Consider the following 71522-nt stretch of genomic DNA (forward strand, 5'->3'; position numbering starts at 1 on the left):
CTTTAGATTTTTCAGGTATCTGTACTTGAGTATTTATTTTTCTGATGACCTTTTTACTCCATATATTTGAAAGCAGATCTATACTGTCTACTCCTTACTTTGTCAAAATAGCCTTATTTCTTTCATTAAACCTCAGTGGCTTACAGGGCTCGAGACTGCGACCAAATTGGTTGCATTTGTAGCCTTTTTTTTCAGCTTGTGCATTTAAAAATTTCCTCTGGTCGCATTTGCGCGAGTACGTTTTAAAAGTCAGATGACATGGGGTCAGTTAAAATTCATATTTGCATTGTTTATATGTTATGTAATACATGCACTTAACTTCCAGAAAGTTTTCAATGATAGTTTAGCTAAAAATTAGGTTTTTATTACACGTATTGAGCACTCTCCGAACCCGAAGCTCAAGACACAGGGTGTGGTTACTCTATCCACCGCAAGGGCTACCGTAAGTGACGTTCCAATTGACACAAACAGCGCGCTACACACTATACACAATGGCGAGCAACGTGTTGGAATATGAGGAGGAGGAGGATTTCGACATACAGGAACACCCAATTGAACTTGGCATCGTCATACCGTACATGTTTGAGCCGATATGAAGGTCAGAACCTGACAGTGACGACGACGACGACCAGCCAAGTAGCAGCTGTACAACAGAAAAAGAGAGTGGCCCATTGGGTCGATGTGACGGTCTGTCAAAAGCATGTCTTTTTATACAGTCATGGCTTGAAATAATGGCACCCCAGGGGTGCCAATATTTTTTTAGCACGACTGTACATATTATATACTCGTATATGTTTCAGTGACACGGCACAAGCTTTTACATAGTATGCAGTATTCCTATATATTGTGTGCCCCTCGCTTGAGTAGCTTTATAACACGGCGCACAGAAAGTCTTCGTCGTGTCTGTTGGCTTGTCATATAGGCAAAAGTATAGATGACAGTACTGAAATGTACTGCGTGGATCTTTTTTACCTACTCCCCAGAGCATAGTAACCATAATAGTCATAGGTATATACAAGAAAATCCTCACCTCTTGTCTGCGCCGCTTTGCCGTGGCACCGTGGCGGCTGCGAGATTTAGTTCTCTTGCTGGCGGTTGAGGTCCCGATGGCCGTAGGAAAAATAGTTGGCACCGCAGCTGGTTTCAGCCTCTACCTCTTTATCCAATGCTTTCTGCTAAGTCTTTCTCAAAACACGCCGGTTCGAAGTGATCACCACAGAGTTTGGCATGCTTGCTAGGCACTCATAGCTGACCACGTTTTTCCCCCTGTGGATTGACTTTCACTATCCACTGGTCACGTGTTCCTTTTTCTCTTGTAAAGCGCAAAAAACCTCTCGCCACTGCCTAAAACATTTGTACAACCAAATTCTACACAATAAACTATCGTGACATCGCTAAATCATACAACAACAAATATACAAGGACGGGAACAACAGGATGGCACAGCAGCACACAACGCCGAATGAACAGGCTATTTGGCTCGTGTGACATCACAGCGCCGGATAGAGCCGAAGACCGGAAGGTGCTAGATGCAAAAAGCAGAAGGCGCATTCTGAATCATATTTAGCGATTTAACTGCTGTATATCTGCTATATAATCACTTTGAAATGGCAGATGTGGTTTGTAATGGGGTTCTAGAGTTATCAAGACAATTCTTAACATCTTTGCCCTCTGACCTTTAATGGTTAAGTCCCCCCCTCCCCCCACTGCAATCTCTGCCACCTGCCCGCCGGTTGTGAATGATCATAGTTATGAATCCCATTTGAGTCAAAAGCAACCCGCTGCAAAATGATTGGCTGCCTGCTGCAATATAATTGGCTGCTCCTTCTAGATATGACACACGCTATTATCCACAGCGTAAATGCACACCACATATGCATGTGACAGACATAACTTCATGACAACAAGCGTTTCAGTATTTAAAGAGGAACTGGTCTGTCGCTGAAATTAGAACAGAGAGAAGGATGTTGCTGGTGGCGCAGAGCAAACAAAAAGTGCCTAATCAGACGGTAGTGATGATGAAACTTTGGCAGCAGGTGAAGAAGAAAAAAATAAGACCAAAAATGTTCGCCCTCTGAGAATGGACCAAAAGTACAATTTTGGTCTCAGACCGAAATGCCTAATAATAATCCGCAAGTGGCACGCACTTGACTGGATAAAATGGGCACGAATCGGAATTAGCCTCAAGTTGTTACGGGAACTGCACGGCTTTCTAAAAGTGGCCAGTTTAAAAGCGACACTGAGGAAATGGAATAAGTGCTGACTGTTTGGACTGGAGTACAGTGGAACCCCGATAAAACGGACCCGATGTAACGGCTATTAGTTAAAACGGACTGAACAATGTTTCCAAAAACATTGACATTGACAACGTCTGTTAGTTCCAGAATTGGCTGCTGTTTTTTACTGGCGCTGTGGCGCAATGCAGGCAGACAATAGGATTGACGTATTTCTGGGTCACATTGACGTATTTCTGGGTCACAGATATACAATATGACTAGATCTAATTCGAAAAGACGTACCTGCCGTGCGTATGTGGCGGCCATGTTGGATGTGGGGAATTGATGTGGCGGCCATGTGATGATGGTTCTATCTTTTGTCTATTGTGCATAGAGCACTGGCAGAGAGAGAGCGGCATGGGTGCGGCGTTAACTCTGAGGAATACAAAACAAGTCTTTGGAGTCTGGGACATGCTATTTTTGGTACAGTGACAGCTTTTTTTTTTTTTTTTTTTTTTTTTTCAAGCCGTTTGCCTTTGGCAACAGATTTGGAACTAGGAAGAAACTAATTCCTTGTGACGTCAACAATGCCACCGTGACCAAACACATCGGTGTGGTAAGTTCGGATAAAATGTGAAACTTTAAAACATTTTTTGCTTTTTTTGGTATTTATTTACAGTAACGTTGTACTGTACTGGATGTTTTAGGCCACGCAAAAACCTACAAAATAATTCTGTACTCTACAATAATATGGGTGCATCTGGTCTCAGAAAAAAAAAGTGCTTTCGTGTAATGGACAATTGACTGTATCGGACGACCCATTTGCCCCTATTAGTCCGTTCTATCGAGGTTCCACTGCACTTACTCATTTTAAGTGACAAGTGGGAGCTGTCAACTTATCTGGAGTGCTGGTGAGCGAGCTAGCATGCCCGCACGCACCTTGTAAAGTACCGGTAAGCATTTGTCCTCCTACCGCAAGTCACTCACAGCTTTTCTTTTTACAGACCACATTATCAAGATCAACTCCTACATTTGTCACAGCATGAGAAAACGAAAAAGTTGTTTCCAGGGTGACGTTACGTACATTATAATCGTCATCTCAAAATTACGAGGGTGTGTGCACGTGTGTATTGAGGGGCTAAGGGGCCCTTATACTGCCAACTGCAAACATTGCCTACTTAATTTGTCTCTCGTTTCCATTTCACTCATAACAAACACCAAGTCCTGTGCAGAGGTTTTAGTACCATGGTTATGAAGCTAGCAAATCTACTTAAAATCTAAACTCTTATCTTTCTATTTATCTGTTGGTCGGTCCATAGATCTGTAGTATTTTTAAAGTAACCCTCCGAACACTGTTTATAGCATAGACATACTGTCTGTGCAAAGTTTAAGAAGCCCAGACTGCTTTAAAGAGGATTGTATAGGAAAACAATCTGTCATTAAAATAAAGTGCAATTATAGCAGTATAATGATTTATCCATTTTCTGTTTAGGACAATGATTTTAAATAGCTAAATTGGTTTGCTTTGCCAGTAAATCAATTGCACAATAGTCTGAATAATCATAAATGATAAAATCGTGATTGTGATTTTGGAGAAAAAAAATACTTATATATGGTGGTGGTAGTTATGCATAGATAATTTTACGCTTCAGACTGTGAGTCCCAGGATGCACGTGTCTGGAAACAATGAGTCCCAGCCCTGTAACAATGAGTCCCTGCAACTTATCATCATGGAGTCCAGTAATCTTCCGCGATATGACAGTTGTTGCTTTGTGGTCCCGCTGTATTGCAGAGTTTTATTTGTACAGTATTTTTGTATTATCTATTGCGCTTGCTCTCTCTCAGCCTGCCACAGTCGCAATTTTTTATGACAATATATTTTCCCCAAAACTCTCACAATAAACAATGGTAGTTTTTTTTTTTTTTTTATCCTACTGACCTAATGATATTATAGTGCATAGTAATTCAAGTATTTTTAAGAACAATGAACATTCAATTCTAAAGAACATTGGCATTGTAATGTAGAACTATAAATAAAAATCAAACTCCGGCTCTGTTGGCAAAAACATCACTTAAACAAATATGAAACATTTGGTACATAAGTATAGAGTCATTAACCCACTAAAGAGACCCAAAAAATGTGTTAAAGCCTGCCAAATGTGAATGAATAATAATTTAAAAAAAACAAAAAACGCCATATATGTACTCTGAAGTATTTGGGCTTTGTCACTGTTTTTAAATCAAATGGCATATTTTAATATCACTATTATTTTTTAGTCTTTGTTTTTATTTATTTTATGAATGTTGTCATTTTATGTACTGTATCATTTCTGCTGCTGGCTTGGCTTGGCTTTTGAGAGATTTTATCTCAAGCTTTTACCTGGTTTTTATATATGTATTTATATAGCACATTTCATACACAAGGTAACTCAATGTGCTTTACATGATTAAAAGCATTTCAAAACAAAGAAGAAAAAAACAGCTGATAAACATTTAAAACAAAGGGGGGAAAATAAAAGTACATTTAAAAGTGGAAATGTTCTAAAAAGCATGAGGAAAGAAGAGTTTTTAACATGGACTTAAAAACATTCACACTTGGGGTTGACGAAACTTCTGTTGGCAACTTATTCCATTTGTGTGCAGCGTAAGACCCACATTGGGTACGGAATGTATTAAGACCCCCTTCAATTTTTCATTCTTTGTTATATTGCAGCCATTTGCTAAAATCATTTAAGTTCATTGTTTTCCCTCATTAATGTACACACAGCACCCCATATTGACAGGAAAAAAACAGAATTGTTGAAATGTTTGCAGATTTATGAAAAAACATCCATCCATTTTCTGAGCCGCTTATCCTCAGGGGTCGTGGGAGTGCTGAAGCCTATCCCAGCTATCATCGGGCAGGAGCCGGGGTACACCCTCAACTGGTTGCCAGCCAATCGCAGTATTAAAAAACTGAAATATCACACAGCCATAAGTATTCAGTCCCTTTGCTATGACACTCACATATTTAACTCTGCTGCTGTCCATTTCTTCTGATCATCCTTGAGATGATTCTACACATTCATTGGAGTCCACTGCAGTGATGGTTGACTTTCTAGAACTTTCTCCCATCTCCCCGGCCCCGCCTGTGTGGAGTTTGTATGTTCTCCCCGTGCCTGCATGGGTTTTCTCTAGGTGCTCCGGTTTCCTCCCACATCCCAAAAACATGCATGGTAGGTTGATTGAAGACTCTAAATTGCCCGTAGGTGTGAATGTGAGTGCGAATGGTTGTTTGTTTGTATGTGCCCTGCGATTGGCTGGCGACCAGTTCAGGCTGTACCCCGGCACTCGCCCGAAGATAGCTGGGATAGGCTCCAGCATCCCCGCGACCCTACTGAGCATAAGAGGTTCAGAAAATGGATGGGTGGATGTAGTTAAATACGGAGTTTGAGGAGTACTTTTGCCACCAGTATTATTGCATTATTGCACATTTACTTCTTAATGGCTCTCTGTACTTTGTGTATATGTCCCAAATATATATTTTGTTATAATGTCTTTTTTTTTCTTCTTTGATTTAGTGCTACAGTGACAGCAACTACCGGCGACCCTGTGTTTTAACATACTTAATAATAAAGATGATTCTGATTCTCAGGCTTCCCCCGAGCCGTTACGCTCACGAGACTCCCCTCCACCAAGGAAGTCCAGTGGCTCTCCTAAACAAAAAAGTGGAGTTAAAGGGTCGGGAAAGAAAGAGAAGAAGGGATCCGGATCCTCACCTGTCGCAGAAACTGTCAAGTAGGGTTCTTTAAACCTGTTTCTACTAAGTAGTACTGTAGTTCACTTTGATATTGTTTGTAAACAGTAAAATTTGATTTTTGTCCACGAGTCAGTGGCACTTTAAATGGTGGCTGGCGTGTAGTGACTCCCATTTAACATGAGTTCCTGTTTCAGGTCAATTAAGATTACCAAAATAATTTCTTTTTGCTAAATTTATTCTTTTCTTTGTACCAGAACATCGAAAGGATCTCACAGTAAGAAGAAAGGTCCTCGTACCCCCAGTCCTCCACCGCCAGTACCCCTGGACATCCCTGTGGTTGTAAAGAAGCACAAAGGCAAGCACAAAAACAAAGAGAAGTGCGAAGAGAAACAGAAAGAAGGGAAAGATCGGGGACGTGATGTAGAAAAACACAAAGAAAAGAAGGAAAAACGCAGGTAAAGATTGCGGTCTTCACAACAATAAAACCTATCTTTGTCTGTTCATACTTTTGATTGAAAAGTTTTGGTCTTTCATAGGGACCGATCAGACAGTTCTCATAAGGCCAAGTGCTCAGTGACCTCAGAGGAGCATTCTGGTAGTGTGTCACCTTCAATCTCTGTGAGGAAGAAGTCCACCTCTCCCAAAGCTTCTTCACATAAGGCTGCTCTACTGCCGTCTCCTCCTCGCAGGTCACCACGTGTTGTCTGCAATTGGATGGTTCTGGACCAGGGCTGCGATGAATTAACTTGCCTCTCTCTCTCTCTCTCTCTCCATAGATCTACATCACCTCCACGCCACCAGCGCACGCCTACGCCGCCCCACCGCCACTCTCCGTCCTCCCGCTCTGACTCCTCTCCCCAGCGGCATTCGCCCTCTCCTTGCCGCCGCCGCCGCTCGTCCTCTCCCACCTACCACCGCAGCTCCACAGTCGTGGCCTCTTCTCCGCCGAGGTCCCAGCGCTCCCGTTCTCCCGCCACCTCTCAAGATGCCTCCTCCCCCCATCGTCGATCTAACAAATCGAGTCCCGCTCTGCACCACTCGAGAGGCCGTGAGAAAAGCCGTGGTGACAGAGAGAGGAGTCCGCACACTCAGGAACGCAGACATGAGCGCAGAGATGGTACGAGTCTTTTGTGTTCTTTTCCATTGTACTTTAGTTGTTGGACAGATGTAGCGATTTCAGTCAACGGGCTACAGTGCGTGTGTAAGGCTTCACAGTTTCACTGCGGTAACTACCTCAGCAGGAAGGGTGCCTTTTTTGGAATCGATAGTGATTGATAGTGGTCTTTGTGCCACCACTTGTCATTTTTGTGTGTGTTTACGGAACACAGGTTAGTTTTATTTGGATCACTTTCACATGGTGTGTATCTGCAACAGTATAACGAAACTAGCCAAAGATGTAACCTTTTCATTCACTTTTGATGAAAGTACAATACCTAAGTGTGGACACACCTTCTAATGTATCGCATGTCTATAGCAATTGTGTTAAAACCTTTGACTGCTACTATATTTAACATCTTTTCCATCAAAGATTTTTAAAAAAGCTGACCATTATTGCAACCCAGTTGTTTAGTTGAACAACGTTTTTGGTACATGCAGACCCTTTCCAAAAAAATTAGAATATCATGGAAAAGTTTATTTCCATAATGCCATTCAGAAAGATATATTATAGATTCATCGCCCACAATTTACACAATTTCAAGTATTTATTTACATACATTTGCTTCAGCTTGGTTCAATTGTCTCAGTTGGGTTCAATATGGGGAAGATTGCAGACTTGACAACTGGCCAGAAAACCATCATTGATACCCTTCATAGGATGGGTAAGCCACAAAGGTTCATAGCTGAGGAGGCTAGCTGTTCACAGAGTGCTGTGTCCAAGCATATCAATGGGAAGTCTCGTGGAAGGACAAAATGTGGCAGGAGAAGATGCACCAGCAAAAGAGATGACCATGGGCTTCAGCGGATTATCAGACAGAGAAGATTCAAGAATCTAGCAGAGATCCAGAAAGAGTGGAATGAAGTGGGAGTCACAGCTTCAAAAAGCACCACATTCAGACTCATTAAGGAGATGGGCTACAACTGTCTGGTTCCTCGGGTCAAGACTCTTCTGAGCCAGCGTAGGAAGTGTCTCAAGGAGAAGAAGGACTGGACTGTTGGCCAGTGGTCCAAGGTCCTCTTTTCCAATGAAAGTAAAGTGTACCTTTCATTCGGGAATCAAGGTCCAAGGCTTGAGGTACAGTGTGAAATATCCCCAGTCAGTCATGGTTTGGTATGCAATCTCCAGTGCAGTTGTTGGTCAACTCTGCTTTCTTAAATCAAAGGTCACCGCAACAGTCTTCCAGAATGTTTTAGAGGACTTCATGATTCCTTCTGCTGAGGATCTGTATGGAGATGCAGATTTCATCTTCCAGCAGGACCTGGCCCCTGCCCATACTGCCGGAAGCACCAAAACCTGGTTTGATGCCCATGCAATCACAGTGCTTGACTGGCCAGCCTACTCGCCGGATCTAAACCACATTGAGAATCTATGGGGTATTATCAAGAGCAAAATGAGGGGCACCAGACCCAAAAACAAAGAAGAAATGACAGCGAGCGTCAAGGAAATCTGGGCGTCCATAACTCCCAGGCAATGCCACAGGTTGATTTCCTCAATGCCACGGCGCATCGAGACAGTGTTTAAAGCCAAGGGGATCCCAACCAAGTATTGAAGATGGACGTTGAAAGTACCATATTTTGATTGATATAATGTGACCCTAATTTCTTTCTTTTGTTTCTACAGCAACTGAGAAGTAAATGGTGATTTCTTCACAGTATTCAAAATTTTGAATTCCTGATTTCGTGGGTTTTATGAGCTGGAAGCCCAAATTATGTACAAATAAATACTTGAAATTGCTTAAATTGTGGGCCCTGAATCTATAATCCATGAAAGTTTAACTTTTTGAATGGAATTATGGAAATATATTTAGCCATGATATTAAATTTTTTTGTGTCATAAATAATTGGTGTATGCATGGTCTACAACTGGACTTTAGTATATTGTCCTTCACAGCATTGACAAACAGTTGTGTATCCTTGTTCTTCATTGTGGAACATAACTGTGTTTTGCATCATTTCAGAGTCCTACTTTTGTGGTGCTTAAGTGGAAGATTTCTTACAGTGGCAAAGCAAATGTTGAATTCTTTTTTTTTTTTTTTTTTCTTTCTTTGTCATTCAAACAGAAAACCGCAGGAAGGGAGATAAGGACAATAACCGCGACGACTGGGACTTCGACTCTGATCAGGTCTTGTCAAGGGACAGCCGCGATGACAGAGAGACCAGAGATGTCCGTGAACGACGGGATGGCCGAGATCGAGGACGCGAAACGACCAGAGAGCCTCGTGACCGCAGAGATGTGAAGGAAACTAGAGAAAGCAGGACAGAAACACGGTCCAGTCGAGAATCACTGGAACGACGAGATCGTGAGCGTGAGAAAGAAAGGGAGAGGGAGCGGGAAAAAGAAAAAGAAAGGGACAGGATGGACACCCTCAGGAAGGAGGAAATGGCCCAGGAGGACAGGAGTTGTGGAAGAGCTCATGGGCGTGATGAAGGCGGAAGAGAAGGACGGACAGAGACCAGAACAGAGCGAAACAGTCGTGGAAGGGGACGTGAATTCTCTGACAAAGGCAAGACATGTCTATCACTGGGAAAACACAAGAGCGTGAGTGTCATGCATGGTGTCAACTATCTTCCTTCATCAGGCTCGAACAGGAACTCCAGAGGGTGCCAGCTAGACAGCAGTCATGACAACTGGGAGTCCCGAAGCAGTGGCGCACGTGAACGGAGCACAGAACGCAATGCCACAGAAAGAGTTTCAGAACGAGACAGAAGAGGAGAACAAGTCCGAGACTCTTCTTACGACAGGAGAGGCGGCCACAGTGAAAGAGACCGCAGAGATAATCGCGAGAGAGGTGGGAGTTGTTGGTTATTTTTTGTAGAGAAATTTGTGATGTAATAAATGACCATTTAAAAAAAAAAAAAAAAAAAAGAAAACCATGGTTAGAAAATGTATGACTCCATATTCTCAATATGGTATTGTTTTGGGAACACCATGGTCATTACGATTATTTTGAGCACTATTGTAATCACGATTATTCCTTATTACGATGTTCGGGAAAAGGCTAGATTTTTATTGCACTACTTTTCAACAAACAATATGTAACCATTTTTAGTCTCTCAATCTTTAAAGAATAGTAAATGATAGACAATAATACAAAATAAATGTACCCTTAAAAATTCTACTTTACCAAGTGCTAACTGAATAAATATGCTATTACAAAGTAGTAGTCTCTGTTGAGCTGCTTTACCACTGCTCAGTCATGCACGGTCACAAACTGCAAAGAACTCGAGAGTTGTGATTTCCCTCTCTGTTTACTTGTGGCGTTTTTTTTTTTCATTGCTGTCAGGCCAGTCGAAAAGTTGAAGGCAAGGCAGCCACCACAACGATTGTTAAGTGTCTTACCGTGAAGCCTCTCCGCCAACGTGGTGAGAGGGCCAACTTCAAAATAAAAGCTGCATACATTACTACATTGGACATCAATGCCATTTTGAGCTTTTATTTTGAAGTTGACCACGGAGGATGGTGCCGGCCCTTAATGAAGCCTTAACATACGTTCACCCCCGGGTGGCTGGCTGACTAGAATGCCGCACTGTAACAAATGAAGCACTTTTCATATGCAGCAGTGCCCTCATTTTAAATGGAAAAAAATCGCAGACAATCAGGCTCATCTAAACGTGGCAGTCAAAATCGCGATCACAATTAAAATTGGATTAATTGTTCAGCCCGAGTACCATTCAAACTAGCAACCCCCCCGATTTTCAGTATGGGACTGCATGATCTGTTGATTTGGCGTAGTTCTCTAGGGCAAAAGTCGCCAATCTTTTCCGCACAACAGTTCAGTTTCACGTGAAGACATATTTTGACAGACCGTCGTAGCTGCTGTACAGCAAGACGGAGACGCCCACATCCATGGAGCCCGCTGGGGCAACGCCTCGTCGTCAGCCCCTGGGCGCACTCAGCCACCGTCGCAGCCCTCAAGTGGCGCTGTTTGCGGGGAACTTTCTTGTGGGCCACATTCTCAGCTGAGCTTAACTAAACTGAGAAAGGAACGAATCAGTTCAAGAAGTGATTCCATTCAGATTCCTTCGTTTGAACGACTTACTCGTGAACGACTACACTACTCGAGCCCCGTCTACCACTGCGCAGTAACACATGTAAATCTGGTGCGCTTTTATTGTTTTCAGTGCGCATGCGCATCACATAATGTGGATTCCTGTATACTGTATACAGTTATATGCCAAAAAAAAATATCGAGGGAAAGTCCATTTATTTCAATATTTTGTTTCAAAAAGTGAAACTTATGTCGTATTTGTTCACCACACACAAAATATTTCAAGCCTTTATTTGTTTCAATTTTGATGATTATGGCAGAAAGACAAAAAATAAACAAATACAGGATTTCACAAAATTAGAATATTTCATGTGACCAACAAAAAGGGATCTTAATCACAGAAATGTTGGGCTTCTGAAAAGTGTATATCCCCTCAGTACTTTGTTGGGCCTCCTTTTGCATTAATTACAGCATCAAGGCGGTGATCAGCCTTTGGCACAGTTCAGGTGTTATTGTAGCCCAAATTCTTTTGATATTGGCCATCAGATCGTCTGCATTTCGGGGTTTCTGCTTCTGCTCATCTTCCGCTTGGCCATCCTCTCAAGGCTGCGGTCATTCCTGCGACTTGTGCATCTTTTCCGGCCACATTTTCCCGTTCCTGTTAACACTGTTAATGTACTTTGATACAGCGCTCTGTGAGCATCCAGCTTCTTTTGCAATTTCTTTTTGAGAACTTTTCTCCTTTTGGAGGGTGTCAATTATGGTTTTCTGCACAACCGTCAAGTCAGCAGTCTTCCCCATGATTCTGAAGCCTACTAAGCCAGACGGAGACCATTTAATGGCAGAGGAAAACCTCTGGAGGTGTTTTGCGTTCATTAGCTGTCAAGATTGGGACACAGGGAGCCTACAATGTTGAACTTTGTCATGATATTCTCTTCTTTTTCATTTCCTTTCGGCTTGTCCCATTAGGGGTTGCCACAGCGTGTCATCCTTTTTGCACGTAAGCCTATATCCTGGATCCTCCTCTCTAACACCAACAGCCCTCATGTGATGTCTAATTTTATCCAACCTGGTCACTCCGAGAGAGAACCTCAACATCTTCATTTCCTCCACCTCCAGCTATGCTTCTTGTTTTCTATTCAGTGCTACTGTCTCTAATCATTACATAATGGCTGACCTCACCTCTCTCTTATAAACTTTGCCCTTCATCCTAGCAGACTCTTCTGTCACATCACACACCTGACACCTTCCGCCACCCGTTCCAAACTGCTTGGACTCGTTTCTTACCACACTCACCATTGCTCTGAACTGTTGACCCCAAGTATTTAAAGTCCTCCAACCTCGCCATCTCTTCTCCCTGTAGCCACACTCTTCCCTCTTCACTCCTCTAATTCATGCACACATATTCTGTCTTCCTTCAGCTAATCTTCATTCCTCTCCTTTCCAGTGCATGCCTACACCTTTCTAACTGTTCCTCCACCTGCTCCCTGCTTTCACAGCAGATCACAATGTCATCTGCGAACATCATGGTCCACGGGGACTCCAGTCTAACCTCATCTGTCAGCCTATCCATCACCACTGCAAACAGGAAGGGACTTGGGTCTGATCCCTGATGCAGTCCCACCTCCACCTTAAACTCCTCTGTCACACCAACAGCACACCTCAGCACTGTTCTGCTGCCCTCATACATGTTCTGTGGTATTCTAGCATACTTCTCTGCCACTCCAGATTTCCGCATGCAGTATCACAGCTCCTCTCTGGGTAATCTGTCATAGGCTTTCTCTAGATCTACAAAAACACAATGTCGCTCCTTCTGAGCTTCTCTGTACTTCTCCATCAACACCCTCAAGGCAAATAATGGTAATCTGTGGTACTCTTTCTAGGTATGAAACCATACTGTTGCTCACAAATACTCACTTCTGTCTAGCCTACTCTTTCCCATAACTTCATTGTGTGGCTCATCAACTTTTATTTCCCACAGCTCTGCACATCACCCTTGTTCTTAAAAATGGGCACCAGCACACTTTTCCTCCATTCCTCAGGCATCTTCTCATCCGCTAGAATTATGTTAAACAAGCTGGTCAAAAACTCCACAGCCACCTCTCCTAGATGCTTCCATACCTCCACACGTATGTCATCAGGACCAACTGCCTTTCCATTTTCATCCTCTTTAATCCCTTTCTAACTTACCCCTTACTAATCATTGCTACTTCCTGGTCCACCACACTTGCCTCTTCTACTCTCCTTTCTCTCTGATTTTCCTCATTCGTCAACACCTCAAAGTATTATTTCCATCCATCCAGCACACTGCTGGCACCAGTCAACACATTTACATCTCTATCCTTAATCACCTTAATCTGCTGCACATCCTTCCCATCTCTATCCCTCTGTCTGGCCAACGTATATAGATCTTTTTCTCCTTCTTTAGTGTCGAACCTGGCATACATGTCATACATAATATGCCTCGTTTGGCCTTCGCCACCTCGACCTTTGCCCTACGTCGCATCTGCATGTATTTCTTTATCCTCTCCTCAGTCCTCTGTGTCCCACTTCTTCTTAGCTAACCTCTTTCCTTGTATGATTTCGTGTACTTTGAGGTTCCACCACCAAGTCTGCTTCTCCATTTTCTTGCATGCAAATCAGTCGCCTTTCTGCGAAATTCGCTGTTTTGAACTTAAAATAGGCCATTGACGTTAATCGTATAGATCCGATGATTTTTTTTTTCTTCGACCCACAGTAGCTCAATCTCCATCGATGCCCTGTAGGATAACTGCGCCGGTGGCGGTCAGTTGTTAACCCGGCCCACGACCGATCCGGTATGGAATTCTTTGAATGAACGCTCATATTTGTTTGGCAAAGTTTTAAACTGAATGCCCTTCCTGACGCAACCCTCTGCATTTATCCGGGCTTGGGACCGGCCTACAGTTTGCACTGGCTTGTGCCCCCCATTGGGCTGCATTTATTCTAATTTTGTGAAATACTGGATTTGTTTATTTTTTGTCTTACTGCCATAATCATCAAAATTGAAATGAATAAAGGCTTGAAATATTTCACTTTGTGTGTGATGAACCTAATATAACAAACAAGTTTCACTTTTTGAAATAAATTATTGAAATAAATGGACTTTGCCTCGATATGCTAACTTCTTGGCACATACCTATACAGTACAATGAAAAAGTATTGGTCCCCTTTTCAAATTCTTACATTTTTGCAGTTTCCCCACTTTAAGATCATCAAACAAATGTTAATCAGACAAACATAACCCAAGTGAACTTAAATTGCTGTTTTTAAATGGTGATTTCATTTATTCAGGAAAAAAAAATTGTTACCTGGCCCTGTGTTAAAAAGTAATGGCCCCCTTAACCTAATAACTGGTTGGGCCATCCTCAGCAGCAACAACTGTAATCAAACGTTTTGTATAACTGCCTATGAGTCTTTCACATCTCTGTGCAGATATTTTGGCTCACTCTTCCTTGCAAGAATTTTTTTGAATTCAGCAAAAAATGAGGGTTTTCGAGCATGAACGACCTTTTTCAGGTCATGCCACAGCATTTCAATCGGATTCAAGTCTGGAGTTTTGAGTAGGCCACTCCAAAACCTTTATTTATTTATTTATTTATTTATTTATTTTTCATTCAAAAGTTCACTTGCTTGCGAGTTTTCGCTCGTTATCCTGCTGCAGAACCCAAGTGTGCTTCAGCTTGAGGTCACAAATTAATGGCTGAACATTCACGATTTTCTGTTAAAGAGCAGAATTTATGGTTCCATCAATCACAGCAAGTTGTCCACGTCCAGAAGGAGCAAAGTAGCCCAACACCATCACACTACCACCATCATGTTTGACTGTTGGTATGATGTTCTTTTTATGAAATGCTGTGCTACATTTACGTCAGATGTAACGAGACACATACCTTCCAAAAAGCTCAACATGTATCACGTCAGTCCATATAATAATCTCCCAGAAGTCTTTAGTCATTTTTTTTTTTTTGCCAAAGAAAGACGAGCCTTTATGTTCTTTTTGGTCAGCAGAGGTTTTTGCCCTGGAACTCTGCCATGAATGTAATTTTTGCCCAGTCTCTTCCTTATTGTTGTGTCATCAACACTGACCTTAACTGAGGCAAGGGAGGCCTGCGGTTCTTCATAAATTTTCCTGAGTTCTTTTGTGGCCTTCTGGATGAGTCATTGCTGTTCTTTTGTAGTAATCTCTGTCGGGCAGCTGCTCCTGGGAAAGTTCACCACTATTCCATGGTTTCTCCGTGTGATGATAATGGCTCTCCCTATAGTTCGCTGAAATCCTAAAGCTTTAAAAATGGCTTTTGTAACCCTTTGCAGACTGATAGATGTTAATTACTTATTTCTTGACTGTTCTGGAATTTCTTTGGATCCTCTAATTTTGTTACAGCTTTTTTTAGATGTTTTGTCCGACTTGATTTTGTCGGGACAGGTTTCTCTTTAAGTGTTTTCTTGATTGAACAGGTCTGGAGGTCATCAGGCTTGGGTGTGAGCTGTGAAAATTAACCAAAAATTGTGATTAGCCGCAATTTATTCATGATTTAAAAAGTGGCCTAATTACTTTTTCACACAGGGCCAGGTAACTTTGAATAGTATTTTTTCCCTTAATAAATGAAATCACCATTTTAAAAAAGCTTTTTACATTCACTTGAGTCATATTTGTCTGATATTTACATTTCAGAATCAGCATCAGAATCATCTTTATTTGCCAAGTATGTCCAAAACACAGAAGGAATTTGTCTCCGGTAGTTGGAGCCGCTCTAGTACAACAGACAGTCAATTTACAGAACACTTTGGAGACATAAAGACATTGACAAAAAACAATTGTGCAAAAAGATGCAGAGTCCTCTAGCACTTAGAGCAGTTCGAATGACTAATATTGCAATGGTCCGGTGCAATGACCATTGTGCAAAGGGCGCTGAGACCAATGTTGGTTGTGCAAAAGTTACAGATACTCCTCAATCAGTGTGCAAATGGAGCAGATGCTACTCTGGCATGAGTGGCCAGTATATGCAAATAGTGCAGCATGGCGAGACAACTACAGTGAGTGCACGAGTAATACATAATTGGCCCCACAGAAATGTGACAACGAACTTGTTTGATGATCTTCAACATTAAGATGGGGAAACTATGCAAAAATATAAAAATCTTAGAAGGGGGCCAATACTTTTTCACGGCACTGTAGTGCATTGTGCAATGGAACATAATCAACTTGGTCATGTGCTTGTATTTTTGACAGATCAGATTTTAAATTTTATTGATCTGGACACCCTAGTCAGAATCAGAATCCTATTTATTGCCAAGTATGTCAAAAACACAAGGAATTCGTCACCGGTAGTTGAAGCCGCTCTAGTATGACAATAGCCATTTTGACAGTAAATACTCTGAGACATAAATACACACTACGGAGAGTCACTTAGCCTCTAGCAATTTAATGCCAAGAGGGAAGAAGCTGTTGGAATGTCTGCTGGTCCTCATAGACATTCAGGATCTGCATTGAACTTTGCTTCTGAAACAAACAAAAAATCTTCTTGGGCTTAACAATCGTAACTTCTGTTTTCCTAGATCTAAGGGCAGCTTCCCCAAACAGACATCAGAGAAGATCGGAGGAATCCGAGAGGGAGGAGCGAAGGGATGAGCGCCGGACAGACCGAGGAGAAGAAAGACGGGAAGACCGGACCAGAGACCGTGAAAGAGACAGGGAGCGAGAGCGGGAACGGGAGAAAGACAGGGAGCGGGAGAGGGAAAAGGAACGAGAAAAGGAGAAGGAGGCCGAGAGGGAGCGCACCAGAGAGCGGGAGCGGGAGAGAGAGCGAGAACGGGAGCGTGAGCGGGAAAGGGAGCGTGAAGAACGAGAGCGGGAGAGAGAGGAACGCGAGAGAGAGCGGAAGGAGCGTGAACGGGAGCGGGAGCAGCGGGAGCGAGAGAGGCAGCGGGAATGGGAGGAGCGAGAGCGGGGAAGGGAGGAAAGGCGGGAGAGGAGGGAGGATGCCCGGGACGACCGTGCCATTCGAGAGATTAGAGACGACCGCAAAACAAGGCATGTACTGTGTAAAGAGAGACAATTTAGTTTGATGTGGCCCCTTATGTTGTTTTGCTCAAGTATTGTTTTCTTAATGACTTCCCTCATCATGCCCTTCAGTCGCAAGCGACCCAGGTTGGAGACCAGCCCGAGCCCCAGACCTTCGCCCAAGCGAGGGACGCGTGACCACAGTCCTGCAGACAGTGATGGATACAACAGTACAGATGAGAAAAGTGAGCGTCCAATTGGCCGAGGGCTGGCCAAGCTCCACCCACAGCCCCTCCTCCCCAGCCCTGTGTGTCCACCTTCAAGTGACAGTAGGAAATTATTTTAGAGAGGACACACCCTTTTTGGGAATGAGGATTTAATATCCAGCGAAAATATTGCTATATAGTAAGTCTGCGTTCTTGTGGAATGTTCATGTGCAGGTGGGGATAAGCATCGCGTGCTCAGCCAGGTGGTGCGCCCCTTGGAGCCCCTGTTGCGTTCACCATCGAGGGCTGCAACATCCGATGACAAGCCCGGCCACTGGAAGGATGAGGAGCGCAGAGGAGCTGCAGATAAGAGGGAAGCACGCAGCCGCCACGACGACCAGGTGCCCCGAGTTGAACGAAGCAGGGGAGGTGACCGGCGAGCTGATCAGCTGCCAGATACGCACTCAGACTCTCGTAGCCGAGGCAGAGACCTGCGAGACCCTACGCCGCCTCCTGTTTCTGTGGCTCCTAGCGCTGACAATGAAGACAGAGATGTCGCTGTGTTGCAGCCCCAAGACGACAGCAAAAAGAAGACCAAATCACTGAGGAAGGGCTTGAAGAAGGGGCGCAAAGATGAAGAAGCAAGTGGTGGCAAAGGTCTAACTGGAGACCGTTTCAACACTGATCCCCCGGCTGCTGTTCTGACAGATGGTCCTCAAGCTCTCCTTTCACCAAAGAAGGGAGCAAAGAGGAAAGTGCTTGAGCGAAAGAGGAAACGCGGAGGAGATTCTGAGGCATCGGAGGAGGATTCTTCAGTACATCTGCCCCATAATAAGAGGAAGAGAGGTCCTCGGACGCCACCGCCCTCAATGAGGCCAGGTCATCGTGGCACTGGAGGCAATGCTGAGCCCTCCCAACTAGCCAAAATGGACAACTTCAGTGACTGGTCAGATGAGGAGGTCTTAGATCGAGGAGGACAACTGGATTCTGCTTCTGCTGAGCGAGCTCCACCCGAGCCTCTTCGGAGAGGTGTCGGCCCCAGGTTGGCGCGGGACAGAGACCGGTGCAACCCCCCTCCCATTGCCCCTCTGCTTCTACAGGAACCGCCGATGCTGCTGCAGACATTGACTCCACAGCCCCTGATGTCCCAGCCCCTTCTCCGCAAGCCTCCCCAAGAACAGACGCGCAGCAGCAGCATGGGAAGTAACCAGAGCCGGACGTCATCCAGGCGCCCACGGTCGCCCTCCAACGAGTCAGCCCACCGAGATGACCTCCCAGGATCGCGTGCCCGCAGGGGGCGCCTTCAGGGCACCAACGCACATGACCGGGAAAGGGAGAGAGAACGAGAGAGGCTGGAAGTTAGTGACCCACCGGGAGCAGAGAGGAAATCACGAATAGACCAGTTGAGGAGAGGAGAGCCAAGCCGCAGCACCTCTTCAGGTCAGCAATCAGATCAACTCTGAACATGAGACAGAAGGTTAAATGTACCACCCTAACACTGATTGTGTTTGCCTTGTAGACCGCCAGGATTCTCGCAGCCACAGCTCCAGGCGTAGCTCCCCTGATTCTGAGAGGCAGGGCAGGTCCCAGTCGCGTGCCGGCTCTTACGACAGTCGAGAGCGGGAGCGTGACAGGGACCAATTTGATCGGGAGCGGGACCGAAAGGACCCCCGGCAACAGCAGCCGGGCCTGCTTCTCCAACAGCCTCTTCAACAACAGAGAGACTGGGATCCTGAATCCAGGGACTGGCCCGGCAGGGGACGAGAGCCTCCGCCCATGCGTCCTGGCCGTGAACCTCTTCTCAGGGAGAGGGACATTCGGGACAGGGAACGCCTACTGCCTGAAGGACTCATTCAGCAGCATGACCGAGAAAGGGAGCGTGACAGAGACAGCAGGGGTGAAAGAGGCAGCGATAGAGAGAGGGAGAGATTGATGATGCTGGACTTGCCCTCCCTGTGTGACTCCAGAGCTGCAGGACGAGGTGACCTGATGCGACAAGACAGAGGTGACTATGAGCCCCTCCTGCCAAGAGAAGCCTTCAGCCCACAGGAAGCTGAGAAACCAAGTAACAGCCACCATGTCGTGGGTGAGCAGTCAGAGATGGAGAGAATAGACAGCATTGACGGTAAAAAACAAAACAAAAAACACAAATTTGAATCCAATGTTTGATCAAAAAACTTTCTGTAATGTTGAAGTGTGTGTGTGTGTGTGCGCGCATGCTTGCATGGGCTGTTGTGTTATCAGGAGAGGATGATGGGAAAGAAGAGGACAGTCAGTCAGTGGCATCTGTCGGAGAGGAGTATGAACCAATCAGTGATGATGAGCTTGATGAAATTCTGGCTGACAGTCAGAAAAAAGAGGACCAGCAGGATGATGAGAAAATTACAGGTACCAGGACATAGCGTTACTTTATTATATGACATCTGTTACATAGGACTCATGACAGTTGCCCCTTCCCTTCCCTGTGTCGTCAGGCCCTCTGGATGTCATTGATGTGGACTGGTCCAGTCTGATGCCCAAACAGAAGCCGGAGCCCCGAGCGGCCGGCGCAGCTCTCCTGCGCTTCACACCAGGGGCTGTTCTCCTCAGGGCGGGCGTCTCGAAACGACTTGCTGGGACTGCGCTCCTGGAGAAGGTCAGAGAAGTGTGCAAGGCAGAGCTGGATGACCCCAAAGGTGAGCGTTTGCCTCTGAGCATTACTTTTTAAAATGTGTTGTTTATCTCCACCAAGGTTTGTTTGTATTTGTGCTCATTCCTGACTACAGGTCTTGATTATTGATTATTATTACCTTAATTTTTGAAGATTGATATGTATTTTTCCAGGAATGTTCCTATTTAAATTTGGATGAGTATCCATATATGGATGTAACATAAACTATACTTTCAAATGGGCATGAAACAGTTTACTGTTAGTTTTATAATTTTATATTGTAGTTATTGTTAATACTATATTTTGTATATATACAGTGACACAGTGTGTATTAGTGATAACATCGTAGCTAATAAGATAAAAGGAGGCCTTGTTGAAATGCTCCCATCTCACTCACAAATTGGCAGGTCCCCCAGGAGTCAAACCAAGGGAAATGTGAATACCCACCGCCAACCCTATTACTACGGTTACCAGGTCCCCAACTGACAACAATTATCCCTGTACCATGATTGTATGTGGTGGGGTGTTGCGCATTAAAATTGGGGAGACGGGTGGGGGTGAGGCAAGACGGTCACGGGCTAATGATGACCCACATCCGTCACCCCCACCCAGGCCAACCAACTCCCTAAAGGATGTGCAAATGTATGTGGTGCATTAAAAATTCGTGGGGGAAAGGCATGGCGGGCCACGGAACAGGTCGGAGTGCACCTGGCTGAATGCCCTCCTCAGCCTGACACTGCCCTCCCTCCACTGATGGGTGTACGATGTATTAAAACTACAGGACTGGCAGGGCAGAGAAGGAGGGTTACCAGACCCGAGACCCGCACAGATGTGCCAGGACCCGGCCCGGCTCAAGTATTGGTTGAGAATGTTTATTTAGAAAATCAGAGAGTGCTTCTTTGCCATGGGCTACAGCCTTTTCTTTTTTTTTGGGGGGGGGGGGGATTTTTGTAAAAAAGAGTCCCAAAACCACCATCATTCCCTCCTCTTGTGTGTCCTCTTCCGTATTGCGTCTTGTGTTTCCTGGTTGTTGCCATGTTCTTCATTTCTGTTAGATCACATTTGGTCACGTAAGATTTTTTTCTTGCAGGACTAGATTCTAGATCGGTGTTGTAACAGGATCTTTGTGTGTGGTGTGCTATGTTGAGATTATCAAAGCACACCACACGATCAAAACTGTTAGTTAAATGTCTCATTTTATTAAATCTTCACTTGTGGTGTCTGTAACAGATAACCAATCTTTTAAAATTAAAAAATCCTTATGAGTGTCCCAGGCCTAATCCATAAAGATATATACGCATCCTTTCCAGATGCCGACAAGCTGTTTGAGCATGACCTTGGGGCCTTGAACATGGCGGCCCTGAACAGACGGGTGGAGAGGGCAGGTTTGCTCAGCAACCTGGGGCCATGCTGCAAAGCTCTCTGTGCCCGCAGGGACTTTGGTATCCGCAGGCAACTCTTGAAAAATGACAAGGTAAACTTACTCCAGTCATTAAATGAACCATTCAAGTAGGACATTTTATCGCTTCTCTCTTCAACAACAGGAAGACGTTTTGGCGTTTAAGGCTAGCATCTCGTAATCTTCCTGTTCTCCTTTAGGGCCTCACCAAACAGTATCCCATGAATCCTGTGGTGGACAGCGAGCTGCTACAAATGAGCATGCGTCTTTTTAGGAGAACTGTGACTGGTCAGACTTCTGTCCCAGAAAGATCTGACAGTGGGTCAGATCCAGCTCTTGAAGATGCCCGAGCGCCCAGCATCAGCAAGCTGGCTGCGGGACCACCAGAGGTTTGTGTGTCATGAGATGCACATGGTGGCTTTTAGTCACGAAGCGTGTGAACATAATGGCTTGTAAGCCTTGACTTCTCCCTATCTCATTTCATTGCAGACTTGTTAGTAGGAAATAAAACTACATTGCAAAATTTGGAATGTGTTGCATTATGTGCATGTTCTGTGCCATTGAAATTTTGTCATTAACTTGGTACATGAAATGTTTAAAAAAAAAAAAAAACGTATTCTGAGTTTTATTGTCAGTGTCACATTTTCATACATTGTGCATTGCTTACAAAACAGGTGATTGTAAAATATGAATGCCTATTTTTCCACAAAGAAAAAGCCTCTTACAAATGAACAATAGATAAAATGCTTTGCAAGTGTGACAATTCACCTCTGTGTTTAAAGACTCTAGACCAGGGGTCACCAACCTTTTGAAATTGAGAGATGATTTAATCTCATTAATCTCCTTGGTGTTGATTAATGCATAGGTCTACCAGTTTGATACAGACTTCTGAAATAAATTTGCTTAAATTTCTTGTGGGTGTAAATCATCAAACACTATTGTTCGGTTATGCTGTACAATACTGACCTTTGAACTATGCCAGTTTGTTTTCGAGATATAGTAATTTCCAAATGTACACCAATGCAAGTAAGACTTAAAAATGAAAAGCAACAAAAGTTAGATGCAGATAATGGTAAGTGGTGCCTTTTTTTTAATTTTTTTTTTATTTATTTTTTTTTTTTTTTTTACGAATAGCAATGTGGGAAATTTTTTTACCTCTCGCTGCTGAGCTATTTTTAGAACCAGCCCGGTTGACTTGTGGTACATTGGCGCTAACTGGTGCTCATGGACCCTATGTTGATGACCCCTGCTCTTATGATTTCTGCCTCAACTCAAAGCTGAGAAAGTGTCGTAGCAAATTTTGAGCTGGTTTAAAATTATTCTCCTAGAAATGTTTATAAAAACGTTCTATTCATCCTGAGAACACTGTGCATCATGACAGGTTACAACTGTGCTTTAAATGCTTCTTTTTCCTCCTCTGTCTTTGTATGACATGATCAGCGTTCAACTACGATACTTGTATACAGGTGCGTCCAGCTGCTATTTTGGAGGGACGTGACTAAATATTGCTCATGTAGCCCCTGTTCTCCAGCTGTATAAATGGATATTGCTGAAGTTTTTTTGCTTTTATTTTTTTTTTTAAATCGAAGCTTTCAACTCAAATTGCCAAAGTCTGTGACATATGGACAATGGAAAGATCAGCCTTGGATTCCAAATGATGCCCTGGCAGTGGCGGCCGAACACCTCGGCGGATTTAAAAGCCCAACGGCGTCTTCCATTTTCTGAGGAGCCTCAGGAGGGTCTGGCAACCTGAGGAGGGAGCTTCTGACTATTTTCTCCCGCTGCTCCATTGAGAATGTGCTGACGGCTGACCAATAGATGTTGACTGTCTCTCACTCACACCGTCGTTTATCGCGGGGGTTACGTTCCAAAAATAACCCGCGATAGGTGAAATCCGCAAAGTACGAAACTCTTATTTTTCGCAATTATTACTGTGTGTTTTAAGGCTGTAAACCTCACCATTAATATTTCTCTCTATTTTAAACACGCTCAAAGTTCAAACCTTTGTAAGAAAAATAAGTACATTGTTGTACTAATTGTTAATATTGTTGTATAACGAAACAGGTCAAAACCTTTTTTAAGGCCCAAACATTTAAAAAATAAAAATGTAAACATTTTCAGACAAATAATGACAGTTTTTTACAAATAACTAATTTACTTTTAATTATAAACGTATGAGGTTGGAAAAAATAAATGATTGTGACTCGTGCGTATTTCACGCTTCCTCTGACCGTCCCTCTTCATACTGACACTGCTCATCTGTAGCGTCCTTTTTCCGAGAGAAGAACATAGGTAGAGGTAGTTGTTGCCGCTCTTTTTCTTCTGGGCGATAAGATTCTTATAAACAGACATGCCACCTTCGATAGTTAGCACCTTCCTTTGCCTTTTGGGTGCGACCGCAGGTACCCTTATGTCTGGGAGGAAACTTGCAAACAGGAGGCACTTTAGAGTCACACTGCTAGCAATCGAACACTCATTTAAATTTAGCTAGCCGAACGCATTCTGTGCTGTACAGGAGACATGGCACGGAGGAGATGGAATCAAATTGGTCTACAGTACAATACAATGCGGGTTTGTACGCTGTAAAAAAACAGCATGCAGAATTGCACTGTAAAAATACGCCAAGTCAGGACACAATGCGGGTTTGTACGCTGCAAAATTGCATTGTAAAAATATCCGCGATACAGCGACGCCGCGAAAGGTGAACCGCGATATAGCGAGGGACTCAAATGATTAACAGTTCTAATGTGTCTTAACATTGATGACGTAAAGCTATTGGTCCGAATTCGATGTTAATTTTTCACGGTCAAATTCGAATGTACATGTAAATAACTACATCATTGGAATTATTTTCATACTACGTTTATAGAAGGGATAGAAAAGCCATCCATCCATTTCCCGTATCGCTTTATCCTCACAAGGGTCGCGGGCGGGATAGAAACGTTTTTTTTCCCCCGGGGGATAGAACTTCGTGTGGTTGTTTCTCTACGAACATCTTATATAGACGAACCTGTTTCGTTTACCCACAATGCTCGTCTTCTACTCTGTCCTTCCGACTTCCGCCTCAGCGGTCTGCTACGGTGCATCTGCTTTTCTCAAAATATATTTCAATAATCTATTGCCATCCTGCGTTTAAAACACACAAGTGATTCGCCCGATGATTGTGATTGTGTACACGTGTAGCATGCTATTTCACCGAGATGGATATGACCGCGTATACGGGTTGTTAAATGAGCATTTAAAGCGATGGGGTGAAGCTATGGATTGACCGAGTGCTTGTTCGCTAAATATAATCTGTAATGTTTTGTATGTCTACTGACCCTGAAACGTTTGTCGCTGCTTCTAAAGCAGCTACTGCACGACATCGCTGTGGTCTTTGGCTTATTTCAACTAGTACTGATAAAAATGCTCGGCAAATGACGTTGCTTTAAAGTGTTCATGTGATTGTCAATAGATGGCCCCAACCAAGAAAGGTGAAAAGAAGAAAGGACGTTCAGCCATCAACGAGGTGGTGACCAGAGAGTACACCATCAATGTCCACAAGCGTATCCATGGAGTGTGAGTGTAACATGTAAAAAATGCAAACTACAGACATGCATAAAAGTGTTTTAACTTAAAATAATAAAGTACTTTTTCATGGTAAACTTCTTAAGGCGACAGTGTAATTGTCTTTTTTCAGGGGTTTCAAGAAGAGGGCTCCCCGTGCCATCAAAGAAATCCGCAAGTTCGCCATGAAGGAGATGGGAACCCCTGATGTCCGCATTGACACTCGTCTCAACAAGGCAGTGTGGAGCAAGGGGGTCAGGTAAGACATTTTGTAGTGTTGAGCTATAGGCGCATAAAGCTCCCTTATGTTTCCACAAAGAATCATGAAATGAGTAAGGAGTTATTTCTTGACAAGTGAGTCAGAGGAGCAATTGTTTACTTGACCTAAAAGTGGAGTTGCCTGCTGATTTTGTTCAAATACAGCATCATTTTCTCATGTAAAATGCTTAACGGGACTCGTTTACAGAAGAGAATACTGTCTATAGTTCAAGGAGAACATAGTTGGTAACCATCATGTGTTTGTTTGTGCAGGAACGTGCCGTACAGAATACGTGTGCGACTTTCCAGGAAACGTAATGAGGATGAGGATTCCCCCAACAAACTGTATACCCTGGTTACCTATGTCCCAGTCACCACGTGCAAAGGTGAACATGCAATTTGCTCATTGACCTATTGTACAGATAGATCAACAGTTGGTTTGAGCTAAATGCTTTTCATCTCTCCTACAGGTCTGCAGACAGTCAATGTTGATGAAAATTAAACATGTGCAAGCGGAATAAACACAATAAAAGTAGTTCTTCTAGCTGCATGACCTTTGTTTTCTTTTCCACTTGAATCTTTAAAATTAACAACATTTTGAAAGGTAAAATATTCCTTAAGTTTGGGTACTTTTGCTACTTAGAATTGGCTGTGCAGTAAGAATGTCAATGCATGGCTTAAAGTACTCCAGCGTAGAGCCTGAAATCCGCCGTATGAATTTTTTCATGTTTTTCAAAAAAACAATAAATAAAGCTCGTGACATGCACGCGACTGCGGCGGATAGAGGTGTACGTGCGCTGAAATATGTCTACCATACGGTTTGCAATTGTAATATTTCCCTCTCACCGCTACTGAATTGAGTTGCTGCGGGCTCGGCGGACAGGCTTCACATGCGGGGAGCCGAGAAGCCACGAGCCTCACAATCAATCGGTAAAATGAAGCCTGCAGACTGGGGGAGTCTATGAGCAGCTGCCAGCCAGGATGCCGCTTGGGGTCAAAATTAAGCTTAGAAACCAGAGCAATGTTTGACGTGCCAGTAATCATCCTGCAGCCAGGGGCTAGCTACCTGACAAGCTGCCTTCTTAATCAAAACAGAGTGATCCACCATGCTGTCACAGTTTGGTTATGTGGGCCGGGTGTTGCTGGCTAAGCATAGTGGCGTGGTCCAATGCAAACCTAGTCAAACTGGGCCTTTCACATCCACATGAACTCAAGTATTGTACTTCAGTTCAATTTTGACAGAGGGTGAGTACTGTATTTCATTTAGGCAAAATTTGTCCTGCTTTTGAATCTGATAAAATTTTCTGACAACTTACTGAACAAAATATTATCACCCTGTCCATTAAATATTTACCACCCCAAATTTTCAATATTAATGTCAACTAAAAAGTGGATTTGAGAAAATTCTGTTTCTGAACTATGCATAAAGTCCTTTTGTGTAGACGTATAAGTAATCAGGTCATTTTTTCAGCAGGTGGTTGGTTATCAGATATAAAATTTGTTATCCATTCATGTACTGATTAATCCCCCCTCCATTGCGGGGGTCTCATTCCAGTCACCTTCACAATAAGTGAAATCAATGACACCATATTTTAATACACCCTAGGCATGTTTTTGTTGCTTTTACAACACTTAAATTGTTTGAAAGGTCTCTAAACACACAATACAAATGCATTTAAACACAATATATTGAGAGGCAGCTAGAGCAAAACATTGGACAAACTATAAAATACAGAGTAACAACTGTAATAAAAGTCTGCTATATAGTGGGACCGGAGAGCATGATCCCCCACCTCCACCAGCACCCATATACATGTGACGTTTGAGTGAAACTGTTGCCGGGTGATCATCTAAGTTAGAGTCTACCACACACCACAAGTGCAATTTTGAAAAAAAAAAAAAAAAAAGACCGTTAACTGGAAGTGCGGTCTTTGCCTATGAAATTTTGCTAGTTTAACATTGTTTTGATAGAGTAGAATGCCTTTTATTGTCATGATACACATATTTGCTTTGTAAAGTATACTTTTATTTTAGAAAACCACACCCACACAACTAAACATGTTTCCACGAAGGGCAGGAATTGTATTCAAGGGAAAAACTGAAGTAAAGGAGAAGTCATGCAAATTCACAATTTGTGTGACTTCTCCTTTGTGTGAAATTGAAATTAAAAATTTGTGTGACACCTCCACCAGAAGTCACGCAAATTCAAAATTTGTGTGACTTCTCCTTTGTGTGAAATTGAAATTCAAAATTTGTGTGACACCTCCACCAGAAGTCACGCAAATTCAAAATTTGTGTGACTTCTCCTTTGTGTGAAATTGAAATTGAAATTTTGTGTGACACCTCCACCAGCACCCATATACATGTGACGTTTGAGTGAAACTGTTGCCTGGCGATCATCTAAGTTAGAGTCTACCACACACCACAAGTGCAATTTTGCAAAAAAAAAAAGAAGACCATTAACTGGAAGTGCGGTCTTTGCCTATGAAATTTTGCTAGTTTAACATTGTTTTGATAGAGTAGAATTCCTTTTATTGTCATGATACACAGATTTGCTTTGTAAAGTGTACTTTTATTTTAGAAAACCACACCCACACAACTAAACATGTTTCCACGAAGGGCAGGAATTGTATTCAAGGGAAAAACTGAAGTAAAGGAGAAGTCACACAAATTTTGAATTTGCAAGTATTTTCATAAGTGAGAATAAGAATAAAAAAATGTTTGTTAACCTATTATTACATTTACATTTGTAGGGGGATTGGTAACATAAAATGCTTGCAGTATCTCAACATTACACAAGTAAATACAGCAATTTTGGTATTTTCACAAGAAATATGAAGTTGACACACATGATTTGCTTTCGCAGGCCACATAAAAGGCCACCAGTTTGTGCTATAAAAGCATCCCACCACATCACTCATCAGCAGCACTGCCTTGCTCATTTCCCACATCCTGTCCTGCTCTTTTCTGTCCTCTCTCATCTTGTCCTATGGGTTAGTTGTTGCATAGCGTCACCGGGTGTTCCCCCCCTCCCCATCCACAAATAAGAACACGATTTGAGTATTGTAACGTTACTTGTGGTCAAATATCTAAACTAACTATTGTTCTGCTGTGGTTCGCACCCCTATTCCCCTTGAGTGTTCTGTCACTCTGTCCTCCAAAACCCTTCTGTCCGGCTCCATTTTCAATAAACATCAGAATAATTGAAAAATAAGCAGACTCCCCCGTTGCACAGCAAACCTGTTCCAGCACAAAAGGCATACAGCTCCATCATTCTGCATGGCCATGCAACTGAACAGGACAGGTTTAAAAAAAAGTATATTTTCCATTATCCCTAACCGACCCTAATTCTAACCTTAACCCATCCTAAACCACCTTAAGCCCCAACCCTAACCCTAAACCTAACAATCTTTGTTTTTCTTTCGTACAAATGTGATACATGTTTGGGATGGTCATCTCGTTACATCTGTGTAGCCTGCCATTCCCGCTAGGAATCAGGAGCCAATCATATTGCAGTGGGGGCGTGTCCTGCCTAGAAACTATGCAGGAATCCTAATAACGCGTCCACGACTGCATGACGTCACGACAGGAAGCGAAGAGTCCGCTATAAAAGACTATGGGCGCGGACTTCCAGGGTCTTTTACCCAGAGCTGTTCGAGCTATGCGTAGAAGATCTCAGTGCTGAACCTTCACCAACCTTATAGCTTGACTCTGTATTTTTGGGTCAAATAAATAAAACTTCATCCGGCCTGATCATTGAAGAATCACCTCGAACAGAAAAAAAGAACCGTGTCTTAGAGGCTAATTTTGGGCCGCGGCCGGTGTTCTTAAAACTCTAATAGTAGTTAAAAATAACTTACCCTGCGATCATGTCCACTTAATGTTAAGATGACACAATGGTAACACAACTGGATTGAAACACAAAAAATCCTAGTTCAAATCCTGGTCATGGACAGTAAAAACTCGGAGAGTCAAGGAAAGATGCTATTCCCCATTCCCACTGAATATGTACGGCAAACTGCCTTATGTTTGTGCATGTAGTACCAATGTGGATATATCGCTATGGAAGGTGGCTTGTATATCGGCGGAGATATCTGTGTTGACTGATTTTTGAAGTCGACTCCCCCCCCCCCAGCCCTACATCAAACTCTCTCATCCATGTCTTTATGTACCTTGATTTGTGAACTGATGCACCTTTCATACTATATACTATTTCATGCTGGAACAGGAAGGGGTCATCTCCAAACTGTTCTCACAAAGTTGGAAATGTCCAAAATATTTGGCCCTGAGCTCCAGTGAAAGGAACTCTGAATACTTCAGCATACCAAGAGATTTTGGACAGTCCAACATTTTGGAGATTACCCCTTCCTGTTCCAACATGTCAGTACACCAGTGCACAAGGCAAGGTCCATAAAGACATGGATGAGAGAATTTGCTATGGATGAACTTGACCGGCCTGCCCTCAACCCGATAGAACACCTTTGGGTTGATTTCAAGTGGACAGTGAACCAGGTCTTCCCGTCCTACATTGGTGTGTGACCTCATAAATAAGCTCCTGGAAGAATGGGCAAAAATGAACTCATTCCTAAACCTTGCTGAAAGCCTTCCCCGAACTGTTAAAACTGTTATAGCTACAAAGGGTAGACCAACATCATATTAAAGGTCCCATATTTTGTCTATTTAGACCTCCATAGAGTGACTCTTTAACATGGACATAGGATAAAAGTGTACATATCATTTAAAAAGACACATTGGTTTTGTCATACGAGTGTCCAGAAAAGGCCCCTCTGACAGCTACTTCTGTTTGACATAGTTTTGTATTCACTTTGTCCATATTTTGCAAAGACCGCCCCGTTTCCTCCGACTGGTTACCTCTGTGTAGAAGACCCACTTGTGAGAGCACACGTGTTTGTTATGTTGACAGCGCTGGCTCGGGAGAGGAGAGGTAGGCAGAGATCTTCGGTAATGACGTAGATAATTAACTTCTTAAACAGTTAACTTACAATTCCATTGCAACATGCTGCCAATTTTTTTGTCTTCAGTTTGTTGTCCCCTTTCTGTCGGGCCAATTATATATTACTCATGGACTCACTGTAGTAGTCTCGCCACGCTGCACTATTTTCATATCTGTCATTGACCAATATGGGCCACTCATGTGCCTGAGTAGCATCTGGCACCATTTGCACAATCGACTGAGTAGTATCTGCAACATTTGTACAATCGACATTGTCCAAGATTATCTCATGACTAGTCACTTTAAACTGTGTACATTTCTTGAAGTGTCAGCGCCCTTTGCACAATGGTCATTGCACCGGACTATTGTTCTATTAGTCATTTCAAACTGCTCCAATTGCTTGAGGACTCTGCATCTTTTTGCACAATTGTCAAAAATAAATAAATAAAAAATTGTACTGGCATTACCAGATTAGCAGCAACCTTTTATTGCTCAGTGACTGTTTTTCTCAATGTCTTTGTGTCTCAAAAGTATTCTCTGTCAATTGAGTGTCTGTTGTCGTACTAGAGCGGCTCCAACTACCGGAGACAAATTCCTTGTGTGTTTTTGACATACTTGGCGAAATAAACATGATTCTGATTCTGATAAGCAGGAGAAATTCGAATGACCTGATTTCAGGCCTCTCAGCAGAAAAAAATATCTGGTTCTCAGGAATGCGTGGACGATTTTAATTAGTATTTCAGGTTTACTGACCACCATAGACACAATATTACATCCCAAATACTAGAAAAAGTTGATTTGGCAAAATACGGGACCTTTAAACCACATGGATTTAGAATAGGATATCACTTAAAATCCCGTGAGTCAAGGGAGGTGGGCGAATACTTTTGGCAATATAGTGTATGTATTGGTAGATATCAGCCATCCATTTTCTTCCACTTATCCAAGGTCGGGTCACGGGGGCAGTAGCTTTAGCAGGGTAGCCCAGACTTCCCGCTCCCCAGCCACTTCCTCTAGCTCTTCCGAGGGGGTCCTGAGACGTTGCCAGGCCAGCCGATAGACATAGTCTCTCCAGCGTGTCCTGGGTCATCCCCGGGGTCTCCTCCGGGTGGGACGTGCCCGGAACACCTCACCAGGGAGGCGTCCAGGAGGCATCCTAAACAGATGCTCGAGCCACCTCATCTGGCTCCTCTCAATGCGGAGGAGCAGCGGCTCTACTCTGAGCCCCTCCCGGATGATAGAGCTTCTCATCCTATCTCTAAGGGAAAGCCCGGACACCCTGCGGAGGAAAGTCATTTCGGCCGCTTGTATCCAGGATCTTGTTCTTTCGGCCATGACCCACAGCTTGTGACCATAGGTGAGGGTAGGAATGTAGATCGACCGGTAAATAGAGAGCTTCTGCTTTCGGCTTAGCTCCTTCTTCACCACAACGGACCGAAACAAAGTCCGCATCACTGCAGATGCTATACCGATCCACCTGTCAATGTCCCGTTCCATTCTTTCCTCACTCGTGAACAAGACCCCAAGATACTTGAACTCCCCCACTCGGGGCCTTTTTCCAACTGAGGACCATGGTCTCAGATTTGCAAGTCCTGATTCTTCTTCTTCGTTGGTAGATACGATGTGCCCATTTTGAGCTCTGTCCCGACTGTGACACTAAGCTAGGGAGGTTGAAGTAGTCAGCGGATTCACTGTGTTTGTATGACAAGAAAACCAAAAGACCAACGATGCTGGTACTAAGTATGGAGAAACGGAGGCTTTCTGGAACAATTAATCACTTTGAGACAATCATCCTAAAATTGCTCACTGCTTCGAAGCATTTGATACACTTGAAAAGAGCTTCATCTGCTGGCTAAACCTGTGGATTGGATTTCAAGGGAAGCATTGACAAACCTTCTTTCATGACTCAATAGGGGCTTTCCCACCACAGGAACTTCCCTAGCTACTCTGGTAGCTTGAGTTTCCCCTGTGTCGATTGGCTGGCAACCAGTTCAGGATGTACCCCGCCTCCTGCCCGATGATAGCTGGGATAGGCTCCAGCACGCCTGCGACCCTAGTGAGGAGAAGCGGCTCAGAAAATGGATGGATGGACTGTATAAGGCTTCAGGCTCATGTCCCTATTGAATTTTCCAGCTGATAAATCAAAGATATAGTTATCTGCAAGCTTCTGTTAAATCTCATATTCAGAAGGAGCAGTGTGGTTTTCGTCCTGGCCAGGTCTACACCCTCGAGCAGGGTGCATGGGAGTTTGCCCAACCAGTCTACATGTGTTTTGCGGACTTAGAGAAGGTGATCGACCGTGTCCCTCGGGAAGTACTGTGGGGCGTGCTCCAGGATTATGGGGTACCGGACTCCCTGATACATGCTGTTCGGTCCCTGTATGACCAGTGTCAGAGTTCGGTCCGCATTGCCGGCAGTAAGTCGGATTCGTTTCCAGTGAGAGTTGGACTCCACCAAGGCTTCCCTTTGTCACTGATTCTGTTCATGACCTTTATGGCCAGAATTTCTAGGCGCAGCCGACGTGTTGAAGGGGTCCGGTTTGATAACAGTATCACATCACTGCTTTTTGCAGATGAAGTGGTTCTGATGGCTTCATCAAACCGTGATCTCCAACCTTCGCTGGAACAGTTCGCAGCCGAGTGTCAAGCAACTGGGATGAAAATCAGCACCTCCAAATCTGAGGCCATGGTCCTCAGTCAGAAAAGGGTGAATTGTCCTCTCCAGATCGGGAATGAGATCCTGCCCCAAGTGGAGTAGTTCAAGTATCTTGGGGTCTTGCTCACAAGTGAGGGAAGAATGGAGGTGGAGATCGACAGGCGGATCGGTGCAGCGCCTGCAGTGATGCCGACTCTGTATTGGTCTATCATGGTGAAGAAGGAGATATACTGGTCGAGCTACGTTCCTACCCTCACCTACGGTCACGAGCTGTGGGTCAAGAGTCAACCCGCTGCTCCTCCGCATCGAGAGGAACCAGATGAGGTGGCTCGGGGATCTGGTTAGGATGCCTCCCCGACGCCACGGGCGGGAGGCCCCGGGATGACCGAGGACACGCTGGAGAGACTACATTTCTTGACTGGCCTGGGAACGCCTTGGGATCCACCTGGAAGAGCTGGACGAAGTGGCTGGGGAGAGGGAAGTCTGGGCTTCCCTGCTTAAGCTGCTGCCCCCGTGACCCGCCCTTGGATAAGCGGAGGAAAATGGATGGATGGATGGATGTGTTACCTTTAGTGTTGCATTCTATGGGAAAGGTCGACCTTCCCAACATGGCTGATATATAGTGACGTCGGTTAGCCGGGCTGCTTAATTGCGCTGGCGTTTCGCCCCAATCATATCGATGGCGCTGACGACTTTGTCCCTACTAGCTTAGCGGTGCCGTCGGGTACAGATCACGTGACTTTTTCTTAAAGCGAAACGCGCATGGACAAATAGTGTTGCCGGACTATTTGGCCATTTGCTTCATGGGGTGTTCGGAAAAACAGTTTAGCAGATTGTTATCGTCCCTCAAATCAGCTTGACAGTGCTAAGCGTCTGTTTACTGTCACCACGCCTTGGACAAAGAAATCTCGCCGTCAAAACATCCACATGAGCCCAATTTCATAGTTTCTGGCCACTGACCTGTAGCCAATGGATCGCTATTGGCGCTCAAAAAATCACGGATAACTGCTGGAGCTAACGGTTTGGCTAGTAGCTGAGCTAGCTGTTGTCATTCTCAGCACATCCACTCAAAGGCAGATGGACGTTTCGCCTTTCATCCGAGCAGGGTTCATCAGTTCAGGCACGAGCATCGGTAGGACAAATAACTGAAATAGCTGTCAGGGGTGAGGGGGGAGCCGCCGCCTCCGCTCTCCAGAGGGTCCATCGGCCGCCGGCTGATGCAGCGATGCGGCACCACTGGTTGTTCCTCGGGGCTTGCGGCTGGGTGCTGCTCATCCTCGTGTTTGTCACCAAGTTCATTAGCCACAGAGCTGTCGATGGTCGGTCCTCCTTTCTGTGATGGCTTAAGTGTTCTCCCCCACTTACAACATATGATATGTTACAGAATATGATGAAGAGAGGCTCGGTGGTCAGAGTTCGACTGTGTCGGGACACACGGCGGCGAAGCTTCCACTGCCCTCTGCAGAAAAAACGGTTTCGCAGCAACCGGATCAGGTAATGAGCAAAACAATGGAAGCCATGACTAGTTCATTTTGATTGACTTATTACGTGTATGGGGCGGGGGGAGTGGAGGGCTCAGTCTTCAGCTGCCCCCACGGTGGCTGAATGGGACTCCGTTGTTGGGAAGAGACTACAACTGCTCTCAGCTGTATGCAACAACAGCAGCCTCAGGAATTTGACTCGCATCCCAATCAGCAAGTTTGTACTGGACCGCATCTTTGTCTGCGACAAGCACAACATCTTATTCTGTCAGACACCCAAAGTGGGCAACACGCAATGGAAGAAGGTCCTAATCACCCTCAACGGTACATCGCGGACACTTTGGTTCACATGCGCCGTCAACTCATCTGCTGACTTCTTGTGTTGTCGTTGTTGTTGACAGGAGCCTTTTCCGGCGTGGAGGAGATCCCAGAGAACCTGGTCCACGACCATGAGAAGAACGGCCTACCTCGCCTCTCATCACTAACGCCGCAGGAAATTACACACAGGTTAGTCACAGGGATGGCAGTCATACAGCCACCGCCCCCTGAGCATACAAATTAGATTACATTTTCCATTGTGGAGGTAGTGCTCCATCACCAAGCCACCCAATGGACCTGATGTCCAGTAACACATTAACATACATGCAAATCAGTCCTCTTGAACTCAAAATAGGCCATTTAGGTAAATCGTATAGATCAGATGAGTTTTTCCTGGGGGGGGGGGTCGTCGCTGACGTCATAGGCTGTTTTGTACTCCTTCAACACTGGCAGCTAGATCCATTCCACACATCCATCATCCACACACAGATGTAATTTCTGAATATTACTCCACGGCGGACTCATATGCGAGTGCATTGGCCTGAGGTTCCACCTGTGTGCTCGGGACCTGCTTGGATAAGTCACAGGAGTTGACGAGACCAGAAAAAACACTTCCGCCGCTTCTGCTGCTAAGAAGTAACGGTACTTTTACCCCGTTACAATGACGTAAATGCCGCTCGCTACTTTTATTTATCAATTATTGCTTATTTATTAACTATTTTGTGCGCGAGACTACGCCTTCGACTTCCACATTGGGCACTGTTTGCGCCAATCCGATTTCAGCACTAGTGACGTTTAAGTCTAGTTCACCAATCAAACGACACTACAGTCACATGACCTAACATAACCTCTTCTATTGGGCTTCCCGGGCATAGGTATTAACACTAGTAAGCCAGCCTGGCTGATATTTGTGTCTACATGGCGGCCATGTTAGGAAGGTCGTCGTTACCATGAAGGCAACTGCGTGCTTATATTTAGACGAACAAAAACAACAGCTTTCATGTATTGTAGTATTTGTCTGCCCAAATGTAGATATTTCAGATCACTTATAACTTGAGAAAACACAGTGCAGTAAATTGCAAATGTTTTTTTAAAATTGTTTGTGCCATTTACTCAGTACATGAGTAATTATTTCACTGTGTACTTTTTAAGTCTTTTTTTGGAGGACAACTTTTTACTTTTACTTGAGTCACATTATTGCCCCCTTGTGAGGATAAAGCGGTACAGACAATGGATGGATGGATGGACATTATTGTCAAGTAAAAGTACTCTTACTTGCGAACAATATTTGGCTACTCTGCCCACCTCTGGAGCAGACATCCTCTATTGCTATTCTTATGTTAAAGCAAAATTTTTGCTCATCAGATCAGCCCGTGTCATATTTGTTGCACTGGTCTTTTGTATTTTCGCATTGAGGTGCTGCAGGTTGTAGCCCTGGTTGTGGTCCCAGCGGAACCACGACGCACACATCGGCGACAAGAGCTGATCCGGTAGTACATCTTGTATTAATTAGGAAACAAGCCAACAATTATCTAATTAGTTTATGGATGTTAATGTTAAATGTATTAAGCAACATAGCGATGTTAGGGATTAAGTCACAACACAGAATGAACTAACTTCAAATTCAGAAATGGCCAATAAAAACAGAAAAATACTGAACTTAATATTTTCCTGGAGGTTGCATTTGGGATTAGCCTTTGAAGTTTGTAATAGTGAAAAATGAAGTGACATACAATGATTTTAATCAATTCTTTTTCAGAATGAGAGTGGTTAAAGAGAAGGATGCTATTCATGTGGCACAGCTTGAAACAGCCATCAGGTGCAGGTAAAGATGTGCCTGGCTCAAGTTGGAGGCCAGAACAAAAAAGCAAAGAAATGAGGCAAATTTTAATCTTAAATGAGGCAAATTTTAATCTTAAATTTGTACATCAATATGTACTTGAGCGGTGTAAAGAAATGTTTTTCTGCGTGAAGAAAATTGGTTTATTTGGCCTTATTGTACGCTTCAGAGTCTTCCAGATTGCATCATTTATGTTAAAATCAAAAACATTCTCTGCAGGGGTCCAGGGGATCCACCAAGATCCCCCCCGACAATGTTTTTTTTTTTTTTGGTCACCTTTTTCATGCTTTTGGTGTTTGCATGTCTGCATTAAGCATTTCCGGTGCAGGTCAGATGGCATAACAGTTTCCACTGTCAATATGTTACAAGCTACTGGAACACCATCTGACTGAAAAATAACCTCTGTCGTTAAATGTGTGATAACTAGGGGTGTAATGGTATACCTGTATGTTATTGTCCTGAACCGGTCACGGTACGGATTTCATGGTTCGGTGCACGCAGAACCAGCCTGAGTGCATGGCAGTATCCGCACTCCAAACCAAGTGGTGGTAATGCGCCTAAAACTGTTTACTAACGCCTTATACAACAAAACAGTTAAAGCACAAAAGGTGGCGTCATGGTTAGTTTGCATCACCAATAAGAGCTAGACGGCCCGCTTTTTTCATTAAAGTCAACTGTGTGGGAAAATTGTACCTCAACTGATGGCATGTGAGTAGTGGATCGGACAAGGAGAGTGTGTTGGTGTTGTTAGATAATTGTGTGGTATGTGCACAGAAAAGTCCAAAATGCTAACGCTTATTGGACGGCATCACTCTGACTCCGATCAGCGGAGAGAGGTAAAAAAAAAAAAAAGTGTCTAAAATCAGACAGGGATAAAGAAATTACTGAAGCTATTGACATTTACATTTCCGTCCATATGCAGTCATATACGACCCGGGTTTCAAGTATTTATGAAAAGAACTCAAACCTCATTACAACGTCCCATCCTGTGCACACATAAGCCATTTTGTGGTTCCTTTCATTTAAAAGGTGTGCACGAGCAGTTGTCCGCTGCACCCACTGTTGCACTAACAACAGATGGATGGATTTCCTGTGCCAGTGACTGCACACGTCATAAACACGGAGTGGGAAATAATAGATCCTGTCCTATTAATGGGCTCTGTGTATGAACACCACACTAGCACCTATCTTGCTGAGAAGCTAAAAGAGTCAGTAGCGGAGTTGAAAATTGAAAAGCTCAGGACCATTGCAGTGACCACAGATAAAGCAAGAAACATTGTTAATGCTGTCAGAGAACCAGAACTGGATCCACAAATTGGATGCGTTGCCCATTCCTTAAATTTAGCATCACAGAAAGCAATGGCATAAAGCAGCTGTATAGGTCACATGACTTGCCGGACCCATCCCTATTGGCAATCTGATTTATCTGGTTTTCCTTGTTTAGCAGATGGTCAGCTTTCGCCATTCAAATCAGATTGACAGTGCAGGGTCCGAAATACTCAATATTTTTTTCCATGGCAATTATTGCTATATTCCTAATTATTTTTGTAAAGCAATTGCTGAGATTTATTATTATTATTATGATTATTTATTTATTTGCTCTTTTGTTCGTCTCAGAGGGGCCAGCTCTTGTCGTGAGGGCTCCAAACCCTGGGAAAACCACTTCATTTTGAGCATTTCCACAACCATAGGATTGGCATACATTTAAAAAAAGTGTACCACCACCATATCAAAGTATCATTTATGATTAGTCACACTACTGTGCAAATTATTTACTAGCAAAACAAACAAATACCCCTTTAAGATCATAGTCCAAAACAAAACATGGATAAATCATTACTACTGCAGTTATTGCACTTCATTTTAATGATAGTTGGTTTTCCGATACAATCCACTTTAAAGGAGTCTGGGCTTTTTAATTTTGCAAATATCTTCATATGTCTAAGCTATAAACAGGGTTTAGATTAATAGATAGACAGATTTGTTAGCTTTGGTAGCTTTATAACAAAGTTATTAAAACCTTGGCACATGACTGTTTGTTATAATAATGTTATAATCTTTTCAGTAGGCCCAATAGACGTGGTGGCCACTCCACTGACAAGACACAATGTATAATTTAATTATTATAATTTGAAATTTAATAATCAAATACCTAATAAGTATGTTATTTACAGTGCATATAAAATATGCAATGTATTTCTTTCCGAAAGGCATATTAGTAGTAGTAGTATTAAGCCAATGTAGACAGTACACACCGACTGAGTAGGTTTAATCTTCACAAATGATCTATAATAGTAAAGACCCCTCCATGTCGCAAAGCTACAGAAATATACAACTTGTTCTTTACTGATTAGCATACTACATTGTGGGTAATCGCTCAGAGGCAAGTTATCAATTTAGCAGGACACAGGGATAAATAACTGGAGAGGCAGGTATTTTTTCCCCAATTTCCCAATCTATAAGGGCTAATGGGCACGCTGGCCCTGGGCTGGGATGTTTTTATTTTAGGAATTACGGTAAATCGTCTGGGTCTTGTCAACTATGCGATTGCCATCTCTTTTCTCAACCGGGTAGCTGATATGCTGCCTTGCGGCTAACCTCTGCAATTTTAGTGTTATGAGTAGTACTAGACATGTTTGCTCCTTTCCTCCACTTTGCTCTACTCACATAATTGAATGAGCATTAACGCTGGACAGTTTTGCTCACTCTGGTCAGATGACTATCACTGTAATAAGTAGTAACAGTTGATGGAAGCTTCCTGAAGAACTTCATCTTAATCACAATCAATTTGATTTTTTTTTTAATTCACTAAAAATGTTGCTCCTTAGAGGCTCTGTAAAGTGAAAATAAATATGCTTTGTAACTTTGACCCACCACAGAGAAGAGTGTTGTTAACAACCCCAGACCAAATTTGATTGATTAAAAAAATTATCGACTTTGTGGTCGTGTCATCGGACTTGCGGCCGCATGTCTTGGACACTCGGGTGAAGAGAGGGGCGGAGCTGTCAACTGATCACCACCTGGTGGTGAGTTGGCTCCGATGGTGGGGGAAGATGCCGGTCCGACGTGGCAGGCCCAAACGTATTGTGAGGGTCTGCTGGGAACGTCTGGCAGAATCCCCTGTCAGAAGGAGTTTCAACTCCCACCTCCGACAGAACTTTGCTCATGTTCCGGGGGAGGCGGGGGACATCGAGTCCGAGTGGACCATGTTCCGCGCCTCCATTGCTGAGGCGGCCGACCGGAGCTGTGGCCGTAAGGTGGTCGGTGCCTGTCGTGGCGGCAATCCCCGAACCCGTTGGTGGACACCAACGGTGAGGGATGCCGTCAAGCTGAAGAAGGAGTCCTATCGGGCCTTTTTGGCCTGTGGGACTCCTGAGGCAGCTGATGGGTACCGGCTGGCCAAGCGGAATGCAGCTCTGGTGGTCGCTGAAGCAAAAACCCGGGCATGGGAGGAGTTCGGTGAGGCCATGGAGAAAGACTTCCGGACGGCTTCGAGGAAATTCTGGTCCACCATCCGACGTCTCAGGAGAGGAAAGCAGTGCACCACCAACACTGTGTATAGTGGGGATGGGGCGCTGCTGACCTCGACTCGGGACGTTGTGAGTCGGTGGGGAGAATACTTCGAAGACCTCCTCAATTCCACCGACACGCCTTCCCATGGGGAAGCAGAGTGTGGGTTCTCTGAGGCGGGCTCTCCTATCTCTGGGTTTGAGGTCACCGAGGTAGTTAAAAAGCTCCTCGGTGGCAGGGCCCCGGGGGTGGATGAGATTCGCCCGGAGTTCCTAAAGGCTCTGGATGTTGTGGGGCTGTCCTGGTTGACACGCCTCTGCAACATCGCGTGGACATCGGGGACAGTGCCTCTGGATTGGCAGACTGGGGTGGTGGTCCCCCTTTTTAAGAAGGGGGACCGGAGGGTGTGTTCCAACTACAGGGGGATCACACTGCTCAGCCTCCCTGGTAAGGTCTATTCAGGGGTGCTGGAGAGGAGGGTCCGTCGGGAAGTCAAGTCTCAGATTCAGGAGGAGCAGTGTGGTTTTCGTCCTGGCCGTGGCAGCAGTGGACCAGCTCTACACCCTCGGCAGGGTCCTCGAGGGTGCATGGGAGTTCGCCCAACCAGTCTATATGTGTTTTGTGGACTTGGAGAAGGCGTTCGACCGTGTCCCTCGGGGAGTCCTGTGGAGAGTGCTTCGGGAGTATGGGGTACCGAACCCCCTGATACGGGCTGTTCGGTCCCTGTACGACCGGAGTCAGAGTTTGGTCCGCATATCCGGCAGTAAGTCGGACTCGTTCCCGGTGAGGGTTGGACTCTGCCAAGGCTGCCCTTTGTCGCCGATTCTGTTCATAACTTTTATGGACAGAATTTCTAGGCGCAGCCGAGGCGTAGAGGGGGTCCGGTTTGGTGGCCTCAGTATTGCATCTCTGCTTTTTGCAGATGATGTGGTTCTGTTGGCTTCATCAAGCCGTGACCTCCAACTCTCATTGGAGCAGTTCGCAGCCGAGTGTGAAGCGGCTGGGATGAGAATCAGCACCTCCAAATCTGAGACCATGGTCCTCAGTCGGGAAAGGGTGGCATGCCATCTCCAGGTCGGGGATGAGATCCTGCCCCAAGTGGAGGAATTCAAGTATCTTGGGGTCTTGTTCACGAGTGAGGGAAGAATGGAACGGGACATCGACAGGCGGATCGGTGCAGCGTCTGCAGTGATGCGGACTTTGTATCGGTCCGTTGTGGTAAAGAAAGAGTTAAGCCGAAAGGCGAAGCTCTCAATTTACCGGTCGATCTTCGTTCCTACCCTCACCTATGGTCATGAGCTGTGGGTCGTGACCGAAAGAACAAGATCCCGGATACAAGCGGCCGAAATGAGTTTCCTCCGCAGGGTGTCCGGGCTCTCCCTTAGAGATAGGGTGAGAAGCTCGGTCATCCGGGAGGATCTCAGAGTAGAGCCGCTACTCCTCCGCATTGAGAGGAGCCAGATGAGGTGGCTGGGGCATCTGATTCGGATGCCTCCCGGACGCCTCCCTGGTGAGGTGTTCCGGGCATGTCCCACCGGGAGGAGACCCCGGGGACAACCCAGGACGCGCTGGAGAGACTACATCCTTCGGCTGGCCTGGGAACGCCTCGGGATCCCCCCGGAAGAGCTGGATGAAGTGGCTGGGGAGAGGGTAGTCTGGGCGTCCCTGCTGAAGCTACTGCCCCCGCGACCCGACCCGGATAAGCGGTAGAGAATGGATGGATGGATGGATGTTGCTCCTTAGAGGCTCTGTAAAGTGAAAATAAATATGCTTTGTAACTTTGACCCACCACAGAGAAGAGTGTTATTAACAACCCCAGACCAAATTTGATTGATTAAAAAAATAAAATAAAATGAGGCTTCAAAATCATGAAAAATCAGGCCAGTCTTTCAGCTCTAGAACACTGGGCGGATCTGGTGAATGTGCCGTAAACATGCGGCGCTCGGCATTCACCTGTCACTCAAATGTGTTTGTACGTCTAGCATATGTTTAACCTCCCTATATGTTGGAGCTGTGAAAATGTATCCTCTTAAAGCCTGGAATATATCCTTCACAGTTGTCACACGTTTAACACACAAATATAGGCTCCTTGTCCGGGTGTGTAATTGAGACGCACCTGTTTCTGCCTGTGTAACTGAGACGCATCCGTTGCTGCAGTGCTCCCATACTAGGAAGTAACGCACTGGATTCAATCAGGGCAGGCTTCATGTGCAGGTATGTATGTGGTGTATTTCCAAGAAAAATGCTTGTAATTCCTTTTACTTCGCTTGATTTTTAAGTTAGCACACAGCAATTAGCACTTGCAAGGCTACTGTAGCGTATATTGGTTGGGTAAAAGCTTAAGTACTTTGGGAAAAGGAAAAGTCGGGAATTAGACGCCTGCGTCTACTTCCGGAGTGATCCAATGACCTTTGGACGGTTACAATCAAACTATTTGTCTTGTGTAGGGCACCACATCTCTTTTTATATTTGCAAATTTTGAGAAAAGCGATGGGAAAAAAAACTATCAATCTCTGTTATCTAGAAGGCTTTCTACATGGATGGAAATACTAGTTCTCGATTACAGCGGTTTTACTATTTCACTCAAACACACAAAGTACACAACAGGAAGTGGAATTTTAGAGAGACTTTAATTAAATCTACAAGGGAAACAATGCACAGGAACTTTACTACAAAAAAGTACAGATAAACATTCGTAAAGAAGGCTGAACCCGTGGCGCAAGTGTGGAATGAGGATGTGCGGTGAGCAATGCAAGAGCTGGGAATTTCTGTGACCGTTAGTTTAAGCCCAATTATGCACCAGTTTGTACTTGGTAATCAGCAAGTTGTACTCATGTTGCGCAGAACAAAAATTAGGCAGGCGGGTCAATCCTTCCGATGGCTGGGCAAAGGCGTTGACAGGTTGGTTTGAAAGAAAAAAAAGGAGGAAATGGGAGGAAAAAAAAAAAAAAAAAAGCAAGTGTACAGTGGCCGAAGTGCCTGGGTGACGTTGTTCACCACGTGCTCAAAGAAAATGCAAATCCTTCCTGCCGGATTCCTCTTTGTGGTGGTAACTCACCCTCACACCAAAGTGTAGTTGGGGCATTGGCGCAATAATGCCGTGGCTAGGAAGATTTGGCCAGGCCTAGCCCATTTTGGCTCGCCTCCCCCACCTCGTGGTGAGGAGTGGGGCTTCTTGGCTGGGAGCCAGCGTCTTCGGCGGAGCAGGACAACAAGAGAAGCAAAGAACAAGAGGCTTTAGGTCTTTTGTACTAAGAAAAAGGCAAGAGCGGGAAGCACAGACCACGGCTCTGATATTGCATTTCACTATAGAATTATCTGTGGTCTAAAACCAGTGGATCTAAAATATATGAAATCAATTCCCAGCTTTTGCATTGTCTCACACACCATGGTTAATCTATGCAATGAGTGTTTCAACCTTATTTGGTGGCTAAGAACCCTTAATGTGCATTATGTAACATTTTCATCTTGTCTGAGGTAAAGACGATCATCTTATTCGGTTGACAGGCAGATTTGGCAGCAGACCTGAAAGAAACGGTCATTAGTGACATTGATATCATGATGTACAGAGGGAACATTCGTGCAAAGTTCGTAAAATATCAAAACAGACATTTAGCGCGGTAAAACTGTGATATCAATTTCAAGCTTGCAGTGACTCTTAAACACCAGCGGGTGTCGCCTGTGCTCCACCAATTATCTCAGCGCGTCCGGTGGGACATAAAAAGTGACCCAAGGTTGGTTGTAATTTCTCTGGAAGAGTTCCTGCGAAGGTCTGTGAGTAATAGTTCAATTTGTGGCCTGTCTAACTAATAAATAATTTTTTTTCAATGGTCCCGAACTGTCACATTTGAAAAGAGAGTTTCCCAAATTCTTGGTCATTGGATCAGTTCGCAGAAAAGGTCTTTGTTGGATAAACCAGTAAGAATGGCTGGGGGAGGACTCTTGACCAGTTCATGGCTCAGGTGACATAAACCAGATTTCCTGTGTCTTGTGGAAACAGACTGGTTCGTTGAGGGTCAGAAGGGAGGAATGCCAAGGTTATCAGCTTGTGGGGTGCTGTCGAGGCGTGTTCCATAGGCTGTATTCGCTACAATACTTTCCACTTCATCTCTTCTTTGCTTCCTTTTTTATGTCCCATATCTAGTCCCTCCTTTCCATAGTGCCCCTAGTAGTTGTATGCGGCACCACAGTATGTGTGTTGTTTTTCTACAACTTTAAAAAAAAAAAGTTTAAAATCTCCGTCTGGTGGACAGCAGATGAAAAGGAGGCTAGCGATAAATTAACATTAAAGATGCGTGTTTGCAACTCGCGGCAAATCACTGTGCATTTCGAAGCCTTTTAAGCTGGTTAGCTTAGCTTTTACTAGACAATAACAACGACAGCAGAGTACCCTCGAAGGGAAACTCGGGTGAACAAGAGAATAAGCAACATCAACAACTGGATGGTGCTTCAAGGCTCAGGTTTCTGCTCCAATGAGCAGGTTTGTTTATTTATTTAGCTCTCTATGTACTATTAACAGTATTCCTAAAAGATTTTCCTCATGAAAATCTCACAGTGCTTCGTTTCTAGCCATTAGTATTTAACTGTTTAGAATAGGGATTCTCAAACTTTGGGTCCAACTAGGGGACACCTTACAGTGGAGGCATTTTTCCAAGGACCGGGTCATAATTCCTACACCAATTAAACTCTTCAATCAATCTCTTTTCTAGGGAAAAAATTGCCCCGATAATAAAATCATAACGAAAAATAGTATAAATAACAATAATTAGCTGTTTTACCCTCTGCTTTATTGCAAAACAATACAATCAATCCACCAATAAAGCAATAAATCAACTTTTATTCAGCAGACCCATAGTCCATTAGAAACACATATATTACAGTAAACAATATAACATAAAAGTAGATCAGGAAAATCTTCATATTTAATTTAGTGTTTATCCGATTCCCTTACAAGAAACAAGAATTTAAGAAACTTCACCTGCGTTGTCCAGTATGCACTGTCCAGTATGCAGGTATTTATTTAAATAAAAGTTACTGACTCAATTTCCAGCAACGGAATCGTTTCTGATTGTATCGTTGCTAAAACAAATCGCTACACCCCTAATAAACAGGATATGTACATTGTGTTTTACAATAATAGTTACCTAAGTAATTGTTAAGGGTTACGTTCCTGAAACAGTGACAGTGACGGTCTCGGCGAGGCAGCGCAAAGCATCACGATGCTTGCTGCTGCTTCCCAGAATTCCTTGCGGTACTCTTAACTACAGGTTGTAGAAAATCAAGCTAAACGTTGCTCTTTACTTGCATTTGTTCCATATTGTTGGCCCAACCCGTTCCATATAGTTTAATATGTGCATTATGTGCATTAGCTATACAGTGGAACCTCAATAAAACCCACTAATAGGGGAAGCGGTGCGTGGGGGGTGCTGTGGGGGGGGGGGAGGGGGGGTATAGCGTTTTTTGAAAGAAAGTTCATTTTCATTCAAGAGTGCCAGGTTTTGCTAGGGACTTGAGGACAAAACCCATCTGGACACACTATATGCAAGCGTTCATATGTCGGGAATGAACGTCATATTTGGCAACCACTGTTCGTGTTTACATTTGGCAGGCATGTCGCAGCAGCCTGTATGCGTGAGGTGCGTTAAGGGACACTGTGTAAATGGGTGTAAATGTGTTGTGTTGTGTGTTTTTGTAATGCATAATTGTAAAAATTGATTACTAGGAAAATTATGATTTGTAACAGAATGCTTTAGTTAAAACACACTGCAATAATACGGAATTTTTGTTTATAAGAGATAAAATATTTTCTCAGTATAGTCAGCCAGGGCTGCAAGGAATGCAGTTATCAATGTCCTTTCACCATCGTTCGTGTCACACTGTGTTGCGCTGTTTCTGTTCACACATTCGGGACAAAAGTCCTGTTTTTGTTTTAATTCCTCATTTTAAAAAAGACGATTGAAGCAACAATTTTTTTCTCATGTTTTTGAGATTGGAGGGTGAAGCTGCAGCTGGCTACTAGTGCGGACTGAATGGGTGGCAACAATGAGGAAATGCCAGTATTTTTAGGTTAATAGCCTGTCAGCAACATATTTGAAAAATAAAGAACTATGCACGAGTTAGGTTTTGGAACGGTTAACTGAACTTTAAACTAGTTCACGCAGAACTACAGAAAATGAACTTTTCCAACACTGACAGTACTCATCATAGGGTAGTCGCTTTCATGAGCTGCGAGGAATTAGTGTGCTTCCTAGTTCCAAATCTGTTGCAAAAGGCGAACAAATTGTTTTACTGTACCAAAAATAACATGTTCCAGACTCCAGAGATTTCTTTTGTATTCCTCAGAGTTAACACCGCAGCCATGCCGCTTTCTCACTCTGCACTCTACGCACAATAGATATAACATGTCAATGCGCCACATTCAACATGGCTGCCACGTAGGCATAGGTGGCACGTCTTTTGGAATTGGATCTAGTCATATTGTATGTCTGTGACCCGGAAATACGTCAGTCCCGTTCTCTGCCTGCATTGCGCCGCAGCGCCAGTAAACAACAGCGATCAATTCTGGAACTAAAAGATTTTGTCAACGGCATTTTAAGTAACAATTGGAAACAGTTTTTGGACACATTGTTCGAAACCGACAGGCAGTTTTATCGGATATCCGTTATATTGGGGTCCGTTTTATCGAGGTTCACTGTACTGTATGTTGAGCATGAAACTGTCACTGTGGCTTGTTTGTTAACCAGTGCCCTACCAGTCATGTTCACTGGATTACTAAGCAATTTGTTAATTTAGCAAATGCGTGAGTTGAAATTGCTCAGAAAGATTTATTTTTCTGAAAAGTAAAACATTTTTTTTTATGTATGTATGTAATCCATACATACAAAGAGTAGAACAAATAAGAACAAATAAGATCAGAAATTAAGTTATGTGTAATAAAGAGAGTATTGAACACGCCAACTGGTATTTATTTAATACTTTGTACAAAAGCCTTTGTTTGCAATGAGAGGTTCAAGACGCCTCCTAGTCGCATGCATTGCCCTAGGGTGATTTTGGCCCATTCCAGCATCGAGCTGGGGAGGACACTCGACCAGGTGATCCTGCTCTCTGGCCCGCCATGCTTTTCTCCCGCTCATTATTCCCCTGTGACCGTCTCGCCTCACCGCCAGCAGTTTCTCCAATTTGAATGCACTACACTCCACCACACACAATCACGGTACATGGATAATGGTTGCCAGTGGGTGTGCTGGCTCCGGAACTACACAAGTTGACTAACATGCATGTGATATGGTTTTCATTCACTAATAAGATCGATAGACACACAATAGGCTTTAATTACTTGTGCTGGGATCACTAACAACCACACAGGTTATGCTAACACTCACAGGTTCTTACAGGTGTTTAGACACTAAAAAAAGAATCCCACCGCACCACCTGTGAGTTGCACTGCCTTGCTCATTCTCCCAGATCCTGTCCTGCCCTTTTATATCCTCTCTTTTCTATACAGGTTGGCCAGGCAGAGGGATAGAGATGGGAAGGATGTGCAGCAGGTTAGGGTGGTTTAGGTTTTACATTTCAGAAAACCAATTAACAAAAGCCAAAACACTTTTACACTTCAGAAAACACATGAACAAAAGCAGAAACACTGAAAAAAGACAAAGCAAATTACAATTGAGACAACCCGGAAAAGGAATGTCCCATTTCACAGACATTCTTAGATATCCCACAGCCTTTCTCGGCAAGACCCGCCCCGCTTCAACATTATTGGCTCCTGCATCGCGGGAAGGGTAGGCTACGCAGATGTAATGAAATGTCCATCCCAAATAGCGATTGTATATATGGATGCCCTGAACAGCGAGCCTGTATAGGCGTTTGATGCTGTGTATACAATATATTGTACTTGATAACATTTCTTAAACCATAAAAAGATAGATTAAGAGTTAAGGAAGAAGCAGGTTGCTAAAGAGAGAGGATGCTGGCGAGAATTAAAGGGAAAGTGTGGATATTTGTATGGAAGCTGCCGGCTCCATTCATTTTTGAATGTACCGAGCGAGGGATCTACCTTGCATACATTCTGGTCACAAGCTATGTTTTTCATCGACAGGCACATTATACATTATGAATATAGTTTAGCATTGATGTTAAACAACATTTGATGCTTTACATACTATTTATATGGCTTGAGCCGAATGTATTTTCACCGTAGGGGAAAGCTGTACATTTTGATTGAATATAGGCTGGGACGATCGGTCGGCCACTGGTTTTTGATGCGATTTAAAATTATAATCGCCGTTGCACGGCATCTTCACATGGGATGGGACGTGAAGACCAGAATCTATGCAAGGTAGATCCCTCGCTCGGCACGTTAAAAAATGAATGGAGCCGGCAGCTTGATGTTTAACATGTTACTTTTGACTATAAAATAGTGCTACTTTTCCATTTGCACAGGCAAAACAACAGCAAAAACATCTGCAACTTACCGCAAGGTGTTTTCTCAAGTTTTAAATGGGCTGAAATATGCTGCATGTTAAAGCTGTTGTTTATTGTAGTCTGTTGCGCGCAGCTGTCACGACTCACTTTGATTGGACCGCAAAGCCCAATGCCCAATAGAAGACTTTCAGTGGGGAGGTGACATTCTTGTGTCGTTTGATTGGTGAAGTTGAGTCAAACATCACTGTGGTAAACACAGTGGGTTGGAACAATGGCCCCCGACATGCAAGTCAAAAATTAAAGTCTAAAAATAGATCGCAATTATTTATCAATGAAAGGAGCAAGCGGCATGTAGATTATTGTAACTGAGTAAAAGTACCGTTTCTGCTAAACATATATATCCACCCATTATCTGAGCTGCTTATCCTCACAAGGGTCGCAGGAGCGCTGGAGCCTATCCCAGCTATCAACGTACAGGAGGCCTGGTACACCCTGAACTGGTCGTCAGGCAATCGCAGGGCACATATAAACAAACAACCATTCGCACTCACATTCACACCTACAGGCAATTTAGAGTCTTCAATGAACCTACCATGGATGTTTTTGGGATGTGGGAGGAATCCGGAGTGCCCAGACAAAACCCACGCAGGCACGGCGAGAACATGCAAACTCCACATAGGTGGGGCTGGGATTAGAACCCCGGTCCTCAGAACTGTGAGGCAGACGCCCTAACCAGTCGCTCACCGTGCCGCTTAACATATATACTTGAGTAAAATTAAAAAGTATGCTTCATTAAGACTAATTGACAAGTACAATTCATGCAAAATGTTATTTGAGTAAATGTGGCGCGTTACTACCCACATCTGACTGTAGTACAGTGATTCCCAACCAGTGTGCCATGAGAGATTATCAGGTTTGCCGCAGGGAAACATCCAGTTTTTCTTAATTGGTCTGAAAATTATTTTATTTACTACGAATAATGTGTCTTTTTAAACTATGCCTGGTGACGTATAGTGACAGGCAGAACGATGAATTCCACCAGATGGCAGAAGTAACAATTAATGAGCTATTTTAGTTTGATGGTATGTCGTGAGATTTTTTTCTCATGTGTTACAGTAAGTGCGGCCAAGGTTTTGCTTGCATGTCCTCTTGCCACCATTAGGAGATGCTCTCCTTCTCCGACCTGTTCGTTGCAGAAGTAGAGAGGATAAAGAGGAGTGGAAAGGAAGTTTGCTGGGGCTTCTCTTTTCAGACATGGATCATGGCATGAAGTTGGTGGTGAAGCCAGTTCCTTTATTTGTTTACCTGTTCTGAGGGGAAAAGGTTTAATTGGTTCATACTCATTTTGTTTGACGGTGAAGGTTTCCCAGTGAAAATGGCCATTTAATGCTTTTTGCAAGTGATTTGGTTATGTTTTAGAACATTTTAAAGGTACCGGTAATATTTAAACAGCTTGTGTTTGGCCTCAAATCTCATAGACCACATATGAAATAAGGGACACACTTTCCTTAGAGATGATGGATAATGGATCATAAAATGATGCTTACGTATCAATTTTCTATGTGGATAGAAGTTCTTCAATAGTTTGTGGTGGTGAACAATCAATTGCTTCAGATATAGGCTTGTCATACCTACAGTGAGAGAATGCATGTGTTCATCATGTTTTTGTTTTCCATTTAAGATTCAGACTGCAAGGACTCTCATATCTGCTATTTAAAAAGAAGCCAAATACAAAACGAAGGCTCCTTTTCCCCAAAACAATGTTATATACAATGTTGTCCGCAGAAATGTGTACAAATTCACAAGTGCAACATCATAAGACACAAAAGTTCAGCAAATGACTCAAGCCCACACAGGCACGGGGAGAACATGCAAACTCCACACAGGCGGGGCTGGGGATTGAACCCGTTTCCTCAGAACTGTGATGCTGACGCTCTAACCAGTCGGCGTGTGCGTGTGTGTGGTGTGTGTGTGTACGGAAAGTATTCAGACCCCCTTAAATTTTTCACTCTTGGTTATATTGCAGCCATTTGCTAAAATCATTTAAGTTCATTTTTTCCCTTAATGTACACACAGCTCCCCATATTGACAGGAAAAAAAACTGGATTGTTGAAATTTTTGTAGAAGTAGAAGCACGATTTTGAGCTAATACAACCATGAGTCTTTTTGGGAATGATGCAACAGGTTTTTCACACCTGGATTTGGGGATCCTCTGCCATTCCTCCTTGCAGATCCTCTTCAGCTCTGCCAGGTTGGATGGTGAACGTTGGTGGACAGCCATTGTCAGATCTTTCCAGAGATACTCAATTGGGTTTAAGTCAGGGATCAGCCATTCAAAAACAGTCACCGAGTTGTTCTGAAGCCACCCCTTCGTTGTTTTAGCTGTGTGCTTAGGGTCATTGTCTTGTTGGAAGGTGAACCTTCGGCCCAGTCTGAAGTTCTGAGCACTCTGAAGAAGGTTTTCGTCCAGGATATCCCTGTACTTGGCCACATTCATCTTTCCTTCGATTGCAACGAGTTGTCCTGTCCCTGCAGCTGAAAAACACCCCCATAGCATGATGCTGCCACCACCATGCTTCACTGTTGGAACAGTATTGGACAGGTGATGAGCAGTGCCTGGTTTTCTCCACACATACTGGTTAGAATTACGGCCAAAAAGTTCTATCTTGGTCTCATCAGAGCAGAGAATCTTATTTCTCACCATCTAGGAGTCTTTCAGGTGTTTTTTTTGCAAACTCCAAGCAGGCTTTCATTTGTCTTGCACTGAAGAGAGGCTTCCGTTGGGCCACTCTGCCATAAAGCCCTGACTGGTGGAGGGCTACAGTGATGGTTAACTTTCTAGAACTTTCACCCATCTCCCGACTGCATCTATGGAGCTCAGCCACAGTGATCTTTGGGTTCTTCATTACCTCTCTCACCAAGGCTCTTCTCCCGCAATTGCTCAGTTTGACCGGACGGCCAGCTCTAGGAAGGGGTTCTGATCGTCCCAAACGTCTTCCATTTAAGGATTACGGAGGCCACTGTGCTCTTAAGAACCTTAAGTGCAGCAGAAATCTTTTTGTAACCTCGGCCAGATCTGTGCCTTGCCACAATTCTTTCTCTGAGCTCTTCAGGCAGTTCCTTTGACCTCATGATTCTCATTTGCTCTGACATGCACTGTGAGCTGTAAGGTCTTATATAGACAGGTGTGTGGCTTTCCTAATCAAGTCCGATTAGTATAAGCAAACACAGCTGGACTCCAATGAAGGTGTAGAACCATCTTAAGGATGATCAGAAGAAATGGACAGCATCCGAGTTAAATATATGAGTGTCACAGCAAAGGGTCTGAATACTTTTTTAACAAATCTGCAAAATATCAACAAATCCATTTTTTTTTTCTGTCAATATGGGGTGCTGTGTGTACATTAATGAGGAGAAATGAACTTAAATGATTTTAGCAAATGGCTGCAATATAACAGTGAAAATTTTCAGGGGGTTGAATACTTTCCGTACCAACTATATGTGTGTGTGTGTGTGTGTATATATATATATATACATATATATATATATATATACACATACATACACCCACCCACACACACAGACTTTACAGCTCACAGTGCATGTCAGAGCAAATGAGAATCGTGAGGTCAAAGGAACTCCCTGAAGAGCTCAGAGACACATTTGTGGCAAGGCACAGATCTGGCCAAGGTAACAAAAATATTTCTGCTGCACTTAAGGTTCCTAAGACCATAGTGGCTTCCATAATCCTGAAAATGGAAGATGTTTGGGAGGACAGCACCCTTCCTTGAGCTGGCCGTCAGGCCTAACTGAGCAATCACGGGAGAAGAGCCTTGGTGCGAGAGGTAAAGAATAACCCAAAGATCACTGTGGCTGAGCTACAGAGATGGAGATGGGAGAAAGATCTAGAAAGTCAATAATCACTGCAGCCCTCCACCAGTCGGGGCTTTATGGCAGAATGGCCCGACGGAAGTCTCTCCTCAGTGCAAGACACATGAAAGCCCGCATGGAGTTTGCTAAAAAAAAAAAAAAAAAAAAAACACCTGAAGGACTCCAAGATGGTGAGAAATAAGATTTTCTGCTCTGATGAGACCAAGATAGATCTTTTTGGCCTTAATTCTAAGCGGTATGTGTGGAGAAAACCAGACACTGCTCATCACCTGTCGAATACAGTCCCAACAGTGAAGCATGACGGTGGTCTTTTTTTTTTTCAACTGCAGGGACAGGACGACTGGTTGCAATTGAACAAAAGATGAATGCGGTTAAGTACACGGATATCCTGGACGAAAATCTTCTCCTGAGTGCTCAGGACCTCAGACTGGGCCGAAGGTTCACCTTCCAACAAGACAATGACCCTAAGCACACAGCTAACATAACGAAGGAGTAGCTTCAGAACAACTACGTGACTGTTCTTGAATAGCCCAGCCGGAGTCCAGCTGTGTTTGATTATACTGATTGGACTTGATTAGGAAAGCCACACACCTGTCTATATAAGACCTTACAGCGCACAGAGCATGTCAGAGCAAATGAGAATCATGAGGTCAAAGGAACTGGAGAGGATCTGCGAGGAGGAATGGCAGAGAATCCCCAAATCCAGGTGTGAAAAACTTGTTGCATCATTCCCAAAAAGACTCACGGCTGTATTAGCTCAAAAGGGTGCTTCTACTAAATACTGAGCAAACAGACTGAATACTTATGGCTTTATGTTTCAGTTTTTCTTTTTTAATAAATCTGCAAAAACGTCAATGGCTGTGTGATATTTCAGTTTTTCTTTTTTAATAAATCTGCAAAAATTTCAACAATTCCGTTTTTTTCTGTCAATATGGGGTGCTGTGTGTACACTAATAAGGAAAAAAATTCACTTAAATTATTTTAGCAAATGACTGCAATATAACAAAGAGTGGAAAATGTAAGGGGTCTGAATACTTTTTGTACCCACTGTGTAATTGTTCACAGAATGGCTTGAATGAGTTGGACATGTTGAAGTTGGAAATGTTTGAGTCGGTTGAGAAACGTTGAAGGAGGATGTGTAGGAAAAATATGGGTATTTTAATATGGAAAATGTGAAATGTGGGAGAAAAAAATAGCAATTTGGATAATGAGGGAATTTGGGGAATGTCCGCCGCGTGGTGGTCCCCCGCCTTCAATCATTCCCACTATGGACAGCCATTATGGAGGTTACAGCAGACACTCCCCCCGTATCTCTTCCCTCAATGGGCCTACCCTCCCACCCATGTCTGGACGCATGCCTACTTCCTGGCCCCCGTTCATGGAAAACTCCAAACCGTGGGCCTACTATTCCCATTGGGACGACAAGCGAGATAAGGACAGAGAGTGGCCCGAGAGAGGACGCTTGAGCGTGAGCATGAGCGAGAGAGAGAGAGAGAGAGCAAGAGATCAGGAGTGAGATGACAGCCCCTCAGTGATCTGATACACCAGTGAGGGGGAGCGGTATCGTTACCGCGAGTACCAGGAACGTGGTTACACGGACCGCCATCGCGAGCGGGCAAGCCGTGAGAAGGAGGATCGGCATCGGGGGAAAGACGAGGGACGCCACAAGTCGTCTTGCAGCAGGAGGCGGCAGCCACAGGAGGCACAAGCGCAAGAGGAGCAAGGGGGGGACCAAGAGGCCAGCGAGGACATGGGCCCAGACCAAGAGAACCAAGAGGCCATGGAGTGAGCGGCACCTGTTTTTCTTTTTCCCCCTTTCTTTCTCTCTCCTTCCGTCTGTCTGTCCGTGTGTTTGTCTAACCCACTAAAGACGAGAGAGAAAAAATGGAAGCCACAGTGATAGATGCGTCCTGTCACTTTTCTTGACATCAATCTCCATTCGCCGCTCAGTGCCGTTTTCCTTCTTTGCTGTCGCTTGCAGCAGAGGAGGTGGTGAAGGAGCATCCATTTTGTATCTCTTCACCACTGGAGACCTCGTTGCCTCAGCCTCCTCCCGACACGGTCCTTGTTTCCTTACTCTTTGTTTTGTCATGATGATTCATGTTGTGTATGTAGTTCCAGAGTTTGTCAACTTCAAATAAAAAAAAAATTTGGATTTAAAAAAAAAAATTAATAATAATAAAGGCACGGCACAGTTTCCTCCCACATTCCAAAACATGCATGGTAGGCTAATTGATTATTCTAAAATTGCCCAAAGGTGTGAATGTGAGTGTGAATGGTTGTTTGTTTATATGTGCCCTGCGATTAGCTGGCGACCAGTTCAGGGTGTACCCCGCCTCTTGCTCAGAGTCAGCTGGGATAGGCTCCTGCACGTCCGCGACCCCAGTGAGGATAAGTGGTATGGAAAATACATAGATGGATGTATGAATGTTGAAGCAGGAGGAAGTAATGTAGAATTTTTCATAATGTGGGAAAAATGTGGGTATTTAATGTGGAAAACAATTTGGGTAATGTGGGAAATATTTTGTTGTTTGAATTGGTCAAAAAACGTGGAAGGAGGAGGGAATGTAGAATGTCTTAATGAGGGGGGGAAATATGGGTATTTGAATGTGAAAGAATGTGGGGAATGTGGAAAATATTTTGTAGTTAGTGCCGAAACAGTTCAATAGTCACACACATATTTAATGTATCCAAATCTCTAAAGCTTAAACTCTGTGCAGATGACACCAATATTTTTCACAACAGTCATAACTATAACAAGCGGCACGGTGGTCCACAGTTCTGAGGACCTTGGTTCAATCCCCGGCCCCGCCTGTGTGGAGTTTGCATGTTCTCCCCGTGCCTGCGTGGGTTTTCTCCGGGCACCCCGGTTTCCTCCCACATCCCAAAAACATGCATGGTAGGCTATTTGAAGACTCTAAATTGCCCGTAGGTGTGAATGTGAGTGCGGATGGTTGTTTGTTTGTATGTGCCCTGCAATTGGCTTGCAACAGTTTAGGGTGTACCCCGCTTCCTGCCTGAAGATAGCTGGGATAGTCTCCAGCTCTCCCGCGACCCTTGTGAGGATAAGCGGCTCATAAAATGGATGGATGGATAACTATAACAAACTCATTAGTACTGTCTACTTAATAAAATAAAGTGGATGAACATGAATAGACTATCACTAAATTTTAATAAAACTAAAGCTATGATATTTGGCAATCTTATAATAAAATCATTACCACCAATTATTATTATTGAAAATGTCCAAAATGAAAATGTAGATGATTTAATTCTTGGGAATTATAAAAGAGAGTGAATTATCATGGAAATCCCACGCCAGACACATAAAAACAAAAGTGTAAAAAAGCCTGTCAATAATTAACAAAATGAAACATTACCTTGATAAAAATACACGACGTACACATATTGTTCCTTGGCACTCCCTTCACCTATTGTGTTGAGGTTTGGGGAAACACCTACCAATGCGCAATTAATCCATCGATTATATTAAACAAAACAGCACTGCTAACCATCCACAACATTGGATTCTAAGAACATAATCATTTTATTCAGTACAAGTTTCTAAAGATTCCTGATCTTCTAAAATATTCTACAATAATTATTTTATTCAAAGCATTCAACAACTTGTTACCAAGTAACTTAAAAAGTTGGTTTAAAATAATAGAGCGCAGTCACAAAAAGGGTAAGGAGATTTCAAATTACCCAATTTCCGAACTACCCGTAAGAGTTTCTGTGTCTGTATGTGGTGTGACATTGCGGAATAGTCTGGATACATATTGCAAGCTATGCCAAAATATTCATAAATTAAAACTATTGTATAAACATATTGTTTGGTTGCAGTATGGGGAGAAGGGGTGTCAATAGACAGCAATTCTTTTTTTTTTGCAGTACTGCTTTGTGGTTGTTGTTTCTTTACTATTGTTGGCATGTGCTGCCTGTAATTATTGTTGATATATTAAGTCCATTGCCATTGTAAACCCCTCCTGGAAGCTGTCACCCTATCGTGGTGGAGGGGTGATGATCCTAATGATCCTAGGAGCTAGGTTGTCTGGGGCTTCACGCCCCTGGTAGGGTCACCCATGGCAAACAGGTCCTAGGTGAGGGACCAGACAAAGCATGGCAAAAAGACCCCTATGATGAAAGATGTTAATGGATTGAGGTTTCTCTTACACGGATGGGGGTCACCGGGCCCCCCTCTGGAGCCAGGCCTGGAGGTGGGGCTCGAAGGCGAGCGCCTGGTGTCCAGGCATGCACCCATGGGGCCCGGCTGGGCACAGCTCGAAAGGGTAACGTGGGTCCCCCTTTCTATGGGCTCACCACCTGTGGGAGGTGCCACAGGGGTCGGGTGCAGTGTGAGCTGGGCTGTGGCCGAAGGCAGGGACCTTGGCGATCCGATCCCCGGCTACAGAAGCTGGCTCTAGGGGCGTGGAATGTCACCTCTCTGGCAGGGAAGGAGCCCGAGCTGGTGTGTGAGGTCGAGAAGTTCCAAATAGATATAGTCGGGCTCGCCTCCACACACTGTTTGGGCTCTGGTACCAGTCCTCTCAAGAGGGGTTGGACTCTCTTCCACTCTGGTGTTGCCCACAGTGAGAGGCGCCGAGCAGGTGTGGGTATAATTATTGCCCCCCCGGCTCTGCGCCTGTACGTTGGGGTTCAGCCTGGTGGACAAGAGGGTAGCCTCCCTCCGCCTTCAGGTGGGTCCTGGCTGTTGTTTGTGCCTATGGACCAAACAGCAGTTCAGAGTACCCACCCTTTTTGGAGTCCTTAGACGGGGTGCTGGAGAGCGCTCCCGCTGGGGACTCCATCGTTCTGCTGGGGGACTTCAATGCTCACGTGGGCAATGACAGTGAGACCTGGAAGGGCGTGATTGGGAGAAACGACCTTGTGGTTGTGTCATCGGACATGCGGCCACGTCTTGGATATTCGGGTGAAGAACTGATCACCACCTGGTGGTGAGTTGGCTCCGATGGTGGGGGAAGATGCCGGTCAGACGTAGCAGGCCCAAACCTATTGTGAGGTTCTGCTGCGAACGTGTGGCAGAATCCCCTGAATCCCCAGAAGGAGTCGGGAAGTCGAATCTCAGATTCAGGAGGTGCAGTGTGGTTTTTGTCCTGGCCGTGGAACAGTGGACCCGCTCTACACCTTCGGCAGGGTCCTCGAGGGAGTTTGCCCAGCCAGTCTACGTGTGTTTTGTGGACTTGGAGAAGGCGTTCGACCGTGTCCCTCGGGGAGTCCTGTGGGGGGTGCTTCGGGAGTATGGGGTACCGAACCCCCTGATACGGGCTGTTCGGTCCCTGTACGACCGGAGTCAGAGTTTGGTCCGCATATCCGGCAGTAAGTCGGACTCATTTCCAGGGAGGGTTGGACGCTGCCAAGGCTGCCCTTTGTCACAGATTCTGTTCATAACTTTTATGAACAGAATTTCAAGGCGCAGCCGAGGCGTAGATGGCCTCTGGTTTGGTGGCCTCAGAATTGCATCTCTACTTATTGCAGATGATGTGGTTCTGTTGGCTTCTTCAAGCTGTGATCTGCAACTCTCACTGGAGCGATTTGCAACCAAGTGTGCAGCGGCTGGGACGAGAATCAGCACCTCCAAATCTGACACCACAGTCCTCAGTCCGAAAAGGGTGGCATGCCCTCTCCAGGTCAGGGATGAGATCCTGCCCCAAGTGGAGGAGTTCAAGTATCTTGTTCACGAGTGAGGGAAGAATGGAACGGGAGATCGATAGGCGCATCGATGCAGCGTCTGCAGTGATGCGACTCTGTATTGGTCCGTTGTGGTAAGAAGAAGCTAAGCCAAAAAGCGAAGCTCTTAATTTACCGGTGGATCTACATTCCTACCCTCACCTATGGTCACGAGCTGTGGGTCGTGACCGAAAGGACAAGATCCCGGATACAAGCGGCCAAAACGAGTTTCCTCCGCAGGGTGTCCGGGCTCTCCCTTAGAGAGAGGGTGAGAAGCTCGGTCATCCGGGGGGAGCTCAGAGTAGAGCCACTGCTCCTCCACATTGAGAGGAGCCAGATGATGTGGCTGTGGCATCTGATTCGGATGCCTCTCGGATGAGGCGAGGTATTCCGGGCACGTCCCACCGGAAGAAGACCCCGGGGACGACCCAGGACACGCTGGAGAGACTACGTCTTGGGATCCCCCCAGAAGAGCTGGATGAAGTGGCTGGGGAGAGAGAAGTCTGGGCGGCCCTGCTAAAGCTACTGCCCCGCAACCCGACCACGGATAGGCGGTGGAAAATGGATGGATGGATGGCATTACCATTGTTGGTATCCGAAAATCTCTAGTACTATGGTTGATATCCTGTTTTATTGTAATGTAAGATTTACATTTTTATACATTATTAGTAAGATATAAAAATCTTTGATTGTAATGGCCTGTGGCTTGATGAAACTCTGAGAAAGGTAAAAGATACAGTTACTCATTATGTTATTATATCAATGAGACACGGGGTGGGACTAAAGTTTTATTCTTCCCACTCCGTTTTGGACAAAGTGATCTTACCGTGTCTGCAGTTTTTGTTTAGTTATTTTTTTCTGTGTTACTTCTTTGCTGTTTATACAATTTTGGCAACATGATCATTATTTATATTACATTGTGAAAAGAAAAATGCTCACCTGCCAAAAATAAAACACATTACAATACATATACCTGTATATACAAAACTGTCTAAATTCTCTGCCTGTCTGACGGTCTGTGTTTCTGTCTGCTGTAGCTAGCATGTATGTTCTCCCCTGTTCTATTCATTAACATGACAATTTCCCATCAGTAAACAGCAAGACAATTTGAAATCACGGACTTCATTAGTGCAAGACCTTGTATAGGTTTCATGAAAGGTGCCGTAGAAGATAAATAAGCATTATGCTTGCATGGTTGCCTATTGAGTAGGCAAATGGTGGCAGTACAGTGAACCAGCGGTTAACACATCCGCCTCAAGAGTACTGAGGTTGGATCCAAAATGTTTATTCGTCATATGCACAGTACAAGCAGTAGAAGTGAGCTATGAAATTATTTCTTTGCTAGTCTTCCTCCCCTTAAAGAATAATAATTAAAAAAAACAATAAATTTACAATTTAAACCAATTTTAAGCTTAAGTCAGTTTTCATCCTTCAGAGTATTTACTAGTTTTGTTTTGCTCAACAGGTTAAAGAATTACTTTAAGTTTTTCATCGTGAGAGATCCATTCGAGCGTCTGATATCTGCCTTCAATGACAAGTTTATAAAGAACCCCCGCTCTGAGCCTTGGTACCGGCATGACATCGCTCCCGCCATCATCCGCAAATACCGCAGAAGCCATCGTGACAGTGACCATGCAGCGTCTGGCTTACACTTTGAGGAATTTGTCCGTTACCTGGGGGACGTTGAGGGCCGCCGCCGGATGGATCGTCAGTTTGGCAGGCACATCATTCACTGGATGACGTATGCAGAGTTGTGTGCGCCATGTGACATCCACTACGATGTCATAGGACACCACGAGACGCTGGAGCGAGATGCTGCCCACATCTTGAGGAGAGCAGGCATTGAGCAGCTGGTGTCCTACCCGGCCATCCCTCCTGGCATCACACGCTACAATAAGACCAAGATTGAGCGTTACTTCTCAGGAATCACCAAACGGGACATCAGGCGCCTGTACGCGCGCTACCAGGGTGACTTTCACTTATTTGGATACCCAACACCTGACTTTCTACTTAACTGACATTAATTAATCATACGGAATCTGTTCCTAATCTTTGGGGCTGATTGTGTGTTACACCGCACATCTAACAAGTGCAGTGTCAGAACTATTAACACAATAGTCACTCAAATGCGAGATATTGTTGTAGTAGCAATGACAAGCTAGTATCAGTACACTGTATGGATTGCAAGGTTTGAGCCTATCAGAATGAACTTTTATACATTTTTTGTACACTTGAGAGGATGTGGTAGAATGGTAATAAAGTGAAGGAGCAAAGAACCTAATAATTAAGTTCGGACACAGCCAGACTTGCAACATTGTCCCACTCCACGATGGAGTCATTGTTCTCGATGGCAAAAGCTCACACCATTCTTTTAGGCTGGTAGTCACAATGACCTAGCTCAGCATTTTAGAATGATTAGAAGTGTATGCAGTGTAGAAATGAAGGATGGAAACGGTCCTGTATACAGCCGGTGTTACTGCCACATACAGGGCCACCCTACTGGATGGTTTTGTTTTGGTCAGAACAATAAACACACAAACACAACCAGTTTGTAAAGCATTTGTCCTCATTAGGCTCATGGCTGTGCTGGAGCATATCCCAGCTGACTTTCGCCAAGAGGTGACATACAACTTGGACTGGTCATTGGCCAATCGCAGCAAGTTCGGAGCTGAGATGCAAACCCAGAACCTAAGACCTTTAAGGCAGACGTGCTAACCACTAGACTACTGCTGCCTGCAATTAAAACGTTTATATTGATTTCAACTGCACAGCTTCCTCTTAAGGGATAGTGCTGCTGATATTTTCAGGGAAGCTGTCAGGTCACTTGAGTCATCCTGTTCAAAGAGTTTGCCCTGCTCTTACTGTCGACCTGTAGAGTTGTTGCAACGCTTTGCACTGGCTTGTACTCGGTATGCTGGGACAAAAGTAAGATGCAGGTATGCTATAGTTTTGTTTAATATTTTTTATTGGCCCCTATCCAGCTTGGCTGAGAGCCGCAGGGAATAAGTGGGACTGAAGTAAGGCCTGGTACACGCAAGGATTATTTTTTTAATATCTTGATCGTACTTTTTGTAGTGTTCTCCGATACTCTCGACACAGCACACCACACACATAAAGATGATGATGATGTTTTACTCTAAGCATTAATACCATTTTGGTTAAAAAGATTCAACATACTCTTTTATCAACCCTTAGTTTAATTTGTAAGTAATGCTATTCATTTAGGGCAGCTGTGGCATAAACGTTACATTTTGTGAAGGTATAATTTGTTCATCACTGTATTTGTGTAAAAGCCACACCATACAAGTATCGGTACTGAAAAATCGTGGAGAAAAAAATGAGATCACATACTATAGCTACAGAAAATATTCTGTCCTGATCATCTTTTTGAGTGTCATTGTCTGAGCAATATTAATGTAGCAATACTGTATGTTTCTTTTATCTTGGCCTAGCCTGCCTGGTACACACAAAGATAATTGGGCTGTTTTTGTCCCTTCCTGGCCAAAGGTAACACATGCCAGTTGTCTGTTGTATAAGATTATCCGATAAGAAATAACCTACGGTCTGAGGTGTGTGAAGAGTAAAAGAGTCTGAAACGGGTCGGGGCCTACAATCCTAAATATTAAACGTGTTCAATATTTTTGACCAAAAGTCTTCATGTGTGTGGGGAAAGATGACGACTACTGGGTCATGACTCCGTGAAGGTGATGAAAAAAGGAATGTAGCCAATCAAGAAACGACCTGACTGAGGAACATGGAAGCGGGTGTACATGTAGCACCCCTTGCTGTTAGGCAGAGGAAGATAAACTACTGGGCTGGTTCTAGATTCAATGAGTGGTAAGACTAGCAAAGAAAGTACCAGAGTCGAAGCAGTTTACTAAAAGAATATAAACGAGACAGTGGACAAGATGACAGTTAACATACAGACCCTGTCCCAAAAATTTAAATATGATGGAAAAGTTTATTTCCATAATTCCATTCAAAAAGTTCAACTTTCATAGATTATAGATTCAGAGCCCACAATTTAAACAATTTCAAGTATTTGTTTATTTTTACATAATTTGGGTTTCCAGCTCATAAAACCCACGAAATCAGGAATTCAAAAAATTATAATACTCTGAAGAAATCAGCCCAAATTTTGCAGGCCATTAATGTTTTAAACTGAGTGTCACACAGTAATCATCTACTAAACTCAAAGCACCTGCACAGGTTTCCCCAGGTGTCATTAAATTGCTTAAGTTTGGTTCAATTGTCTCAGTTGGGTTCAATATGGGGAAGACTGCAGACCTGACAATTGGCTCGAAGACCATCATTGATACCCTACAGAGGATGGGTAAGCCACAAAAGTTCATAGCTAAGGAGGCTTGCTGTTCAGTGCTGTGTCTAAGCATATAAATGGAAAGTCTACTGGAAAGACAAAATGTGTCAGGAGAAGATGCACCAGCAAAAGAGATGACTGAGGATCTCTATGGAGATGCAGATTTCATCTTCCAGCAGGACCTGGCCCCTGGCTATACCGCCAGAAGCACCAAAACCTGGTTTGATGCCCATGCCATCAGAGGTGCTTGACTGGCCAGCCAACTCGCCGGATCTAAACCCCATTGAGAATCTATGGGGTATTATCAAGAGGGAAATAAGGGGCACCAGACCCAAAAACAAAGAAGAACTGACAGCAAGCATCAAGGAAATCTGGGTTTCCATAACTCCCAGGCAATGCCACAGGCTGATTGGCTCAATGCCACGGCGCATGGAGGCAGTAATTGATTCCCAACCAGGCGGCACGGTGGACGACTGGTTAGAGCACCTGCCTCACAGTTCTGAGGACCAGGGTTTAATCCCCACCCCCACCTGTGTGGAGTTTGCATGTTCTCCCCATGCCTGCGTGGGTTTTCTCCGGGCACTCCGGTTTCCTCCCACATCCCAAAAACACTCCTTCTTTGTGTGAATTGTTGCATCCTCTCAAACTCTTTTTTGGACAGTATATCATCGGGTTCTACATTGTGTGGGTTCCTAGACAGCCCGTATGCATCCTGATTCAGTTTCCCTGCTCTGTATTGCAGCTGAAACTCAAAAGAGGACAGAACTGCTAACCAGCTACAACTCGTAGCATCAAGCTTCGCAGTGGTAAGGATGTACAGCGGCAGAAATAAGTGCCGCTGGTGATTGGCTGGGCTATTCAAGCAGCTTTATTTATTTTTTCTTTGAAACCAATTGAGAGTTTCCTTGGCAGTATGTTTTGGATCATTATCCTGCTGAAATGTCCACCCTCGTTTCATTTTCATCATCCTCATTTTTATCAAGATTGTCTCGGTACATTTGTGCATTCATCCTTCCTTCAATAATGTGGAGTTTACCAGTACAATTTGCTGAAAAGCAGCCCCACACAATCATGTTCGCACCTTCGAACTTCACTGTTGATATGGTGTTTTTAGGGGGATCTGCAGTCCCATTTCTCCTCCAAACGTGGTGTGCATTATGGCATCCAAACAGTTCAATTATGCTCTCATCTGACCAGACTATATTATCCCAGTATTTAAATGGCTTCTCCAAATGTTGTCCAGCAAACTTTAAGTGAGCTTTTACATGCTTTTTTTCAGCAATGGGATCTTGCGTGGTGAGCGTGCATCCAGGCAATGGCGGGGGAGTACATTACTCACTGTTTTCCTTGTGGCAACAGTACCTGCTAATTCCAGATCTTTTTGAAGCTCTCCACAGGTGCTCCTTGGCTCATGGACAACTCTTCCGATTATTCTTTGCACTCCTCTGTCAGAAATCTTGCGAGGAGCATCTGATACAGGCAAATTTATGGTGGTACGATTGGCTTTCCACTTACGTATTATGGCCCCAACCGTGCTCATTAGAATGTTCAGAAATTTAGACATGCCATCGTTATGTTTTACAACAATTAGTTTGCAAGGGTCCTGAGCTCACTCTTTGCTCTTACCCATCATGAGATGTGTCTTGACTCACACCTTGGCAATGAGACCTTTTTGTTGGTCATCAGTTAGGACTGAACCAGGTGATATTCATTTGCACTGACAAAGGGCTGGATTGCTGTTTGATTATTGATAGATTTTAGGTGTTGTCTTGGCTTTCCATGACTTTTTGCACCCCTGTCTTCATGTGTTCAATACTTTTTCCCTGTCATTAGAATTTTTTACACAACTTAATTTCCGAACTTATTTGTTCTACTTTCTTTGAATGTATGGATTACTTGGGTTGTTCCCAACATATGGTGAAGTTTAAAGGTCAATAGCACCTTTGGAAGTATATTTAGTGAGAAAGATGGTGTATGGTGTATGCCGCTGTATGTCAGAGGATTGCTGTCTGTAATCACAAGAAATGGGCTGCCGTAACAATTATCTTGAAATTTTTCTGTGACTGCCCATTTTAGAGCAAGGAATTTGAATTTGTGCACAGGATACTTTGCTTCACATTTGGACGATCCACGACTTGCATAGGCAGTCACAGGCTTTTGACCTTGCTGCATTTGATAGAGAGTGGCTTCCAACCCTGAAGTACTTGCATCTGTGTGCAGAGTATAGGGTTGTTTGGGGTCAGCAAATTCAAGTAATGGGGTGCTTGTTAATTTTTCAACAATTGTGTCAAATGCTGACAATCCATAGTCCATCTGGTTCAAAACAATTATTTGGGATTGTGGTATTTGTCTGTATCCACTTTGATGTGTGTCTTTTTCCGTGGTGGATATCCAGCGGTAAGTTGGTTCAGTGATTTCATAATTTTTTAATAGTCCTTTATGAATCTGCAGTAGTAACCGCAAAATCCTAAGAATGCTCTGAGTTCTTTCAATTTGGTTGGTTCCAGATTTTGAGTGAGGAGACTTTGTCAGGGTCAGTTTCAATTCCCGTTTCCGAAATGATATGGCTGAGGTACTGGACTGAACTTCGGAAAAACCTGCATTTTTCAGGTTAAGGTTTAAGGCCATATTCTTTCAAACGAGAGGAGAGGATTTCCTTGTATATATCTATGACTCCATTATGGTTATTATGCACTGGGCAGTAGGAAAAAAGAGCCACGCAGTACTTTTCAGTACTGACGTCTGTACCTTTCCCTATATTCTGTGCGGCGTGTTGCAAAGCTACTCGAGTGAAGGGGACACAATATATAGGAATACTGCATACTATGTAAAAGTTTGTTCCGTGTCATTATTATAAGTATAGTCGTGCTCAAACATATTGGCACCGCTGGGTTGCCATTATTTGTAGCCATGACTGTATAAAAAGACATACTTTTTACATACCGACATATATAGACCCAGTGGCCACTCTCTTTTTCTGTTGTACAGCTGGTACTTGGCTGCTCACTGTCAGGTTCCTCCCGATCGGCTCAAACGTACGGTTTGATGATGCCAAGTTCAGTTGGGTGTTCTTCCATCCATCCATTTGTACGGCGAAATCCTCCTCCTCCTCATATTCCAACATGTTGCTTGCCATTGCGTATAGAGTGGAGCGCGCTGTTTGTCAATTGCAACGTCACTTCTGGTAGCCCTTGCAGTGGATAGAGTAACCACACCCCGGTGTCTTGAGCTTCGGGTATGTTCGGGGAGTGCTTAATATGCGTAATAAAAACCAAATTTTTAGCTAAACTATAGTTGATAACTTGCTGGAAGTGACGTGCATGTATTACATAACATATAAACAATGCAAATATGAATTTAGACAGTGTTTGTCCATCCTTCCATTCATCCATCCATTTTCTACCGCTTATCCGAGGTCGGGTCGCGGGGGCAGTAGCTTTAGCAGGGACACCCAGACTTCCCTCTCCCCAGCCACTTCATCCAGCTCTTCCAGGGGGATCCCGAGGCGTTCCCAGGCCAGCTAAAGGACGCAGTCTCTCCACCGTGTCCTGGGTCGTCCCCGGGGTCTCCTCCCGGTGGGACGTGTTCGGAACACCTCACCAGGGAGGCGTCCGGGAGGCATCCGAATCAGATGCCCCAGCCACTTCATTTGGCTCCTCTCGATGTGGAGTAGCAGCGGCTCTACTCTGAGATCCTCCCGGATGACCGAGCTTCTCACCCTATCGCTAAGGGAGAGCCTGGACACCCTGCGGAGGAAACTCATTACGGCCACTTGAATCCAGGATCTTGTTCTTTCGGTCGTGACCCAAAGCTCGTGCCCATAGGTGAGAGTAGAAACGTATCACCTATGTCCGCATCACTGCAGACGTTGCACCAATCCGCCTGTCTATCTCCCGTTCCATTCTTCCCTCACTCATGAACAAGACCCCAAGATACTTGAACTCCTCCATTTGGAGAAGGATCTCATCCCCGACCTGGAGAGGGCACGCCACCCTTTTCCGACTGAGGACCATGGTCTCAGATTTGGAGGTGCTGATTCTCATCCCAGCCGCTTCACACTCAGCTGCGAACTGCTCCAGTGAGAGTTGGAGATCATGGCTTGATGAAGCCAACAGAACCACATCATCTGCATAAAGCAGAGCTACAATACTGAGGCCACCAAACCGGACCCCCTCTACGCCTCGGCTGTGCCTTGAAATTCTGTCCAAAGTTATGAACAGAATTGGTGACAAAGGGCAGCCTTGGCGGAGTCCAACCCTCACCGGAAACGAGTCCGACTTACTGCCGGATATGCGGCCCAAGTTCTGACTCCGGTCGTACAGGGACCGAACAGCCCGTATCAGCGGGTTCGGTACACCATACTCCCGAAGCACCCCCCAAGGGACACAGACGAACGCCATCTCCAAGTCCACAAAACACATGTAGACTGGTTGGGCGAACTCCCATGCACCCTCGAGGACCCTGCAGAGGGTGTAGAGCTGGTCCACTGTTCCACGGCCAGAACGAAAATCACACTGCTCCTCCTGAATCTGAGATTCGACTTCCCGAGGGACCCTCCTCTCCAGCACCCCTGAATAGACCTTACCAGGGAGGCTGAGGAGTGTGATTCCCCCTGTAGTTGGATCACACCCGCCGGTTCCCCTTCTTAAAAAGGGGGATCACCACCCCAGTATGTCAATCCAGAGGCACTGTCTCCGATGTCCATGCGATGTTGCAGAGGCGTGTCAACCAGGACAGCCCCACAACATCCAGAGCCTTTAAGAACTCTGGGCGAATCTCATCCACTCATCTCATCTGATCCTGTGGTCAAACAGCGCTTTTGGTGGCCCAATGTTAGAAGGGATGTTACCAATTATGTCAATGCTTGCGAGGTATGTGCTGCTAACAAATCCTCTCGTAAACGTCCTTCTGGGGAGTTGCAACCCTGCCAATACCACAACGTCCTTGGTCAGACATCTCCGTAGACTTTGTGACGGGATTACTGGCCTCGAAAGGAAATACCACAATTCTCACAGCTGTGCACAGGTATTCTACAACGGCACACTTCATTGCACTCCCGAAACTCCCCTCAGCTATAGACACTGCCGAGTTAATGATACACCAGGTATTCAAGTTCCATGGTTTCCCCAAGAATGTGGTATCCGACAGGGTTCCCCAATTCATTTCGCAATTTTGGAAGGAGTTTTGCAATCTCATAGGTGCTACCGTCAGTCTGTCATCTGGGTTTCACGCTGAAACCAACGGCCAAACCGAGAGGCTGAACCAGGACCTGGAGACTGGGCTCCGATGTTTCGCTTCACAAGAGCCGCGATCCTGGTCTCAGAAACTGGTTTGGGTCGAATTCTCTCACAATTCCCTCCCCTCTGCATCCACTGGTCTATCGCCTTTTCACGTTGTGCATCGTTACCAACCATTTCTATTTCCGGCCATAGCCCCAGAGTCCACAGTTCCAGCGGCATTGACCTTGGTGAGACGCTGCAGGAGGGCCTGGGTGCGAACCCGCCAGATGCTGCTGCGCCAGGGACGGTCCTACAAAACCACTGCTGACTGTCGGAGGACACCGGCCCCGAACTACAAAGTGGGTCAGCGAGTTTGGCTCTCTACCAAACATATTCCACTCCGGGTGGAGTCCAAGAAGCTCACTCCCAGGTTCGTTGGGCCCTTCCCCATCACAAAGATCATTAACCCTGTCACCCTGAAGCTTAGGCTCCCAAGGTCGATGCGGGTTCACCCTGCTTTTCACGTCAGCCTGCTCAAGCCAGCCCGGGAGTCCCCTCTGGTCCCGCCTTCCAGCCCCCCCCCCCTCCCCGCCGGTTTGTGGATGGGGGCCCTGTCTTCTCTGTGAAGCGGCTGTTGTTGTCTCGTCGGAGGGGGAGGGGGTTTCAATATCTGGTGGACTGGGAGGGCTACGGGCCTGAGGAACGTTCATGGGTGCCGTCTGCGTTTATCATGGATGACTCGCTCATTCGGAACTTCCACGTTGCGCATCCAGGGGCCCCAGGGCCGTCTGGGGCCGGCCTTTAAGGGGGGGGGGGGGTACTGTCATGGGTGTGTGTTCCGGTTTTTGTCTTCCCCCTGTATTGTACAAACAGTATAAAAAAAATAGAGTAAGAACTGTAATAACACCGAAAAAAATCTGCAATATAGCAGTACCGCGAAGCAGGAACCTTTGAGCGGGGCATTAGTGTACCTGTATTTATTTACCGTATATAAAATATACAAAAATTGGCACAAAGATTTATCTCACTTTAAGCCATGGGGATCTCCCTGATTATTTCAGCAAGAGACAACTGCCAAAGCTACATTCTGGACGTGTTATACAAGCATATCTTCAAAGTCAAAGAGTGCGAGTACAGACCTTCCTCGTACTGAAAATATATGGCGCATTATGACAAGCAAAATACGACAACGGAGACCCCGGTTTGTGGAGCAACTGAAGTTTTACATCAGGCAAGAATGGGAAAGAATTACACCCACAAAGCTTCAACTATTATCGTCCTCAGATTCCCAAACGCCTATTGAGTGTTGTTTAAAAGAAAAGATGATGTAACGGTGGTTAAATATGCCCCTCTCCCAGCTTTTCTGGAACGTGTTGCAGGCATCAAAGTCAAAATGAGTGAATATTTGTTTTAAAAAAAAATAAAAAATTAAGAACATATTGTTACAGAGGATCCATGTTAACATTTTGTTTAATGTAATATTTAGCCTACACCAGAAAATTCAAGGATGCGGTTCCTCTGGCGTGTCGTCTTGGCTTGTGGCTGGTTGCTGCGCCTCCTCACAGTGGTTGACAGCTGAGGAGCAGCGGCTCAGAAAATGAATGGATGGAATCTGAATCCGGCGGCACAGTGGACGACGGGTTAGAGCGTCTGCCTCACAGTTCTGAGGTCTGGGGTTCAATCCCCGGCCCCGCCTGTGTGGAGTTTGCATGTTCTCCCCGTGCCTGCGTGGGTTTTCTCCGGGCACTCCGGTTTCTTCCCACATCTCCAAAACATGCATGGTAGGTTAATTGACAACTCTAAATTGCCCCTAGGTGTGAATGTGAGTGCTCATGGTTGTTTGTTTGTATGTGCCCTGCGATTGGCTGGCAACCAGTTCAGGGTTATCATCCTGCCCGATGATAGCTGGGATAGGCTCCAGCACGCCCGTGACCCTAGTGAGGAGAAGCGGTTCAGAAAATGGATGGATGGATGGATGCATCTGAATCCACAAGTGCCAAATGCCAATTGTCTGCTCTCTATTCACCCAAGCCCAACACCCCCCCCCCCCCCCCCCCCCCCCGCTCCCACATACACACAGAAATAGAGTTAATAATCCCAGAAAATTTATTTTACCAGGTTTCTTTGTTAGTATAGTACAGTGGATTTAGAAAGTGGGCAAACCACTGTTAAAATGCTTTTGGTTTTTTTGTAAGTCATTAAAACATGAAATGAAATGTTTAATTCACAATAAGTCTTTCTGGTTAAGGGTCCATTAGCACGGGTCAAAATTGACAGGTACAATATTGCTGTTCTTCAAGAAATCTATACTCACACTGATGCAGCTATCTTATTGTACATGTTTTATTTTATTATATTTCCATCCTAGATACAGATTTATTTCTTTTTTGACACGCACACACACACATTTATATATGTACGGCACGGTGTGCAACTGGTTAGCACATCTGCCTCACAGTTCTTGGGACCGAGGTTCAAATCCCGGCTCTGCCTGTGTGGAGTTTGCATGTTCTCCCCGTGCCGGGGTGGGTTTTCTCCGGGCACTCCGCTTTCCTCCCACATCCCAAAAACATGCGTGGTAGGTTGATTGAAGAATCTAAATTGCCCGTAGGTGTGAATGTGAGTGTGAATGGTTGTTTGTTTCTATGTGCCCTGCGATTGGCTGGCGACCGGTTCACCCTAGTGAGGATACGCGGTAAAGAAAATGGATGGATGGATATAATGTACAGGCGAACAGATAACAATAAATGTGGAGAATGTATAATATACTGTATTTTAACAGGGAAAAGTTCACTTGCCTATGCCTACTGTAGTTAGAATGACAATAACTTCCATCATGCAGTAAATTAAAACTGAAATTAAAGGCGGTTGCTTTTTTGTTGGTGTTTGAGTCCTCAGAGGCAAATTGGGGGATGGTTGTTGAGCAGAGGAGTCAGATGATCTCGGCTGTATGGAAGAACAAGAAACTTTGGGGTGACACCCATGTCTCCAAGTTGACCTTAGACTACATCTTTGTCTTGGACCGAGACAATATCTTGTTCCGCCAGACACCTGATGGGGGTGACAATGAATGGAAGAAGCTCCTCATTGTTCGAAGTGGTAAGTTGTATGAGGACACTGCGTGACATCATTGTGGTTAGTGTTACGGTAATTGTGTCATTACTGAATAAAAAAGGGTCCAATTTCAAAGTTCCTAGGGGTCAGATTTTTTCTTTAAATCAATTATATTCATAAGCCTTCATTGGAAAATTCAACTCACACTCTGCAATGTATTTGTGTTGAACACCACACAAAGAACTAGCATGCAAGGTGAGCTATCCGAGTAAAGGCGGCACATAAACAGTCCTACCTCTCTTGAGTTGGAGTGGTGTGGTCGGTGCTGCTATCTGGGGATTGCTATGAATTTACCAACATCATATTATTTAAATAATTGAACAATTAATTAATTCGGCAGCACGGTGGACAACTGGTTAGAGCGTCTGCCTCACACTTCTGAGGACCGGGGTTCAATCCCCGGCACCACCTGTGTGGAGTTTGCATGTTCTCCCCGTGCCTGCGTGGGTTTTCTCCGGGCACTCTGGTTTCCTCGCACATCCCAAAAACATGCAGGGTAGGTTAATTGAAGACTGTAAATTGCCCGTAGGCATGACTGTGAGTGCTAATGGTTGTTTGTTTCTATGTGCCCTGCAATTGGCTGGCAACCAGTTCAGGGCGTACACCGCCTCCTGCCCAATGACAGCTGGGATAGGCTCCAGCACGCCCGCGACCCTAGTGAGGAGAAGCGGCTCAGAAAATGGATGGATGGATGGAATTCATTCATTCATTCATTCATTCATTTTGGGCGGCATTTTGGCTCTGCAATAGCATCTCTCAACATTCACGCATGATGGCATGTTCAATGGATAGCCATAGGTTTTCTTTTTTATCGTGTGCACGGTTAAAGAATCCCCATTAAAGAACAGTATCTTTGGAAAACATTTTACTTCGCTCGGATACGGGTCACAGGGCCCTCCCTTCTAGAGGTGGGGCTTGATGGGG

The 71522-nt window shown here is 44.5% G+C and overlaps 3 protein-coding genes across 6 annotated transcripts in view; all 3 read left to right on the forward strand.

Moving 5' to 3' along the window:
* The window catches only part of zc3h13 (zinc finger CCCH-type containing 13), a 27282-nt gene extending 5373 nt beyond the window's left edge, over positions 1 to 21909 (forward strand). For 2 of the 3 annotated variants that reach the window (XM_061799026.1, XM_061799035.1), the window contains exons 7-20: positions 5851 to 5993; positions 6210 to 6410; positions 6492 to 6644; positions 6732 to 7072; positions 9174 to 9617; positions 9693 to 9902; positions 16680 to 17154; positions 17257 to 17453; positions 17565 to 18770; positions 18850 to 19455; positions 19575 to 19718; positions 19805 to 20005; positions 21291 to 21454; positions 21580 to 21909. In XM_061799026.1, coding sequence (XP_061655010.1) covers positions 5851 to 5993; positions 6210 to 6410; positions 6492 to 6644; positions 6732 to 7072; positions 9174 to 9617; positions 9693 to 9902; positions 16680 to 17154; positions 17257 to 17453; positions 17565 to 18770; positions 18850 to 19455; positions 19575 to 19718; positions 19805 to 20005; positions 21291 to 21454; positions 21580 to 21783 — 4689 coding nt within the window. In that variant the 3' untranslated portion in view covers positions 21784 to 21909. The remainder of the gene's footprint in view (positions 1 to 5850; positions 5994 to 6209; positions 6411 to 6491; positions 6645 to 6731; positions 7073 to 9173; positions 9618 to 9692; positions 9903 to 16679; positions 17155 to 17256; positions 17454 to 17564; positions 18771 to 18849; positions 19456 to 19574; positions 19719 to 19804; positions 20006 to 21290; positions 21455 to 21579) is intronic. The other variant, XM_061799045.1, reaches the window with a different exon arrangement.
* Positions 21910 to 24328: 2419 nt separating this feature from the next.
* rpl31 (ribosomal protein L31) lies at positions 24329 to 25733 on the forward strand. Its single transcript, XM_061799059.1, has 5 exons — positions 24329 to 24459; positions 24834 to 24937; positions 25059 to 25184; positions 25457 to 25569; positions 25654 to 25733. Exons 2-5 carry the CDS (start codon positions 24834 to 24836, stop codon positions 25683 to 25685), a joined length of 375 nt encoding a protein of 124 aa, XP_061655043.1. The 5' UTR covers positions 24329 to 24459; the 3' UTR covers positions 25686 to 25733.
* A 7745-nt stretch (positions 25734 to 33478) lies between these two features.
* chst10 (carbohydrate sulfotransferase 10) lies at positions 33479 to 60491 on the forward strand. 2 transcript variants are annotated; one of them, XM_061799071.1, is made up of 5 exons: positions 33479 to 34111; positions 34177 to 34286; positions 34365 to 34597; positions 34675 to 34780; positions 59413 to 60491. In XM_061799071.1, exons 1-5 carry the CDS (start codon positions 34010 to 34012, stop codon positions 59963 to 59965), a joined length of 1104 nt encoding a protein of 367 aa, XP_061655055.1. In that variant the 5' UTR covers positions 33479 to 34009; the 3' UTR covers positions 59966 to 60491. The 2 variants fall into 2 exon arrangements, with proteins under 2 accessions (XP_061655055.1, XP_061655063.1); XM_061799079.1 differs by having other exon boundaries at positions 33480 to 34111; positions 34360 to 34597.
* Positions 60492 to 71522: the final 11031 nt, after the last annotated feature.

The sequence above is a fragment of the Phyllopteryx taeniolatus genome, chromosome 1, assembly GCF_024500385.1.
Source record: "Phyllopteryx taeniolatus isolate TA_2022b chromosome 1, UOR_Ptae_1.2, whole genome shotgun sequence".
In the NCBI taxonomy this organism is placed as follows: Eukaryota; Metazoa; Chordata; class Actinopteri; order Syngnathiformes; family Syngnathidae; genus Phyllopteryx; species Phyllopteryx taeniolatus.

Bases quoted from the DNA above. Each gene is read 5' to 3' on its own strand.
- rpl31 (XM_061799059.1), top strand. From the start codon at position 24,834: ATGGCCCCAACCAAGAAAGGTGAAAAGAAGAAAGGACGTTCAGCCATC. The intron at 24,938-25,058 runs GTGAGTGTAACA...GTCTTTTTTCAG, and splicing joins CACAAGCGTATCCATGGAGT to GGGTTTCAAGAAGAGGGCTC. The intron at 25,185-25,456 runs GTAAGACATTTT...TTGTTTGTGCAG, and splicing joins GTGTGGAGCAAGGGGGTCAG to GAACGTGCCGTACAGAATAC.
- chst10 (XM_061799071.1), top strand. From the start codon at position 34,010: ATGCAGCGATGCGGCACCACTGGTTGTTCCTCGGGGCTTGCGGCTGGG. The intron at 34,112-34,176 runs GTCGGTCCTCCT...GATATGTTACAG, and splicing joins TAGCCACAGAGCTGTCGATG to AATATGATGAAGAGAGGCTC. The intron at 34,598-34,674 runs GTACATCGCGGA...TGTTGTTGACAG, and splicing joins GGTCCTAATCACCCTCAACG to GAGCCTTTTCCGGCGTGGAG.